This window comes from Papaver somniferum, chromosome 9, assembly GCF_003573695.1.
Source record: "Papaver somniferum cultivar HN1 chromosome 9, ASM357369v1, whole genome shotgun sequence".
NCBI classification, from domain to species: domain Eukaryota; kingdom Viridiplantae; phylum Streptophyta; class Magnoliopsida; order Ranunculales; family Papaveraceae; genus Papaver; species Papaver somniferum.
Genome location: NC_039366.1, coordinates 164,359,196 through 164,428,275, shown reverse-complemented (window position 1 = coordinate 164,428,275; position 69,080 = coordinate 164,359,196). Strand labels below are relative to the sequence as shown.

The 69,080-nt window shown below is 35.8% G+C and overlaps 2 protein-coding genes, 1 long non-coding RNA gene, 2 other non-coding genes and 1 pseudogene across 6 annotated transcripts; 4 read left to right on the top strand and 2 right to left on the bottom strand.

Annotated features, from left to right (window-relative positions):
* Window positions 1-22,044: 22,044 nt before the first annotated feature.
* On the top strand, window positions 22,045-24,672 carry LOC113308969 (glucan endo-1,3-beta-glucosidase 8-like). Of its 2 annotated transcripts, XM_026557409.1 has the most exons (3): window positions 22,045-22,296; window positions 22,524-23,052; window positions 23,390-24,672. In XM_026557409.1, exons 2-3 carry the CDS (start codon window positions 22,709-22,711, stop codon window positions 24,516-24,518), a joined length of 1,473 nt encoding a protein of 490 aa, XP_026413194.1. In that variant the 5' UTR covers window positions 22,045-22,296; window positions 22,524-22,708; the 3' UTR covers window positions 24,519-24,672. The 2 variants fall into 2 exon arrangements, with proteins under 2 accessions (XP_026413194.1, XP_026413193.1); XM_026557408.1 differs by having other exon boundaries at window positions 22,045-23,052.
* A 509-nt stretch (window positions 24,673-25,181) lies between these two features.
* Window positions 25,182-27,637, bottom strand: LOC113308970 (PHD finger protein ING2-like). The gene is made up of 7 exons (XM_026557410.1): window positions 27,512-27,637; window positions 27,352-27,423; window positions 27,051-27,244; window positions 26,261-26,324; window positions 25,794-26,050; window positions 25,626-25,664; window positions 25,182-25,522 (listed from the first exon to the last, which is right to left on the bottom strand). Exons 1-7 carry the CDS (start codon window positions 27,555-27,557, stop codon window positions 25,418-25,420), a joined length of 777 nt encoding a protein of 258 aa, XP_026413195.1. The 5' UTR covers window positions 27,558-27,637; the 3' UTR covers window positions 25,182-25,417.
* A 15,893-nt stretch (window positions 27,638-43,530) lies between these two features.
* On the bottom strand, window positions 43,531-46,101 carry LOC113307693. Its single transcript, XR_003339238.1, has 4 exons — window positions 44,881-46,101; window positions 44,536-44,611; window positions 44,183-44,341; window positions 43,531-44,101 (listed from the first exon to the last, which is right to left on the bottom strand). It is a non-coding gene; the product is annotated as an uncharacterized LOC113307693 (long non-coding RNA).
* An 11,884-nt stretch (window positions 46,102-57,985) lies between these two features.
* Window positions 57,986-58,072, top strand: LOC113314620. Its single transcript, XR_003342500.1, has one exon. It is a non-coding gene; the product is annotated as a small nucleolar RNA R12 (small nucleolar RNA).
* Window positions 58,073-58,160: 88 nt separating this feature from the next.
* Window positions 58,161-58,241, top strand: LOC113314621. Its single transcript, XR_003342501.1, has one exon. It is a non-coding gene; the product is annotated as a small nucleolar RNA R12 (small nucleolar RNA).
* An 81-nt stretch (window positions 58,242-58,322) lies between these two features.
* Window positions 58,323-58,406, top strand: LOC113314527 (annotated as a pseudogene).
* Window positions 58,407-69,080: the final 10,674 nt, after the last annotated feature.

The window sequence follows — 69,080 nt, the reverse complement described above, 5'->3', positions numbered from 1 at the left end:
TTTATCATTACGACATATACGTACTGCGGATTCATAAACTAAAAACTCAATTGTATGTCAAGAAGTGATGAATCCATGAATATAACCGAATCAAAGCACATACTTCAGTATTTCACATACGAACTCATGGATCAAACCAAAAAAAGTGGCAAAACTCTGAATAAAACAGAATCAGAAGAAGTTTCAACCAGTACGACATATATGTACTGCGAAATTCATGAACTAAAACTCAACTGCATGTCAAGAAGAAGTGATGAATCCATAAAATCTGACCGAATCAAAGCACATATTTCAGTATTTCATATATGTACTCCTGGATCAAACCAAAAAAAATAAGAGAAAACTTATAGATTCATAGTAAACACAAAAAAAAAAAAAAAAAAAAAAAAAAACGTCATATATGTACTGATGGTTAATACACAAAAGAAAACTGAAAAAAAAAACCAAAAACCATAAAAATATCAGATCTACTAATGAAATAAACATAAAACATGATTTTCTATTTAGATCTGAACTTGTTTCATCAAAATCCACCAGTATATCATATACGTACCGATGGTTGATACACAAAAGCAACTCAAAAGCATATCAAAAACAACCAAAATGAAACTAAAATCAGCTGCATATGAAAACCAAGTAATGAATCTACAAAAAACAGAACCGAAACACTTTTTTTTTCAGTATTCAATATATATACTTCTAGATCGAAGAAGAAAAATATCCAAAACTACAAAAACAACAAAATTAAGGCATAATTTTTCAGTACACCATATATGTACTGCTGATTCATAATCTAAATTTCAGCTGCATGTGAAAAACAAGTAACGAATCTATGAAAAGTTAGAATCGAAACACTTTTATTTGAGTATTCCATATATGTACTTCTGGATCAAACAAGAAAAATCTCTAAAACTATAAAAAACAACAAAATTAGAGCAGTATATTTCAGTATACCAAATACGTATTGTTGATTCATAGTCTAAAAATCAGCAGCACGTGAAAAACAAGAGACGCATCATGAGATCGAACTACCAAAACCGCAAAAAGAAAGTGAAAACATCATGAAATCGATCAAATTTTCATGATTCAGTTGAGAAACAAAACAAAAACAAAGAAGAACTGGATAAAAATTACATAACATACCTGTAAAACCACGAAACATCTTCACAAACCCTAGGTCTAAACTTCATAAGCGGCAGCAGCAGAGAAGAGGAGAGGGACAGAGAGAGAGAGAGAGAAAACGGATCTGAAAAGAAAAAGAAATTTGAGGAAAACTGGCTTTTCTTTCTGTTATATATAGTGAAGGCTATTTTGGGAATTCTTAAAATGCACGTAACAGGTTACACACGTGTGCAGGACCTGGGCTTAAAAAATTGGGTCCATTTTTCTCTTTTTTTTTTAATTATGAACCTCCGGTTACTGAGCTTTAGTGGGTGGACCTGCCACTAACTAAGAACATTATAATAGGATCTATAGGTAATTCCTACTTTTGCCATACACTAACACGTTTGACGGGCCTCCGGATAGTTTGGGCCTTGGGGATCCATCGTGAAGTTACAAATTTTGGGGGCGCATAATTGAGCCATTAGATTTTGGTACACTCGAGTCGAAACTTTCGACTCGAAAGACTCTAAACAAACAGGCAACAGCCCTCAAATTTCCTCTTCAGCTCCTCCCCTTTCCTTTTCAACAACGTACATACGTGAAAGGTGTCATAATCCAGTGTTGGTGGCTAAATTATGATTTGCGACCTGTGTGATGTTTTGACTTTAATTTTGCCGACTTCTTTTATATGCACAAGAAGACAAAATTAAACGAACATATTGGCCTGAAATCACGCGGTTGCTAAAACATATAATAAATAATCTAAGTGCTTAGAAACGGATTTTAGGCTCTAAGTTGCACGCACGAATTACCAATAGGTACTATTATAGTGTTCTTAGTTAGTGGCTGGTCCATCCATTAAAGCCCAGTAACCGGATGTCCATAATTTAAAGAAAACAGAAAAATGGATCAAATTTTTTAAGTCCAGGTCCTGCACACTTGTGTAACCTATTACGTGCATTTTAATAATTTTCAAAATAGCCTTCACTATATATATATATATATAACAGAAATAAAAGTCATATTTTCTCAATTTTCTTTTTCTTCTCAGATCCGTTTTCTCTTTCTCTCTCTCTCTCGCTCTCCTCTTCTCCGCTACTGCCGCTTATGAAGTTTAGACTTAGGGTTTGTGAAGATGTTTCGTGGTTTTACAGGTATGTTACGTAATCTTTTCTCCAGTTCTTCTTTGTTTTTGTTTTGTTTCTCAACCGAATCATGAAGATCTGATTGACTTCATGATGTTTTCACTTTCTTTTTCCAGTTTTGGTAGTTCGATTTCATGATCTTCTCTTGTGTTTCACGTGCTGCTGATTTTTAGACTATGAATCAACATTACATATTTGGTGTATTGAAATATACTGCTTTAATTTGTTTTTGTTTTTTTATAGTTTTGGAGATTTTTCTTGTTTGATCCAGAAGTACATATATGGAATACTCAAATTAAAGTGTTTAATTCTATTTTTCATAGATTCTTTACTTGTTTTTCACATGCAGCTGAATTTTAGATTATGAATCAGCAGTACATATATGGTGTACTGAAAAATTATGCTTTAATTTTGTTATTTTTGTAGTTTTGGATATTTTTCTTCTTCGATCTAGAAGTATATATATGGAATACTGAAAAATGTTTCGATTCTGTTTTTTATAGATTCATTACTTGGTTTTCACATGCAGCTGATTTTAGTTCCATTTTGGTTGTTTTTTATATGCTTTTGAGTTGCTTTTGTGTATTAATCATCGGTACGTATATGATATACTGGTGGATTTTAATGAAACAAGTTCAGATCTAAATAAAAAATCATGTTTTATGTTTATTTCATTAGTAGATCTGATATTTTTATGGTTTTTGGTTTGATTTTCAGTTTTCTTTTGTGTATTAACCATCGGTACATATCTGACGTACTATTTTCTTTTTGTGTTTATTATGAATCTATAGGTTTTCTCTTATTTTTTTGGTTTGATCTAGGAGTATAATATATGTCGTACTGGTTGAAACTTCTTCTAATTCTGTTTTATTCAGAGTTTTGCCACTTTTTTTGGTTTGATCCATGAGTTCGTATGTGAAATACTGAAGTACATATATGTCGTACTGGTTGAAACTTCTTCTGATTCTGTTTTATTCAGAGTTTTGCCACTTTTTTTGGTTTGATCCATGAGTTCGTATGTGAAATACTGAAGTATGTGCTTTGCTTCAGTTATATTCATGGATTCATCACTTCTTGACATGCAATTGAGTTTTTAGTTATGAATCTGCGGTACGTATATGTCGTACTGATAAAAACTTCTTTTGATTCTGTTTTATTCATAGTTTTGCCACTTTATTTTGGTTTGATCCATGAGTGCGTATGCGAAATACTGAAATAGATGCTAGTTTTATTGTTGTGTTTTAATATTGTTATATTCTGGTCACATTTACAGGTTCAATATGTCCAACGGATACATACTCTATATGTAAGCAGTGCGGCAAATATATACTCAGATTTGTAAGTAGTGTAGCAGATATGTAATCAGATTTGTAAGCAGTGTGGCAGATATGTACTCAAATTTGTAAGCAGTGTGACAGATATGTACTGAAATTTGTAAACAGTGCAGCATATATGTACTCAAATTTTTGGTCCTTTATATGTTTTAATTAAATTTGGACCTCCACATAAATAAAATCCCCATTTGATAGAAGTATGTTATTTCACACGTACTTAAACAGTAGGGTATATTAGTCATTTTCATGTTTTCAAAAAACTTTGGACCCTAGGATAAGGATAAAATCTGGTTGGACCCTACTATAAATAACCTTATGAACTTAATACCAAACAAGAAATTTTCCGTGTTGTATTAATAGATGATGATGATAACGATAAAGAAAGTCATATTGGGACCAAAAAAATGTAGATTGGTGAGAAAAAAAGTTCATGCTAATTGAAACTAGGGAGATCGACTGACCCGACACCCATGCATCTGATTTCTATACTTCGAGATGCCTTTCCAGTTTACATAGACTAGGGTCTAGTGTGAATTGTGCTTTACTGTGCATGGAATCGGTTATACAAGTGATATTTGTTGTCAGCAAAGCAAATGCGCAGTAGCTTAGTATTTCATTTAGAGGAAGCGTCATGAGAGGTAATCAAGAAGGAAGTATATATTTGTTTAGTCCTTTGAAAAGGTTGTATCGGTTTGGTTTATCAACAAAAACTCGCATACGTTTGTTTCATAATTATTTGAAAATATATAAAAGACCAAACTATAACAAAAGTAGCTACGGTATGTCAAAAAGGTACAAAACCAATTATTTTATAATGTACAAAACCAATTTCTGCAATGGCATTCATCTTCCCGTAAGGGTTTAGCCAAAAAGGTATGGTCAATTCTTCTCGTTGCGATTTGCTGGGCAATTTTGGGTGAAAGAAATAGGAGGGTGATGGCTAACAAGAGAAGCAGAGTCATGGAAATGGTGGTCATTGAAGTTAAAAGACTAGTATTTCAGTGGGGTGAGATGTATTCTTGGTTTAAATTTTACAGTTTTTCTGACTTAGTCAATAATTAGAACGCTCTGTTAGGAGGCAGTTAAATTCGCCTCTCTAGCTATTAATTTTGGTCTTGCAATGTTTTGTAAGATAATTTGGCTTTAATAGTGGGTTAGAGTCTGTATTTTCTTGGCCTTGGTGCCGTTTTTAATAAAATCTTAACCTTTTCTTTCAAACAAAAAACTCATATTTTATAAATGAACAGCTAAAGCATCTAACAAATTGAATTCCCATCCGACAGTTTATTTTCAAAATGAACCGCTAAATTAACAATACATTTTTCAAAATGGATATCAATTTTATCGGTGTATATAATTTTCATAAGTTAAGCTAAACTGATAATGTGTATTAAAACTTTGAAAATTAATTTTTTTGTTGTAGTGTTTGTACTCAGTGTACAGATCATTTCGCAAGTTTCTCGAATATATAATATTTAATAAATTCCAACTCACAGTTTGAGATAATATTATTTTTCAAAAATTCTCTTCTAACATTAGATATATCAATGACAGCTTGAACATTATTTCAAAAAAAGAGTCATTCAGTGTTTTACAAACTAAGTAACAATTTTTAGCCTGAAAATATGTCAAATCGAAAAGGTGATTATATCTCTTTTCAAAGAATGGAGAGAGTACAAGCTTTTTTTTTCTTGATCCACAATAAAAAAGAAAGTTATTTTTAGCCATTGAACACAAAAGAAAACACACCGTCTTATCAAGCTTAAAAAAAAGAGGAAAAAAAAAAACAAATTTTTTTTTGCCAATCAACATATTTTAATTTATTCAAATCAAAATGTGATTACATGATCGCTTACAAGAATAATAAAAACATCAAGATACAAGATGATTAAATCCCTAATACAATTAAAGATACCAATTACAAGTATATCGCGAGAGAAAGAGCGATAAACCGTAAAGATACCCAATTTTTGTTTATGTAGTAGGGAAAAATGATGGTATTATCTAAAATCAGTTCCGACTATTTAATCTGATTTTCTTCTTCTTTGATAAGAGATGCTCCTGAAAGAAAGGAGTACTTTGCCCGTAATTTTGCATACCCAAACGAACCCGGATGCCCTAAATCTCTTATGTTGAAAATAGATTCAAAGCGATACCGTGTTGAACGATTGATGTTTTTGAACCGAAAATAACAAGCCACGATCCAACCATGAAGATTTGAAAAAATCGTCCACAAAGCAGAGAGACAATCGACCAAAATGACGAAGAAAAATCGCCCCAAATGGCGAAATATGCCGAAAGACATCAAAACAATAGAAAACATGTTTTATTTGATTAACTAATGACGAAAACTTAAAAAAGAAAGAAAAAAATCTTGCTCAGATCTGGTCTAAAAGGACCAAATCTGAACAAGAGGTTGATGAAAGCTTGAGTTTTTCTTCTTCTTTTGGAGAGAGAGAAAAAGAGAGAAGAGGAAGAGATGTAAAATACTGTTTTATCTACTAACCCAGTTAAGGATATACGCATTCTCTCCAACCGGATGTCATATTGGAATATTCTCGATAACGAACACAAAAATGAAAGACTAACAGAAAACAAATTACGCCAATAGAGCTTATTGAATCGGAAAATGGGTCATTTGTCCAAACATGGTTCAAATGAACGAGTAAAAAATTGTATGGGTGAAATGGACATCAAAAAAATAGCAAGGATGAAACTTGATTCATCCTGACTTAAACTTAAAAAATAGCAAGGATGAAACTGGATGCATCCTGATGTAAATTAAAAATAAGAAAAAGTATTTGAAAATGGATAGGATGAAACTGTTTACATCCCGGCTATTTTTAAATTTTTGTCCATTTAAACAATATCAAAATCTAAATGTCCTTTTCACCCAAAAATTGTTGATTTTGGTCTTTTTAACCAATTTTGTGTTATTGAATGTCAAGCCTAGGCTTTAATGTATATTTTGGTTGCAATATTGATAAACATATGAACTAATTGTGCATTGTCATGATCGGTCGATATTGGTACCCCCATTTAGCCTAGGCATTAATGTATATTTTGGTTGCAATATTGATAAACATATGAACTAATTGTGCATTGTCATGATCGGTCGACATTGGTACCCCCATTTGCAGCATTGCATTTAAGTAGCCACCTCTTTTCCTGTACTGCTGCTTAATCGAATGCATACAGATGCGAACCTGCAAGTTCGGGTAGCTAAGTTACCACCTATCATGTCAGACAACAATGTGCCCAAATTATATGGGTCCCTAGAGTGCTTAAACTAAAAGAGGCTTTGTCACCGATAATCTTTTGACAAAAGTAAGATAAACAGGTTTGTCCTGTATACACACATTTATTACAAGCAAGATGCTTACACAAAATGAATACACTTAGTTCTTAGGTCATTATCATTCATGACCCACACTATCTTACAAACGTCCATAACCAAATAACGTCCTGACCGACCATCTCCTCCTTACCTCAGGATGTTTATAGTTTATACACCAAGAGCCAACAAAGTGTAAAACAAGAAAAGGAGACTTTAAACACGGAATTGTTGGAATGAGAAGTTCATGTTTGTTACCTTTTTGACGTTAGAAAAGGACACCCTTATCCGGTGAAATCTTCTTACTTTTAGGTCGGCATTGTAGTGTAGACACTTTAATTTCCAACAAAATTTGTCCATGTAATGGACTAATTAAAGAGCTTCAGTCAAGATGCGGTCAATTTAGTTCGCACGATATTCGAATTTTTTTTATCTAGCAACATCACAGTTGATCATTGAACATATGAATGGTTGTAATGATTTTCACGAAAACACTTGATGTGTAAAAAAATCTGTCTAAATTAAGTAAATGAGTTAGGTATTGTTCACATTTCCAAATGATCGGTTGTGATGCTGCTACTCTGCTCGAGCAAAAAAAAAAAAAAAAGATAAAATCACAAACTACACGAGGATACATTATAATTCTAGAGTCATTTCAAACAAATGATTTTTAAAAGTCGGTTCAGTATGATTCCAAATGTTCGTTGAGAAAGAGCATGTTTGACTTTCGTCTGCATCATATATTTCGAGTCCGTCAGCCTCCGGATTGCTTTCTCTATAATTATGTTCTATCAAGAAGTATGGTGTTTGTTTCAATGTTCTATCAAGAAGTATGGTGTTTGTTTCATCCGTCTTTTTATTTCATTATCGTAACCTATATATATACCAAGACGGTTAATTATTAGTTCTGATGACAATAACCAGGTTTTTCATGTTAGTTTCCAAGTACACTTTGTTCCACGGTTTATCCGTCGCCAACTTTCCCCCATTATCATGGCCTATGTCTCCTCCATCAAAGCAGTGGTGATCCCAGACGTTGAGCTAACAGAATCCCTGTATATGAAGCATGTGACGGACTTGAAAATTACGCCTGAGCGTCTTGATGCGCCACCCGATGCTGGTGATCGGCCTTGATGCTTCACTTCTAGCTTCGCAAATGCACTTCCATTTGCCTTTGCAAGAATACTCCGCAAGCATGATGCCGTAAACTTAGTTTTCACACGGTTCCAACTTACTCTTGTTCTGCAACAGGGTGCAAAGCCATAAAGGATAATGTCGATGCATTACTGCATGCATCACTGGGTTTCGAGTCTGTGTCCAGGCATAGAGCATGCTTTGGACTTGCACATAGGCCATTGCAAGCCTACTCCCAGTTTCTTTACTTCTTTTCGGTATTGAGTTTAATGCATGCACTTATCTTGCCTGTGTAAAGGATGCATCAATCGGGCTCATGTCGTACTTGTACTGTCATCCTTGAGATGAAAATGCGTATGCAAGTTCCCCTTAGCTTGCATAAAGTTAAGTTTCCTTCTTTGTCAATGCCCAATTCGCAAGTGGTGCATGCCTATGTCGAATAACTTGATAAGAAGTATGAGCATTCAAGAAATGGATTTGAACTTACCTCATCAAGTATGGTAATAATCATCTCTTGCAACGTATTGCCGAACCAGATGATATAAGTTGTCATTATGTTGTAATCACCTCATAATTAGATGATATGAGTGGCATAGTGTTGAACCACCAATGCTGCAACTCATTGCGGCTACCAACGTATTCTTTTCCGTGGCTCGGAGGGATCAAGGACTAACTCATCAGCGTTGGTACAAACAACTAAATCCAACTTGTTTTTCAAGACCAAAACCAAGCAATAGCGTAGTTCGTATAAGCCATATATAGGGTCCTTGGCAAATGATGCGCAAAAATGTGCATCATTGGTCTTTCCTTCATGTTGCACCATGGTGGTGAAAATCTAAGTTCGCAACGTTGCAACGATGATGCCTAAGCATCATGAAGCTCTCTCGAGTGACCAACGCGCTGTAATGATGCTTTTTCATCATATAAGCTTTACTGGCTAAGTTATGAGCTTAATGGCGCATCTCCGCATATGCACCTTCAACCAACTATCCCTCCCTATATATGTCTTATTGACATTTCTACAACTAAAATTTGGGGATCACTTTTCCATGCTTGATTCACTATTTATGGTCGTTGTCATGCCCCTTGCATAATGTACCATGATGGTGCGTCATTTAATTTTTGCCCGATGGTCAAGTTGGAAATTGCGCCATTATGGTGCAATATCTCTCAGCCATCCACCCACTGGAATGATGCGCCATGATGGTGCAACATCACTCTCGGTCATCCACTCACTGGCGTGATGCACCATTGTGGTGCAACTTCTGTCCTGGGCCAAAATGTCATAAATACGTAAGATAGGCTTGAGATGAAGCTTCATCTCATTCAATGACGCATCTTTAAGCATGCGACAAGCGAAAAAGTGAGAGTGTTACATTATTACACCCTATAAATAATTTCTTTCCTAAAATTCAAAACAAAAGCTATTATGGACAGCTCTATCGGTTTGGAATTCCTGTGCAGAAGTCTCATACTATAATGCTCAGAGATCGCCTAAGGTTTCTTCAATTCGTCGTGAAAAACATATCAGACCTTCTGAGGAAACGTCCCATACTGTATACCCAAGAATCCTAAATGAGTCGATAACTCTACCGAGAATATCGATTTATATCATTTAAGCATACGTCCCATACCACATAGTCAGGATTGCCAAAAGGATATCTCAAGACAGGATCCTAAGTGCATATACCATCCCAACACCCAGGAATCCCCAAAGTTCACAGGTTTGCAAGGTTCATCGAAATGAGAAGCAAAACTTGAGTGTAGTACTTTGAGGACAAAACTCTAATGCCAAAGAAATAGGATGCAATCCATCGTTAACCAGTTGCCAATGGTCTTCCGGGTTGGATCTCGTAAATGGGATACTAGACGGTCTGACAACACACACCGTTCCAACCAGGTGGGGATGATCAGTCCTAAAAAGGAGAGGGTACCAAGTACACCACCAACTTTTTCATTCGACAACCGGCATGGACAAAACCTAATACAATTACAAGTATACCAACTTAATGATCCTTGAACAATATATATATAGAGTTTATATCTCTACATCTTCACAATCATAAAGTCAAGACAACAAAGTCCATGAACTTGATTGTACAGAAGAGTACTTGGACGGTCTCGAAAATCAACATCCAAGATCAATCTAGTGGTATCCAGATAATTGAATGCCAAGTATGAAACTTGTTATCAATCTTTTAAGATACGAATTCCACAAGGACGAATCTCATAATCAATCACAATTAAGATGGACTTATCTACTAGAATTAGTTACGTACTACTTGTGTTATTCCTATTAATATAGTGCGGAAAGGAAAAATACAAGACACTAGAAGTTTTGTTAACGAGGAAAACTGCATCTGCAGAAACATCCCGGGACCTTGTCCAGATTTGAACACAGTATTAATCCGCTACAGTCACTAGCATACTATCAGACTTCGAAATAAAATGTAGTTCAGACCAAATTTACCCTCCAAGTAGTCCAGCCGCAGTCGTGCTCCTTACGTCTCTTGAACCTCGTAAGGATCTATGCAATCGATTTCCTTATCTGACGTCGTTTATAGCCTAAGAGGTGCTTTATCCTAAGTGAATAGTTTTGATACCAATCTGCCTCTAACAGATAAGCCTATTTTTTTTCCCTTTAGATCAATAAATCAAGGATTGAAAATCTTTTTATAATAGACAAAGCCACGTCCAAACCTCACAAATCCGGAACACTTACACTCAGTTAGCTGAGAAGCCTGGATTATTAACCATCTTTCAAGAACAAACTTAAATTGATCAATTAAAAAGAGTTTTAGATATCTATCTTGAGGAATCACAAATTCTGAGACGAGGAGAACTTTGTGATTTCTATTTATATCATTCCTTGAAAGAGATTACTAAAACCTCGATAACAGAATAAACAAGATCAGGATACACGACATATCAAGGTAAAGATAGTCGGACCTGGTTTCACGAATCTCTAAGTGAACTCTTTAAGTCATAAACTTAATTACGTTTCTCAGAGAGAGAAACTAGGTTCATAGAGGACGACTCTAGCAAACAACTAGGATACATAAGTGTCAGGGATTGAATTTTATGGTTGGTTTGAATCTCTCTGAATATATTTTTCAAGACTAGGATTGCTTAGAAATCAAGCTAAAATAACTTGAGATTCAAGTAAGCACTTTATCTATTACATGAAACTCTTTTTAGGAGTTCATGTAGGCATGCGAGAAGTTTGTCTTGAAACTACATACAAGAATATACACTATGGTCCAGGGTAATGGAACCGTGTACAATGATAGTTCATGGCAAGTATGCCTTTCGAACTTATAAGCAAAGTCGTGTTCGTTTAAACACTTAAGACTTGAATCACAATGCACATACACAAGGTGTTTTAGTGATCAAGATGTCTTATAATTTCTTACGAGAATCATAGCAATACCAAACATATTTTATAAAATAATATGAATGCACTTGCTAAGTTCGTACCGCGTAGGTATACGAAGGTACGTGTACCCATGGACCAGTTCTTGAACTCAGATGGACAAGGCACGCGTATCGGGTATGCGTTCCCTAAGGCAATTCAAGAACTCAGACCCTTGAGGTATGCGTACTGGGTACCCATACCTCAACTTAGAACTAAGGGGTATGCGTACTGAGTACGCGTACCTACCCCTATTCCGGAACTCAGATGACGAGGTACGCATATTATCATGTATCCAGAATTGAGTAGTTCTGTAAACTCTTTTTAATCGATTTGAAACTTTCCCAATAGCCATAGATGATGAACATCATTGCATCAAATGATTAACTTGAATCAAAAATAGTTCATTAACAATAAATTGTTTTTAACGAAGTTTTTCAAGTATGTGAATGACTATTGCTTGAATCATATTTCGAAATATTTAACAAGACAAGCTTGACTCGAAGTTAATTTTTTGCAATATCTATTAGAAGTCATAGACATAGTCTCGTATAGGTAGAATGGTTATACTTGTGGGTAAATATAATGGTTCAGCCTTCGCATACCTCTTTATTGATGAAGTTCTCCAAATGTATTCGTTCAATCTTTAGTCTTTAATCTTCGAGGGCTATTCAGTGATGTATGATACTCAACTACGATGCTCTATCCTATTCCGAGAATTGACTTTAGTAGACAAGAAATCAATCTATAGTTTTTGGCAACTAATATTGATAACAAGCTTGAGATAGCAAACTTGCGAGTTCGACCTAGCAGTGCTCTAACAATATCCCCCTTTGTCAACTTTAGTGACAAAACTATCAATACATATGAATTCAAAATAAATAGATCTTTCAGACGAAAATACATCATGCTTGGTTTCCTTGGTTCTTCAACACCGTCTTGAATTCTTCGTTTTTCAAGTTCTTTTGTGGTTCTGCATATGATCGTTTCAGCTCAGTTGTTGTTGAAGACTCATAGTGATAACAACATATGAGAATAATTTATTCGATCTTTTCTTGAATGATAAAATCTCTCAACTCAATGGTTGTTATACCAAAAAACATAGTATTGTTACCTTCCTCAAAGTTCAATTACGCCACAAGTTTGAAGCAATACCACGGTGATATGTTCTCCCCCTTAGTCAATACTTACTACTTTTGCATAATAGTCAAAACCTGTAGATTATAATCCACTCCCCCTTACATAATGCTCTAAAAATCCATGTGCTACTAAATATTTCTCTCCCTTTTTGTCAGCATAATTGGCAAAGGCTAAAAACAGATATCGTAATGTTATTCCAAAGGAACAACATTAGTGACTTGCCTCTAATCATAAGAGAAGGATTTTCTTTGGACATTAAAATAATTACTCGCCGATAACGAAAAAGTAGATATGTATCCAATATTTCTCTCTCTTCTCGCCAGTTAGGAACAAAGAAGTAAAAAATAATGATTTTATGTTAGAGACACCAAGATACATTATTTTCCTAAGAACAATAATCATCGACAAAAACTATTATCTAGGCCAATCAAGAAAAAAGAGGACAATTTATGTGATATGACTCAACATAAGAATTATATCTTCCCTAGTCATGTACGGACGTAGAGATTAAAGTTCTCGTACTTATTCACCGGCAATTATGCATTCAAGGTGAAAATCCTATTACTAGAGAACATCTTGCAGAGTCCATGTAATATATTCAAAATAAGTATAATCATGAGAAGATCAATATTACAATTCTCAAAATAGTTTACTGCTCTTTTAGTCAGTGACGAACGCAAAGAGTTAAGAGCTTAACCTATGAGAACATACGAGATATCTGTTCTAATCACCAGAAATATGATAGGAAAGAACATATCTCACAAACTAAGAAATATATATATATATATATATATATATATATATAATCAACAAAGACTAGGTATTGCGAGTCATCTCCAAAATAAAATTCAACTAAATAAACTTTAATCATTGCAAGATGGTAGTATTTGGAATAGCTAGTGTAACCACATATACACGCTGCTCCAAAAACTAGTGTTCCTCCTTAAACATTAAGAATAAAATTCCTACAAGGAGTTAACTAGTGACAAAAGGAAATAAGCAAATGAGCTAAGCATCATCTTCACTCTCCGGCTCAATCTAAGAAGCTTGGATTTTCTCCAAATTATCCTTAATCTTGGGAAATTTTATAACAAGCAAAACAAATTGTTCTTGCACATATTTTACCTTGTTATCTACCCTTTTTTACACTCTTGAGAATCTTGTGAACAAGTCCCAAGGAGGTAGAATCACAAGAACCGATCGAGAGCGGAGAATGACTTTTTTTCCCTCTTGTAATCCTTAATTCTCATTCATTTGAAGGTGATCATGAGAATGGGAGAGGGAGTGCCAATAGAAGTACCAATTGAAGCAATGTAGAAGGCTCGGAAAATCCTCTCAATTAGACAAGGAAAACCCAATTTTTTTCATAAGTGTCATGATCGACATTTATTGAATGATCCAATCACACACATCAAGACGTTGAACTTCCACATCAATAAAGTAGACCAATTCCACAAATTCTAGACTCCAACGAGCATTTTCGATGGTGGAAGAATAAATGTTTGGAACTCAAACTTACCAAAAATCTTCAAAGGCATCAAACGATCATCGGTAGGAAAAAAACTCTTACCAACTAATTTAAATGAGATGGTTTTACATGAAGGATTTTCTTCACTTGGTCTAGGAAAGGAGAAGGTTCCCGTAGGAAGCACTGTAATATTTGCCAGCAAATCTCTATCAACTTTAATAATCTGTATTCCAATCATGGTGCTAAAGAATAACTCCTCAAGATCAACATCAGGAATATTAGCATAGAATACTCTTGTGAGAATGTCAAATCCTTTACCATGACCATCAAAGATGTCACCAAGATTATACTTTACAAGACAAGAGAGTTCTCCAACATGCACAAAATCTTTGACCAACTTTTTTTCTAAGATGAATTCTCAAAAAATAATTTTATCATAGTTTCTGGAACAATCTTCATGACAAAGACAGTCCTACAAGATGTTTGGTTACTTGATTCACCCTTTTCTTTGAAAGAACATGCTTTAGAGATGAGTCCTTAGAGGGTATTGCACAATTCCCTTTGATTCTAACCATGCTTACTATAAGTATTAAATTGAGATGAAGAAGAAGGTGGAACTTGCTTGGTGGAACTTACTTGGTGGAACTTCTTTGAGAATAATCACTTCAATAATCATACCCCTTTTGAAGAAGAGCTTAATCCTAAAAGCAAACTTATCAAAAAGTAGAGAACAAACTTCAATTTCAAGTGAGAAGTACCCAGTTCCGTAACCCTAGGTTTTCTATGCTTGCGTTCATGAAATGTTGGAGAAGAAGAGATATAAGGCATACACGAATCCACAGAATTTATACGGGCCTTAATGGGCACGTCGGTTCCGGGACGGTTATCTTTTTTCTTTTCTTTTTAAATAGTAAAATCATCTAATCACGAATATTAGATGTTATCACCGAGACTCAAAGATAAGTACTCCTAATTGATGAGAAAATTTAATCAATATTATGATATAAATTGGTATTGATACAAAATCCGATAATAGTACTATTTTACCAAGATTAACCGTGTTATCCAAATACTTCTGGATACTCACGGGATAATGAATTTACTTCCCAGAACAACCTAAGTTTAAGTATCAATATGATGATTAGAAATATCCGAGAGCATCTTTAACACGTCTAGTTAACAAATACTCTTATGGATCATGTTCTCGTCTCTTGCTTAGGAGTAAAATAGGCATGGAGAATATGTTGCTAAGATCATCTTTAACACATCTAGTTAACAAATACTCTTATTGATACCCACATCGACTCATTACGTATTGGACTCACTATTATAGATGTGGTAACACCCAAGTCAATATTGACTCTCTTTTACAGATCAAGTGTGTATGAGACAATTATGATGTCATATGGGATTTTAAGTCGTTGAGAAATATCTTAAACATGGAGACAGGCTCAACATGACATAATAAATCTATTAATGTCGTCACTACAAGAAACAATTGTACTTTCTTTATTATCTAGTGTAGAGTATCAGGGAATACTCATATCCCATTGGATACACCTGATAAGACATAAAACGGAAAGATCGCAATAACCAAATAAACACAACAGAAAAGATCATACTTATATGTCATTTTCCCCATCTCAATCTATGTACATGATGGGGCGGTATTAAAGTCTTGTTACCAAGAAGTTGGGTAAGCAAGAAGATGCTAACGAACCATCTCGGAATGATAGTCTTCTTCTCTTGTGAATGGATCATGATCAAAGAGTGGTTTTTATTGATCTCATATTCTCTTTTCAGTTCCCTTCATGTTATTAAAGTGATAGACCAAATGAGTTCCATAACCAATTGGAGTAGTTATCACCCCGACAATCTTCCTTTTATGGATTGTGCAAGATTTCCTAACATGACCAATTTGTCCACACCGAAAACATGTATTATCAGATTCGGAACTTTCCAAATAATTAACCTTATTCTTGATCGAAGCAAGACGTTTCAAGAATTAAAAAATATTATTAATGTCTTTAAAGATATATTCGTCTATGGGTCGTCTTTTGTTGCATTTATTAAACAGATTTAGGGACACTCTTGACAGAAAAAATCTTGACTTTTTTCCTTGTTAATAAATGGACTTTTTTTTTCTTTAGATTTTTTACCATCAACTGGAAGATTATAGGTCTTAGCTGACTCGAGAGCTTCTTGAGGAACTGAATAATCGATTTTTTAAGATAAAAAGCCCATACGAATCTTAAGAAAGTCTAGTGTACATTACAGGTGAACGAAACAAGTCTTGCAAGGCAATTTCCTACTAGAATAAATGTTTTAGGATCAATACAAACACATACTTATTAGGTCTTATGGCATTTTCCTGCTCTGATACTAATTGAAAATGAGAGAGTACCAAGTACACCATCGACTTTTTCGTTCAATAACCTGTATTGACAAAACATAATACAATTGCAAGTAAACCAACTTAATGATCCTTGAACAGTATGTATATAGAGTTTATATCTCTACCTCTTCACAATCATAAAGTCAAGACAACATAGTCTGTGAACCTGATTGTTTAGAAGAGTGCTTGGATGATCTCAAAAATCAATATCCAAGATCAATCTAGTCATATCCAAATAATTGAATCTGAGTTATTAAATACAGAACTTGTTATCTATCTTCCAAGATCCGAATTCTACAAGAACGAGTCTCGTAATATATCACAATTAAGATGGACTTATCTGCTAAAATTAACTACGTACCACTTGTGTTATTGTTATCATAATGATAAATAATATAACGCGGAAAGGAAAAACACACGACACCAGAAGTTTTGTTAACGAGGAAAACTTCAACTACAGAAAAACCCCGGGACCTTGTCAAGATTTGAACACCGAACTCTATTAAGCCGCTACAGACACTAGCATACTATCAAAATTCTGATTGGAATGTGGTTGAGACCGAATTCACCATCCAAGTAAGTCAACTGCAGTCGTGATCCTTATGTAGCTTGAACCTCGCAAGGATCTATGCAATTTATTCACTTAGCTGGCGTCCTTTACAGTCTAACAGTTGTTTCATCCTGAGTGAAGGCTTTTGATACCAATCTTCTTCCAATAGATAAGCTTATTTGATATCCCTTTAGATCAATAGATCAAGTCTTGAAAACTTGTTTGCAACAGATAAAGATAGCAAACCTCAAAAATTCAAGAATATTCTTAAACCGACCAATTAAGAAGAGTTTTAGATATCTATCTTAAGGAATCACAAAATCTGAGGCGAAGAAAACTTTGCGATTTCTATCTATCTCGATCCTGAAAGAGATTACTAAAACCTCGATAACAGAATGAACACGATCAGGATACAAGAACTATCAAGGTAAAGATAGTCGGACCTGGATTCACGAATTCCTAAGTGAAGTCTTTAAGTCATAAACCTAATTATGTTTTTCATAGGAAATCTAGGTTCATAGAGGATGACTCTAGAAAACAACTATGACATAGAAGTGTCAGAAATTAAATAACCTGGTTGTTTGAGTCTCTCTATTTATAGACTCTTCAAAACTAAGGTTGCTTAAAATTCGCGAAGATAACTTGAGATTCAATCAAACACTTTCTCTGTTTTGATGAATCTCTTGTTAGGATTTCATGTAAGCATGTGATAAGTTTGTCTTGGAGTAAAATAGAATAATATACACTGTGGTCCAGGGTAATGGAAGCGTGTACGATAATAGTTCTTGGAAAGTATGTCTTTCGAACTTATACGCAAAGTCGTGTTTATTCAAACACTTAAGACTTAAATCATGATGCAGATAAACAAGGTGTTTCAGTGATCAAGGTGTCTTAGAGGTGCTAATGAGAATCATAGAAATCTGAGACGTATTTTAGAAAATAGTCTGAATACATCTGCTGAGTTCATACTGGGTAAATATGTGAAGGTACACGTACCTGTGGACCAGTTCGTGAATTCAGATAGCCAAGGTACGTGTACCTAGTATGCCTACCCTAAGGAAATTCACGAATTCATGCCCTTGAGGTATGCATATTGGGTACGCATACCTCAACCCATTATCGGACATAAAACTAAGAGGTATGCATACCGGGTAGGCATTCCTACCCCTAGCCGGAACTCGGATGACGATGGTACGCGCAATCAGTATTGTACTGTCCTGTATCCAGAATTCAGTAGTTTTCTAACTTCTCTTTAATCGATCTGAAACTTTCCCGATATCCATAGATGATGAACTTGCTCTAATACCAACTGAAGGACCAGAAAATAACGTCTTGGTGCTAAAGCGCACATGCTAAAACTCATAATGCACCACTATGATGTTAGTGAATATAACTTAATGCTTCACTTCTAGCTTCTTAGATATACGTTCATTTGCCTTAGCAAGCATGCTTCGCAAGCATGATACCTTAAACTTAGTTTCCATACCGTTTCAACTTACCCTTGTTCTTCAAAAGGGTGCAAAGCCATAAAAGCTAATGTCGATGTATTCTTGTATGCGTCACTGGCTTTCGAGTTTTTGTCCAGGCATAGGCCAATGCCTTCGACTTGTACATAGGCCATTACAAGCATGTTCCCAGTTTTCTCACTTAGCTTCGGCATTGAGCTGAATGCATGCATTTATCTTACTTTTGTGAAGGATGCATTAGTCAGACTCATGTCGTACTTATATTGCATGATCTTTGTGATGCAACTGCATATGCAAGTTCTCTAGCTTGCATACCAGTTAAGCTTCCTTCTTTAGAAATGCCCAATTCGCAAGCGGTGCATGCATAAGTCGAAAAACTTGATAGAAAGTATGAGCATCCAAGAAATGGATCGCAACTTACCTCATCAAGTATGACAACAATCATTTCTTGCATGGCATTGCTGAGCCAGATTGAGTTGCCATTATGTCGCAATCGCCTCACGATTAGATGATATGAGCAACAAGGTGTTGGACCACCAATGCTGCAACTCATTGCGGTTACTTACCTTTCTTCATGGCTCGAAGGGATCAAGCATTGACCGTAGTTGGAAAGCGACTAAAGCAAACTCGTTTTGCAAGCCAAAGTCAAGAAATAAATTAGTCTGGATATGCCATAAGGTATTTCGCAAATGATGCATAAGAATGTGCATCACTAGCCTTTCCTTCGTTTTGCACCATTTTGGTGAAAATCTTAGTTCGCAACGTCGTATCGGTGATGCCTAGGCATCATAAATCTTTCTTGTGTAACCAACGCATTATAATAATTTTTTTCGCAAAATATAGGCTTTACTGGCTAAGCTATGAGCTTAATGGCGCATCTCCGCTATATGCTCTTCAACCTACTACCCCTTCTTATATATGTCTTCTTGACGTTTTTATAATCAAAAGTTGGGGAGTACTTTGACATGCTTGCTTCATTATTCATGGTCGTTGTCATGCCCCCTTGTATAATGCGTAACGATGGTGTGTTATTCAGTTCTGACCCAATGCCCAAGTTGGTTATTGCTCCATGATAGTGCAATATCTCTCGGCCAGCCATCCACTGGCATAATGTGCCATTATGGTGCAATATTACTCTCGTCCAGACACCCACTGGCATAATACACCACTATGGTGCAACTTCTGTCCTGGACCAAAATGTCATAAACACCCAACATAGGCTTGAGATGAAGCTTCGTCTCATTCAATGACTCATCTTTGAACATACGCCATGCGAAAAATACGGGTGTTATAAGCCTGCCTCGGCACAACCTGGATGTCCTCTATCTACTCCTTCAGTGGTAGTTTTTATCCAATTTGGTTTCCAATTTGGTTTTAACCTACTAAATCATCATTGTAATTTTGTTTCTTTGGTTTGGGTTGGGCATTGATGGTGCATCTCACCTACCTCGATAAATTCCTGGCTTAGCTGGAATGCTATTTGGAAAATAGTTGACGATTTTTATTATTTTTTCCAATATATAAACTCGTTTTCGGCTATCCATAAAGACCAACGGATGAAACATAAGAAGATGATTATGTGAGTTAGGCGTTTGAGTCGTAGGATTGTGAAAGTATTATTTAGGGAAGGTTACTTAAGGTGGATATATTATGAGTTGTATTTGAGTGATTAGATAGTCGGGTGGGATATATGCAACTCCAATACATATTGTCTTCCTAGAATTTTCATCAACCGGAAAAAAATTCCACAAAAAAACTTGAACCGTGGTTTGGAAAAAATTTAACTAAGAAAGTCACGACAACCTAGATTTAACCTCATTTCCTAGAGAGCGAAAAGGAAAGAAAGAGAAGAAGATTATACTTATGTTTTATCTCGAAAGATGTAGAAAGAGTGTAAAATCCTTAGTTATCCCGCTGTGCTTTCACCTCCACTTGATCTAAAGGCACATGTCAGTTCATCAATATAAAAAGAGGATTTATGATCTTGAATTTAAGCACCATTACGTCAAGTCTAATAGTTCTCCAAGTTTAACTTTCAAGCTTGAAAAGAGTTGCCAAATGTCAGAATTTAAGTTGTGGATCAAGCAAGTGCTTAAATGCGAGGTTGATTGAAATTTTCTGCCTCCAACCATTTGGCGCAAAGAAACTACACTATTGCACCCATGGAATTTGAGCCATCAACTAAGACATCCGTTGGTGATCCAACAATCCATTCTTTGCGTGTATGCTCTAATTCAAGCTTACGTGCATTCAAGTTTTTGCTTGATCTTAGAGAACCATAAGACTCAACCTTATGAAGAACGCTAAAAATGCCGAAAACAAAGAGTTTGAAAGAACTATGAGCCGATTGATACATGATTTCCGATGGTTTCCCACGTTTATATAAGATAAAACATTTTCCACTTTTATGTTAAATGAATTATGAAATCCTTCGCAGTGAACTACTACACCATGAGCAGGGTTGGGCTTATAGCTGATACTCCCCTGAGTTTCTAATAAGTTTGTTAAACAAAGACACTTTTGGTAGAGCTCTGCCACGAAGTGTTAGACATTTTCTTTTCTTTGAAACCATAAAAATGTTGGACATGTTTTAGAGTAGTTGCAATTTGCAAGTTGTTCTTCCACAAACGGAGATGAGACCCTTATTAAAATCGCAAATGACCCTATTAAATCACTAATCACCTCTTCTATAGTAGTACACATAATGGATGCATGATCTAACTGAATTATTCCATTTGAAGATCAAGTTCCAAACTCATAAAGGAAAAATTCGATCCTAAAGCTTAAAAAATGCATTTTCCAGCGTCGAATAAACTTTGTTCCGTTTTTGAAAGCTGCCTAAGAGCATCCACGGTGGGCGAGTATAACCAAAAATTTGGGATGAGATCGTAACACAGTGGGACGGAGTAAAGATCAAATCCCAACCAAAGATCAAATTCCAGACCAAATATGGTCGCGACCAAATCCCAAATTCTAATATAGTCGGGCGTAAATTTAAAGTACGCTTGTTGCTGGGCGTAAATTTAAAGTACGCTTGTTAACGGGCGGAGATTTAAATTACGCCCGATGAAATTTTAATTAAATAAAAAAAAAAGAATGAGGCGGACTTTTAAAGTCCGCCTGATGAAAGTTATAAAGAATGGGTCGGACTTTTAAAGTCCGCCTGATGAAATTTTAATGGGGCGGACTTTTAAAGTCCGCCTGATGAAATTTACAAAAAATGGGGAGGACTTTTAAAGTCTGTCTGATGAAATTTTACAAGAAAAAATTGGGACGGACTTTTAAAGTCCGCCTGACGAAATTTTAATCATTTACCGTTGCGTCACAACACGGACTAAACCCAAATTTTGATCTTTTTTTTTATCTTTGATCTTTGGTTTTGATCGCACCACTGCAGTTGCTCTAATGGACAGTGGCCGATCAATAGAAAAGGAGTGTGGTATTCGATTTACTTTTTCGTTTTGATGAATACTTTTTTTGTTCTGAGTTTAATTTTAAAATTTTAAATCTCTATAAAGACTCTGGTCTCATCTCATTATATAAATGTCGGTCAGAATCCTATAAATAAACAAACAAATCCCTCTCTCCCCCACAACCCCACTTTCTTCCACGTCAATCTTACATAAGCTACTTCAGCTTCAGCTTAAAACGGTGGTTTTCCGAGCTGTTCGTTAATCACGTTTCTCTGTTTCTAGCTTTTTAGTCTCACAACTTCCCTGCTTCATGATTTAAACATTTTGGATTTGGTTTCTGATTTTCTTAGTAATAACTGTTTCTGTTTAGAAGTCCTCAACAGAATCCGTTGCATTTTAGCGTAAGTTACAGTAAAAAGAACTAATCTTTTTGTCTGTATAATTGTTATTATTATCTGTTTTTAACCTCACTCACTTGTCGACAACCTAATCTTTGCCAGTTTGATTTTGGGCAACTTTTAGTGTGAGCATCTGGAAAGTTCAACTTTTTGCTCGTATTCTCTCTCTCTCCCCCATCTCTATGTTTGTTAACAGTTTCTCACAAATATTTTTGTTTTTCTTGTATCAGAGATCGCTAGATTTTTCAAAACTCTTGCAAAGAAATCAATTTTTACACCCGAATCTCTCCAGTTTATGCAAAACCCATCGTAATACAGTGAAAAATATCTCTATCCACCTCCAAAAATCAGTACTTTATAGGCTTCCAGTACTGACCAATATTTTCCCATCTAGAGTTGGTATTCAGGGGTGGAAATGGGTAGCAACAAGCTTTGGTTTGTAATATTATGGATTTCATTTGTTGGGATTTGGTTGGATTTAGAGTTTGTTGAAGGTATTGGAGTGAATTGGGGAACTATGGCATCACATCAGTTACCACCGCAGACAGTAGTTCAGATGTTAAGAGATAATGGGATTCAGAAAGTGAAATTGTTTGATGCCGATGAATCTACTATGAAAGCTTTAGCTGGAAGTGGTATTGAAGTTATGGTAGCCATCCCGAATGATCAACTTCAAGCTATGACTAGTTACAAGAGAGCTAAACAATGGGTTAGTCAGAATATTACTCGGTTCAACTTTAATGGAGGCGTTAATATAAAGTAAGTGATATAAATCCTTTTTTTTTTGTTTCACCATTTTTGTTGAGTTAAAGAGCTTTAAACTCAAATTATTCTGATTCTTTACTAGTATTTCAGTCCCATATCCATTCACCTTATATATGTTGGAATCAGTTTTCATTTCTGTTTATATCTTGATTTTGAGAATTTTCGCTTTAAAGAACCATTTGAAATAGATTCAAGTTCGAGCAAGTAAATATCAAGAAGATCACTTCAATTATTTTGTCAACCAAGAAATTAACTGCAGTCGGTGGTTAGCATGTAGGAAGATTCCAACTCTTATTAATGTTATGTTTGTGGGTGTGTTTCGCTGTCACAGATATGTAGCTGTTGGGAATGAACCTTTCTTATCAGCATACAATGGTTCATTTGTGGAACTTACGTTACCTGCCCTACAGAACATACAAAATGCCCTAAACGAAGCCGGTAGCGGTGATAAAATTAAGGCCACGGTGCCCCTGAACGCCGATGTCTACAATTCACCTGCAAGCAACCCTGTCCCTTCTACAGGAAGGTTCAGAGCTGATATTGGTGACCTGATGAATCAGATAGTTCAGTTTCTCAGCAAAAATAATGCTCCTTTCACTGTGAACATCTATCCCTTTTTAAGTCTCTATGCCAATGCAGATTTCCCCTTAGACTTTGCTTTCTTTGATGGTGCAAGTAGCCCAATTACTGATAATGGGGTCTCCTACACTAATGTGTTTGATGCAAATTTTGATACTTTGGTTTCGGCTTTAAATGCTGCGGGATTTGGGAACATGCCGATCTTGGTTGGTGAAGTAGGATGGCCAACTGATGGTGACAAGAATGCAAACTTAGCATATGCTCAGAGATTTTATAATGGGCTTTTGAGAAAACTTGCAACAAATCAAGGAACACCATTGAGACCAGGCAATATGGAGATTTACCTATTTGGATTGATTGATGAGGATGCTAAGAGTATTGCACCTGGGAATTTCGAACGTCATTGGGGAATTTTCAGGTATGACGGACAACCTAAGTTTGCTATGGATTTTACAGGTCAGGGTTCAAATACATTTCTTGTAGCTGCGAAGAACGTTCAGTATCTTTCTCCAAGTTGGTGCGTGTTTACTGGCAATCAGAATGATTTAAGTAAACTTGGAGATAACATTAACTATGCTTGCAGTAACTCCGATTGCACTTCACTTGGATATGGAGGATCATGCAATAATTTAGATGCGCAAGGAAATGCTTCTTATGCATTTAATATGTACTTCCAAGTAAAGAGTCAGATGGAGAATAGCTGTAATTTCGATGGTCTAGCTAAGGTAACTAATCAGGATCCATCGCAAGGAACCTGCAGATTCATCATTCAGATTGTTGGTTCTTCTTCTTCTTCTTCCTCCTCCTCATCTACACTTCTTGGACATTTCTTTGTAATATTAGCAACTTTAGTATCCCTACTCTGGTTTTCCTTGATCTAGTTATAGTTTTGTATAGATATAACGAAACTCAGATGTAATACTTTTTTTGCAGTTTGAATGTTCTCTCTTCAGATTTTGTATGTTGCAACTTGTAAGAATTCGTGGCTTATTTGGTGTTAGCTATTCTTTTTAATAAAATGACAGCTTACATGGATTTTTAAATTTTTTTTAATCCCTGGACATTCTTGTAAGCATTCAACTAATTCTTGGCTTTGAACTTTGCAGCATACATGCCCTTGTTAATATAATGCCCAAATGTTTGCTTCAAAAGTACTTCAAGCAATTCCTTACCGACTGCTGTCAGTGGGAAGCAAGTTTCATCAGTCATGTATTTTCAGATTCAACTTTTAAGGGTTGGTTACTTAGTGGATACAGAGGTGGCTATGGATTAAGCTAGGAAAAGGATGTGAACATGAAAACCCCACTAAGAGTAGATTTTTCATTTTATTATTCGGTTAACAGCCCTATTACAGTATGTTCTTTGCCGCATAACTGCAAGTGCTGTATACTGTTTTGTTCCTTTAGCTCTTTTTCTAAATATCTTATATATCCACCATCCAAAGGGATAAGAGACGAGAGAAAGAAAAGAAAGTTACGGAAAGCTTGGATATTATAGAATGGCATTCAATTGAAATGCATAATGACACGCTAGTAAAGATTCTATTTTGGAAATTTAACTATTATACGTACCAGAGCCTACAGTAACCATATGTAACAAGTAATCATGAACGGCATTACAGGATTCAAAGCTTATAAAGTGACGAGGATCCCAAAAACAGAGATTTTGACAAATAGATCAAACTGAGTCGAATACCAATGATGTACTTTTTACTCAAGTCGGACATGTTTCATTTCTTCAATGGAAAGACCCAAAAACTATTATACAAAAGGTTTCCCAATCAAGATGGGAGCATTCTGCAGGTTGGGCAGTACCACTTCCCTTTGAATCTTGTCTCTGGTGTGAGCCCAACACAAGAGTAGTGAAACCATTCACCTCCTTGGCACTGCTCACAAAATTTTCAAATTTTCAAATTTTTGTAACCACCCAACCCTCAAAAAAAGAAAAGAAAGATAAAGATAAATAAGGGAAATGAGAATAGGACTTACATTGTCATTGTCACAAGCAATCATGTCACCAAAAGAAACCTGGGAATCAGGAGTAGTAATATGTAAACCAGATACTGTGACAGGCTAAGCGTAACCGACTTTTTTCTCATCCTTGCAGAACAGTTATACAAAATCAGGAATGAAATATATCACAATTACTATCTGTACCTGGTGACAAACGCAGTAGGTTGGTTCATTTGGATCAATGGGTTGATCGACATCAACCGGTGCAGGGACGATCTTCTTAAGGCTGCCTGGTGGTGGCATAAGCTCAAAGTCTCTATCACGTTCTCGGTCCCAATCCCTGTCTCTGTAATCAAATCTCTTGGATTGAGGTGTTCCAAAGTAGGACTTCCGCTTTTCATCCTTTGGGACTAAAGGCAGTGGAGGAAGAATTGCTGGCTCATCTATTGGTATTTTCCCTTCTGAGATAGATGTAAAAGAAAATGCTAATTAAAAAAGAACATAACAAACAGCACAGAAACCTCTCTATAGACCACCTTGTGCTATAATTTTGATATAAAGGATTCTTATATGGAAACTCAGAACGACCGAAGGGAAGCAACACCTACTAACAATGAAGTGGGAGTTGGAGTCAGTTTACACAAATGCCATATTATTTCAACATTCCGTACCTAGCTTTAGATCTTCTGCGAAGTTATTTAGATCTTCATCGAGCCTTTTCACGTGGCTGTCTATCTGTGAGAAGCAAGCATCGGATCAATTATGAAAAACTACCATGAAAGATTACTTAACTGGAAAATGAAAATGCCTTATACGCCATATCATATACCACAGTGATATCTTATAGCTCTCCAAGCTTTACATAACTTATTTCTAAGCAGAAACAGATTTTTTTAGCACAATCTTTGTCATGTTTACCGTCTTAGTGTGATTGCATAGTGACCAATCCGCCAAAGTAAAAGGAGGTAATACTTCAAAATTAGATGACAGTTTTTCCTTTCAAATTAATTATTGTAAGAGATCATTTCTCTGCAATACTTTAGGTTTTTAGAATGGCTAGATTTGTTGTTTTTCATACCCTTACAGTATCTTAATGGTTGTTGTCTTCCAAAATCAATTCAATATTGATACCTTCAATAGTTTAACCAAAGCCTCGAACATAGACGACTACCACTAAATTGGCATTTTTAGTTTCTTTCCAAGTGAACAATTTCAATTTTAAGAGTGCAATCATCTAAAAAAAAATCAACAATACTTCACTACCATTAACTGAATGCTAACTTAAATTCTTAACTAATGAAACACCAGAAGCTGATTAAGCAAACAAACTACAACTAGTGAGAAACATTTTTCACAAAATTTTGAAGTTCAAGTCTAGTTCATGGATATAAGCATACACAACTCGAGCTATTCATGCAAGTTCTGGGGAAAACAACTAAATACTATAATGGAAATGCTTACGAGATCATACGCTTGTTTAGCGAGCAGCACTTTCTCAGTGCATAAACTCAATGCACTGTCTTGGCTAGACTCTATATCTTTTTTCATCTTATCAAGCGTTGCTTCTTCTTCTTCTGGGCTAACTTTTTTTGATCCTTGAGAACTATTATATCTTAAACAGTACTTAGTTTGCTGTCTTGTCTGATTTATCATTCCTACCATAAACAAACAAAAAACCCCAAAACGAAATCAATACTTTGTTTATATTTGATCCAATCAAATAATTGGTAATTCAGATTAAGATGAGACTTATGTTATTGACCTTGTGACCTCTCATCGAGTTCCCTCATGGTGTTGAGAAGTCTTTGAAGCTCTGCTGGTAATGTGCTTGCATCTTCAGAATCATGATTTAAAAGAGTTAGCAGATAATTGAAAATTGGTAAGACAAAAAAATCATGTGTGAAAAAAACAGGGTTACTTACATTCTAAATAGTCATCGACGAAAACTCCTGTTCTTGCAATCGCCATTGATTTTGAATTTTCTAGGGTTTTCCGTTCTTCTTGTCTATCGAGTGTTCTTGCAAATTGGGGAGAAAAACAAAGGAAAATGTTAGGACCCGATTCACAAAATGATCATACTTTCCTTAAAAAGGGAGTTAAATGGCGACTCACAGTTAAATATGTTAATGAAATTACCTATATGTCCGTCATATTATCCTTCCACACACATTTTTAACTTTTGCCTTCATTATAATTTTTTTTTGACAGTGGTGCTATTTGTTTGATGGTGGTGGTGCCGCTTACATATCGTTACACCGCATTCAGGATCGTAAAACCACATTCAGGTTCGTTACACCGCATTCAGGATCGTTACACCGCATTCACCCAAAGGGTTCACCGCTTCCCCTCCGGTGTTTAGCAGGTATTCTTAAGCTTCCACCACCACCACCACTTCAACCAATTAGTTAATTAGGAAGGGTATTTTGAGGGAGGGTATATTTGGAAAAGATAACACCGTTTTATTCAAAAGTGTTAAATCGGATGGAAAAAGACCATTTTGTAAACGGATTACAAAAATATGATCATTTTGTGACCGAATTAAAAAAAGTATGACCATTTTGTAGTTGGCCAAAAACAAACATCAAATATGTTACCATTTCAACCTGCTTTTAAACTTGATTGTTGAGTTGATCCACCGAGTTCATATTAATATCGAGTTGTATAAATGTTTGTGCTACATGAAAACATGGTTTGCGCTTAAACCTACTAACCCCATGATCAAGATTATATTAAGGGATTAGGGCTTAACCCGTGCTGTAACGGCACGGGAAAGAATATATATTTCAAATACATCCATCGGTTCATACAACTGTTGCCGAAAAAATCGATCCAGTTAATCCAAGTCTAAATTTTTTGAGGTGTTAATTAAATAAACATGTCCTTAGCCTCGAATATTTTAATATTATGTCTGTAAGTCATACAATCTTTTAGGAGAAACATAGTTAATCGTTAACCAACTCCTCGGATTCAAACATAGTCAATCGTTAACCAACTCCTCAGATTCATGTGGGCCTTACTTCGAAAATAAAGTAGTGTCCATACTTCTAAAACAAATAAATCATCAAAGGTCGTTCACCAAATTTATAACGAAACTGAAAACGCAAAATTACTTCAAAATCAATTAGATTAATCTTACAAAATCTGTTAGCTTCAGGGATTAGTTTTCTCCCTTTGATAATATAAACTATTCCAAAGTTACATAGATTTGTGTTTATTCATTTTCCTAAAGTTCAATAATCTGTAATTCTTGATCCATTTCGTTTCTTATCTACTTATCTTCTCTCCTTACCTATTACCATGAATTATTTCTCAAGCATGCATAATCACATGAAGTCGAGGAGAAATGACAGAAACAGAAATCATGACAAAATGAGAATAAAGAGAGACATGAGAAGCTAAATCAATTACAATTGATTCGCGTGTAGCCTTGTACAGGGTCAATTTTTTTTTTATAAGTTTCATATTCTTTCCTACCCCGACCCGACAAATCTTAAAACTACAGCTGTTGATTTACCTTCTCCCTAGAATAATCTTGCCTTTAATATTTATTTTTATTTAAAAAAAATTAAAGAAATAAGGAAAAAAAATTAATATCAAATAAAAAAAAAGTTAACCGAGGGTAACTAAATAATTTATCTACCTTAAGACACCTTCTCATCCCACTACCACTACTTATTTCATCACCACCACCTTTATCGTCATCACTCAACCATTCTCAACAACACCCACCACCATTATCCCCAGCGCCGATCCACCACCCCACCCACCATCACAACCACCATTAATGCCTACTGATTTAATATAAATAAATTTTTTATGTACTGTAATAATGAAAATATATTGATTTGATTAATTAAAGAAACATTTTATTATGAAATATATCAATATAGAACATTTATTATTAAAAGTTAATTAAGCTAATCATTTTACTGTCGTAGATTTAGCTTTCTCATTAGTAAATCCAGAGTGTCCTTTATCTTGCCAAAGTTTTCTAAACTCTGTTTATGAGAAACTAAATTATCAATTACAATTGATTCGGGTGTAGCTTTGACCCGACCCGACAAATCTTAAAACCAATGCTATTGATTTATCTCCTCCCTAAAAAAATCTGGCGTTTATATTTATTTTGATATAAAAGAATTAAACAAATAAAATAAAAAAAATTTAGTAATTAATACCAATAAAAAAAATTAACCAAGGGTAACAAAATAATTTCTCTACCTTAGGACACCTATCTCACCCCACTACAACTACTTCTTACACCACCTCCACCTTTAATGTCATCACTCCACCATTCTCACCAACACCCACCACCATATCCCACCGCCGATCCACCACCCCCGCCCGCCATCACAACTACCATTAATACCTACTGATTTAATACAAAATAAACTTATTATGTACTGTATTAATGAAAATATATTTATTTGATTAACTGGAGAAAGAGTTACTATGAAATATCAATAGAATATTTATTATTGAAAGTTTATTATACTGACCATTTTCATTTGTAGATTTAACTTACCCAAGAATGAATTTAGAGCGTCATTTATCTTGCCTAAGTTTTCTAAACTCTGTTTTATAATTTCACCTGTGTCATAACGGCACGACCTCCATAATATGTAAAAGAATAAATTTTTTGTTCGCTCTATATATATAGTGACAATTTGTTTCCATGTTTTTTTTTTAGAATCGATAGGTTGACCGTAATAGGTGTCTCGAAGAAACCACCGAGTGAAACATGTAGTGGGACCAACTGAAAACCTTTACTATCCCAATAGCAGATACATTACGCTATCATCGTTAAATTTTTCTCAGGTTGTTTTTTAGGGCAAATTGCGGGCAGCCTGTACAATTGTTTTTGTTTTTTTTTGTATTATAACCAGCTTATTTTCACATAGAGTAAGAATTCCCCAATACCTGACTGCCACGCTGACCACCTACACTACCACCACCAGAACCGCCCATCACCACTACCTCATCACCATTATCTTCGGCTCCATTGACCACCACCCACAAATACTACCCAATTGATATGATTATTAATAAATTTATTATTTATTTAATGAAAGTATTTACAATGAAAAGTTTATAATGAAAAAATATAATGAAAAATTAATAAAAAATTTAATGAAAGTATATTTATTAAGATAATTATAAGACATTTATAGTGGGAGATTATTAAAATATTCATTACAAACAGTTAATAATACAATAATGATGTAAAATACATATTTATTAAGAGGACATTTAATGATGAAAATATAAGTAAATTATTCATTATGAGAGATTAATGAGACACTAATTAATAAAACACTCATAGTGATTCATTTCAATTAGAGCGAACCACAATCATGGATTTAGCTTTCCCTATAATGTATCCTGACCGCTCTTTATCTAGGCTAAGTTGTCCATGCTATGCTTTATATTCTTGATATCTCAGTGAAAAAGCCAAACTCCGGATTTAACTTTGACTTGTTAATGTTATACTTTTATACCTTATCAAAAATATTACAAGTTTATCCTGAGGTTAAAAATGCTATTTACTTTCTTTTTATACCTTCTCTCTACCCTCATTTCATTTTCATCCCTTGCAACCTTCTCTCTACCCTCATTTTATTTTCATCCCTTGCAACGAACCAGGGAAACCAAACATTGATATTAACTGTCACTGCAAACCGAATTCGAAAATAACCGGAGTTCAAAAAAGCATTCATTCAAAAAAACATTCATGCCATCATCAAAGAAATAGCGAGATATCCAGATGCAAATGATCCCCAAATAGGTATTGTCACCTCTTCTACAATCCTCGATGTTCTTGAACCTAAAACTCTCAATCATGGACAAGGTGATAAAAATGAAGATGATCGTGCGATTATAGATTTGTTAGGTCAAGATCGTATATACAAACAATATTTGAACAATTTTTTTTACAGAATTTGGGCTTTTGAAATTACAATTTCAAATATATCTGGTTCGTTAATGATTAAAATTCATGAATTCGAAAATAATAAACAATGTATATACCTCAAATTAATTTGGGGAATAAAAATAAGGAATAAATTGATATTTGCAGGAATGTATAGTAATCAAAAGATTCAAAACAGTGTTTTAGGTTGACTTATGTATGTGATTTAGATGGAATTGTAATTCTAAGTATGTTAGGACATCCACAATGTTTCCAAGAGATGCATGTATGCTCTAATTTTTCTCATAGTGGTCTTTGCTAAAACTAAATTGTAATATGTTTGCATTAGTTGAATGCCAAATATAGCAATTGTCAAATTTAGCAATATGTCAAGGACTAGTTCTGGGAACTGGCCTAACTTGAGGCTCGTTATCATTACATGTTCTGCAACTAACTTTATTTATTTTTTTCCCATTTTATGTTAGATTAATAAAGTGATTAATAAACATGAATGTTATCATGTTAAATTTAACTATTACATATAATACTCTAATTTCAGAAAAATAAACGGGACCTTAACTCGACAACCTGATACTCCTCTGGCTCATCGGCTTGGTAAGAATTTGAATGCCTCTGCAGAGTGGGAAGAGAAAATATCATGAACAAGAAGAAGAGACGTGCACATATCATGGACCCACCAGTTGTGGACCTACCAACCGTGAACCCACCAATCGTGGTTCTACCAACGGTAGAGACACAAATCCTGGTCCAAGCAATCACGGTCCCATCAGTCCCAGCAGTCGTGGTCCCGAAAGTCGTGGAAGAACCATACATGGGTTAGACACTCATGGAAGCACTAACGGAAGATTCAGTCATGGATGATGCGTGCATGAATGGATTAGGTTTCGGCATAGACCTATATGAAAGCTTCCTCCATGGCCATAATCAACTTATGAATACATTAGTATGGAATTGGTATTCCGATGTCCCTGATGTACAAGAACACCTGCGATCGGAGCAGCATCAATAAGAACAACAAGTACAACAACAACTATTACAAGAACAACAACGGAAAAAACAAGAACAACAACAAAAGCAGTAAAAACAACGGCAACAACACAACAACAACAACGGCAACAACAACAACAGCAACGGCAACAATAATAACAAAAGCAACAAGAAGAAGAAACGAAACAACAACAACAACAACAACAACAAGAATCATAACAACAACAACGACAAAAACAAAAACAAAAGTCAGAACAAACAACAACAACAAAAAGAGGAGTAAGAAAAAGTATAAGAAGTAATGGTGAAAAAAACAACGTAAGTGTATAAGGAAGACCCCAAGTGTACCACCAAGTCTAATCCTAAGAACAAGGAAAATCCTAAGAGGGGTTTTTAAGTTGATGATAATCTCCTACGAATTGAAAAATTTGGTGAAGGATTGCCTGAAGATGGTGGTAAAGTCCATTTTTTGTAGCGACGGCATATCACTTCCAGAATTTGGCGTTCAAAGGCAATATTCTAATCTAGTGTCCTAAATAAGTCACACTGTAGGTACATTACTTGACATACGAATATGATGCAGGATGTGAAAAATAAAGGTAGTTATCTTACTGTCCCAAGTTCTCGGGCAACACTTATTTGGAGCATTGAAGTTTTAGCTCTAAAACTCCTGAAATTTTTTAAGCGGTCACAATTGTTAACAACAGTTGATTATGCTCAAACGAATATGCTTGACAAAGTGGCAATCTCGGCCTTTGTGGAGAGATTCTACATGGAGAATGATACATTTCATATCCCCTTCGGTGAGATGAACATAACTCTAGATGACGCAGAATACATTACATGTGACTGGTAAATCTGTCAATGAAGGGTACAACTCCTATTTCAATTGGAAGACACTGAAGAAGTTGGCGTATAAGACTTTGGGTCTTAAAGAACTATTTGCCAAAACAGGCACAACGAAGAAGCTGAAGTTCTTTAAACTTGTGAAATTGAAGGAGCGTTTTAAGGAAAGTGCTGAAGGAGGTGATCAACTAACACTCGATGAAATAAAGTGGAAGGCAAATGCCTTTCTCATGAACATCCTGGTGTTTATGGGTGAAAATCGTTTCTACTGATTTTGGTAATTTCGGTGAGTGGGTGAGAAACAAATCTAAACCCTAAACAAATGTACTGCACGGGAGTACTTTAGATTCGAGAGATCAATCTATACAAATCTGGCCTAAACCAAGAAATGGCCGTTTCGGATTTGCTTCGGTCACAAAGAGGGGGAGAAGGGCTGGTTTAGGGAGGGAAGCGAAGAGAGTGTTGAGACTAGAGCAGTTCCGTAAGAGTAGTACTTGACTTGTATCAGAAGATGAAAGCTTTGAGAAAGCTAGCAAGAGTTGCTTTTCTGAGTGTTGTATTTCTCCCTGACCAAAAACTTGTGTCTTGGTGGAAATAGGTAAAACCTATTTATACAAGTCCAAGTGAAACGTACTCTGGCCCCGTAAGAAAAGAAACGGATGAGTTAAATGGGAAGAGGTGGTAACGCCTGGTATTGATGGAATTTGATGGAATTGATGTTCCATGGTGAAAGAGCGTTTCACCATTACTTCCTGCATTTACTAACCTTTTATTCTTATTACACTTTTTTGAAACGGGCATGTATGCCGCACGCTGTAGACCGCAAAACCAAAACCCTAATGAGCATCCCCCAGTTTGTGACATACGTTTTGATGTCTCGAGTGTTTTCGTGGAAAACATGTAGCATATCGCTGGTGTTTGATAAGTTGAGCTTGAAAGACTTGTCGGCTCAGTGGAGACCTTCGACGGTCGAGATTTTGTATAAGAGGAATCGTGGCCTTTGATGTAGGCGCGACATGCCAAAGTGAAAGAGTTGCACAGCATGTGCCAATGGCATGTGTGGTATGCCTTGGCCCTGGGTTGTTTGTCGGGTGCAAGTGGTAATGCCAAAGTGAAAGTGTTGCACGGCATGTGCCAATGACATGTATGTATGCCTTGGCCCTAGGTTGCACGGCTTGGCATGCCAAGTTGCAAGGGTTGCATGGCATGTGCCAATGGCGTGTGTGGCGGCTTTGACCCTAGGCATGCCAAGTTGCAAGGGTTGCATGTCATGTGCCAATGGCGCGTGTGGCGGCTTTGTCCCTAGGTTGCACGGCTTGGCATGCCAGGTTGCAAGGGTTGCACGGCATGTGCCAATGGAGCGTGTGGCGGCTTTGGCCCTAGGTTGCACGACTTGGCATGCCAGGTTACAAGGGTTGCACGGCATGTGCCAATGGCGCGTGTGACGGATTTGGCCCTAGGTTGCACGGCTTGGCATGCCAGGTTTCAGGGGTTGCACGACATGTGCCAATGGCGGTGCGTTTTGGATTTTTGGCATGGTTAACGTGATGATTGCGCGTTGCTTTGCGGTTTGGCGTGGTTGCCATATTTAGCGCAACAGTTGCGCGTTATTTCTAGTTTTGGCATGGTTGCCATATTTTGCACAATGATTGCATGGTACATGCAATTGATATGTTTTGTGTGATGAGTGCACGGTGCGTGCATTTGGCATGTTTGCCATGCTTTTGCGCAATGATTGCACGGTACGTGCAATTGCTATGTTTTGTGCGATGTTTGCACGGTACGTGCATTTGGCATGTTGCGTGACATGTGTGAGTGGCATGATTGCCATGATTTTGCGTAGTGATTGCACAGTACGTGCAATTGTTATGTTCTGCGCGATGATTGCACGGTGCGTGCATTTGGCATGTTTGCCATGATTTTTGCGTAATTGTTGCGCGTTATGTGTGAACTTAGGGTTTCGCGCATCGAAACCCTAATTTAGTATTTGAAAAAGGGTACCCTGGTAATTTTGACATAAGCGCGTTAAATGCTCTAATAAATGTGCTAGTGTCACCGATGACGTCATGTTATATGTGAGGTTTTATGGTTTTACCCCTTGTTCAAAAACCACCATCAACACCTGGGTACGACCATATTTCCCAATAGAACAAGAAACCTGGTGAGTTCCATTACCTTTATTTTTTTTCAGGACCTTGATATTGTCGCTCAATATTCGTGCGGAACTGCGTGCCTTGTTTATTTAGTGAAGAACTTGAGACAAGCAAGTGATAGGTCGTATATCCATATGGATTATGGGAGGGGATGTGCCTCTTCTACAGGTAAGAACGGAAAGATTATATTTGTGGTTGTTGTTAGAGCATTGCTCGGTTGAACCCAGTTATCTCAGTCTTGTTGTCAATGTTAGGTGATCAAAACTATATCTTGATTTCTAGTTGTAGATGGTGAAATTTGGATAAGAGCAAAGTGTCATTTCAAGACTGTAGGAAAAAACTCAACTCTAACAGAAGAGATTAAGCCCTTGGCCCTCAAGGCACCCATAGTCACGATTTCTAGTATATGTCCCTGCAAGACATTGTTGATCGTGATGATGTGATTCCCAGTGCACATCCTCGATGAGATACTACTAGTCATATTGAAAAGACGAGGGTACCCAAATACACCACAATCTTTTTGTTTCAACCTATAAGTCCTCTTACCAAGTGTAATCGTTTATGGACAAAGTCGAGACAATACAACAACTTCGGTATTCACACTTTGTGTGGTTGCCTATGGATACGAGATCGAGACAATACGACAACCAAAGTGTGATACTTGATAATAGGTTCGAACTTAACCAAACTTTATAGGATCACTAATCAAGTATATCAGAGTTAACGTAAAGTGCAATTTACTTTAATTATAATAAAACAATTATAAAGCGAAAATATAAAGTAAATCACACAACAATATTTTGTTAACGAGGAAACTGCAAATGCATAAAAATCCCGGGACCTAGTCCATAATTGAATACTCTCAGAATTAAGTCGTTATACAAAATCTATACCAACTTCGTATAGTTGAGACCAAGCAAATGTTCACTTACTTTTCTAAGTATCCCTGCGCTTGCAACTTCGATGAGCCACGCACTGGTACAATTTCTTTTGATCGTATTCCAAACAGAAAAGGAACAACGAATCTGTTTGGTAACAACTCTATTGATTCTTTAAGATAAATATATCTTAAGTCATACGCAAAGGCTCTTCCGTTTAATGTAAACTCCTTTGCCTGGTTAGATCAACCTATCCAATAACTACCAAAGTAGTCATGTTTAGATTCGCAATCAATCAGTATAGATCTCAAATAGAAACTATAAAGCGATTCCGATCTCACGCAACTAATCAATCGAATAAATCTGATTCCAGTTGGATCCCAGCCGATCAAGGTTTGTGCACACATAAAGATACGAAAACCAATAAGAAATCTTCTTCGTCTTCAAATCTTCAATAATAACCTGCACAACACCACTTGAATCTCTTGTGATCAATCACACACAGAACAGAGTATGTTAACAATGGATTATCACAAGATGTCTTTAGATCTACAACAGTTCTAAAAATCCCGTCGATACTTCGATCTAGTTTGAGTGAATCTTATATCAGAAGAGAAGATTCTCAAGAATAAACAAACTAGGTGCAATCAAAGTTTCAACAACCGTTAGTCAATCAAATCAATCAAAAACTAATAACACTGCAGTTATCTAGTTTCCCACCAACGGTACTCGTAGATATTCTTGATCCCACAGAAGTCTTTAAACGAGCAGTCGTAAGAGATTTCACCTAATCAGGATACTTTTCTATCCGAATAGACGGCTCCACCAAAAACAACAAGAAATGAAGTTTGTCTGGCTCTTTGGATGGTTTGCTAGAAAATGCGAACTTAGGTATTTATATACCAAGGATGTTTGGACATCAAGGAATTTCCAAAACCGAAAATATTCTCAAGATTTGCAATGAATGGCAAAATTTGGTTTTCCTAATTCCAAATAAATGCTTGTCCAATATTTCCGAAATATCTCAATAGAAAATCTCCAATTAGTAAATGCACATTAATAATTTTTATTCTCTAGAGATATGCATTTAATTGCTGGTAATTAAAGCATATAAAACCAAAAACCTTAATTAAAAGATTCTTAATTTATCTTGGCACAGGATCTCCTTGAGTACTAAGGAATATCTTTGAACACTAAATGATAAGAGTTATTATACGTATTCAAAGTATGTTGACATCTTTTCACTGTAAATCCTTATTCATATTCACATGGATTTACATTTTTGGAATCAGTTATACCATACTTCCAAAACAAGTTTAGAATTGGTTGACATGTATTCCAAGATAGTTATGTGATTGATTAAATACCAAATCACATACATTGGTTCAATCGGTTCTACCAATCACTAGGATCGGTTATACCTTATTATGGAAATACTTGTGATCGGTCACACCAGTCACTAGAATCGGTTACACAGTTATAAGGTTCGGTTCCATATTCCCATGGTATTGCTTGTGATCGGTCACACCAGTTACCAGAACCGGATACACCAGTTACCGGGACCGGTTACCAATTACAAGGATCGATTACACAACACTCTTGATTGGTCACACCAATTACTAGAATCGGTCACACCAATTACAAGGATCGATCGTACGATCACATGGTGATTACTTAGGATCGGTTACACCAATTAATAAAAACCCGTCAGACCAAATCATAAGTCAGGCATTGTGATTAGTTATACCAAGATACATAACCAAGGTTAAGATCGGTTCTACCATCTCACACGTATTGGTCATCCAAAGATTTGCAGTGAATAGTCGAACCAATAAGCCTAATGATTTCCCTTTTGATTCACGAAACAAGTTCATGAATGTACTTCCCTTAAACAAATGTAAAATATTGTTTCCTAGGATGAAATCTTCACCATAACCCATTCACATAATCATAACAGTATATACAAGATTATGTAGATGTCATATCTAACGAAGTTCAAAACATAAGTTTTATACTTCGTAGTCTAATTCCCTATTACTATTATCATACAATATGACTAGGGCTGGCAATGGATAACCGATATCCGATATCCATTTCCGAAATCCGACATCCTATAGGATTTTATCCGACATATCGGATATCGGATATCGGAATCCGTTATGCTATCGGATATTTCCTCTTAACAATATCGATATCGGAATAGGCTGTTTCCGTTAGGTTAATATCCGATATCCGATAGTCTAGGGGTGTACTTGTAATTTCCTACCCCTAGGGTATTTTTATCGAGTATCGACTGTGTGGGAAGAAAACCTAATCGGCTAATTTTCTTTGGTCTCGTCTGAGTCTTCTCTAAGCGTTTTTCACCCAACAGTCGAAGACGAGAAAAGATTGGAGAACAGGAGAAGTTTGAGAAGATTGAATCATTGATTGAGTTCAGCAGGATTGACCTAATCTATTTGATGAAGAGTGTAAGTCAGAGAAGTAAGTCATCAACCTAATCTATTGTTTGATTTGTTTCAATTCAAAGTTAGGGTTTCATTCTCAACAAATCGATTGCAGTGATTTGTTTCAATTCAAAGTTAAGGTTTCATTCTCAGCAAAGTTAGGGTTTCATTATAGGGAAATTGGTTTTCTGAAGTGAATTCACTAAAGCTGGTTTATATGAGAAAACGAGTCATGGGGTTCAGGGGTTGCAATTTTTGTGATTGTTATTGTGGTTTTGCTGTTTGCATGTTTCTAATCTGATAAATTTTTGAATTTGATGATGTCTGCCATGATTTAAAAGGTATCTCTCTTTGTCATTTTTTCTAGTTGCAGAAACATAGTCCTGGGCCTGGCAGACACTGAGATGTTCAAGAGATTTAATAGGTTACAAGCTTGCGGTAAGCATCTTCAGCTAGTGCTGTAATTTTTCTTAATGGTTCAGGTACTATAAATTTGAAATTTATCTGTTATTATGCTTGGAAGTAATTTTGTTAGTAATGCAAGTGATATGTGGTTATTGTTTTGCTTTGGATTGATATGAATTTCGAGCCCTGAAAAATAAAAATTTTACCTGTGAAACTATTATGAGCCAGTTATAATATTTAACAATTTCCTTAACAAGAGAATGTTTGGAGATGATAAAGCTGCAGAATTGTATGAGAAATTCAAAACAGACTTGTTCAAAGTTTTCAATGCATATGAATTTCAAAACAGCACTGCAGCTCCTGCTTTCTTTAGCAACTCTGTCGCTCACATGGATGTAAGAAGCTCAGGTGCATCTAGCACAGATTATGCTAGTTTTGTGTTGGAAAATGATGAAGATGATGTTCAGAAATCTGAGTTAGAGACATACTTAGGAGAACCAATTCTTCCTACTCTAACAGCTCAAGATGAAATGAACTTTGATATATTGGTTTGGTGGAAGATGAATAGCTGTAAGTACCCAACTCTAGCAAACATAGCAAGAGATGTGTTGGCTATGCCAGTGACCAGAACTCTAGCAAACATAGCAAACATACCCAACTCTAGCTGTAAGTACCCAACTCATGCAGGTAAATCTTCGTTTGATCGTTTCTTTTCCTTTGCTTAGTTCAGTATTTCTTTTCCTTGATAGATAAATCCATAAATGAATCAATTGCTCTCTGAAACCAGGTTTTTTTGAATGCAGATATAGAAATCGTCGATTGAAGTTGATGCAACATGCAACCAGCAAAGAAGATCCAGCCTGTTTGAGTTTTTTGTTAGTTGTAGACTCTTTTATGTGTTTTTTCATGTGTGATGTGAACTGAAGTGTTTGTGTGGTACTGTGGTTTTTATTTCTTACACTTGAACAAAAAAGACTCTACTAAAAAAAGCTTAATTTTTCAACATTTTTTTCTGTGGGATAACTATCGGATTTTAACGGATAAAAATCCGATATCCGATAGCTTAACGGTAAACCTTATCGGATTGGATTTTTAATATCCGCCGGATGTTATCGGATATCGGATATCCGATAACTCTTAACCTTAACCTTATCGGATTAGCCAATATCCGACGGATATTTATCCATTGACAGCCCTAAATATGACCATGTCACATCACTAGAGTATTATACAATATGTACGGTATATACAGTTTCGCAGTTATGTTTTCAATATAACACGACTTGAAAGATATGTTAGGAATGAAACAGTCAAGTCAATATTACTAACCTCAAGTGGAAGGATGATGTCGTTGTTGTAGTTCGTTACTTCTTCACATTCTCCAGGTATTCAGAGTAATACTTGTATGTCTCAACAATCCTAGACTTTCTAGTCTAACCTAAACGAAGTTGACTCTAGTATATAATCAAGCGACTTTAGATGAGTTTTGACACACTAAAATATGGCAACCAAACTTGGCATACCAACGCATGGTGAGTTCAACGAGCTATGATCTAACGCACGTAGGTTCTGTAGAGCGTAAAACGTCCCCGAAAGATTTATGAACCATAATAGCCACAATTCCAGCATGTCTTCACGAGGTGCAGCTGGTTGTGATGCCATGATTAATTCATAGTATACATCCTCGACGAGATATTACCGGTATTGTAGGCTCTGTAGATGCGTAAAAACGTCCCTTGGGGACTTATGACCTAGAGCGGAAACATACATGTCTCTTGTAAGCACGATTCACCCTATATTATATTAAGGACTGATTCCTAGTACATAATCGCGATATACACTGGTCATGTCTACTCTAGGATCTAACTCAACTTACTAAGACTTACGAATAATTCCTAAGACATCTCTGCAAGATACGCTGGTTATTCTTCCTCTGCGCCCTTTTGACAGATTTCTAAAACATCCTTTCGAGATATATTGGTCATGTCGGCCCACAATACAGACAAAATTAACTCCTAGCACATCTCTGCAAGATACGCTAGTCAAAGAAAAGTGATTCGAAGTCTCACAGAGACATTATTAGGGGTGCAAGCTTTCCTTTCTCCCCGGAACATGTCCCAACTGACTTCGGAGAGACTCAATCGCGTCATCCAAGTCTCAAACGGCCTCAGTAGCAACAACCAAGTCTCAAGACAGCATCAGTCGTGTCAGCCAAGTCTCAAGACAACCTCGGTCGCGTCGGCTAAATCTCAGACAACCTCAGTCGCGTCACTCAAGTCTCAGATGGCCTTATTCGAGCTGATCTAGCTCTTCTGTAGAGTCTTATACAGGCGTAAGACTCAGGAACGAGCTTCACCTAGGGCTCAAGCCTATTTCTCAACATCTCAAACACACTCACGGCTAGTAAATTTTGGCCTGAACTGTGCATGTCTATCCAAAAACGTGGATAAGCTCCCTTGAGCTCCGCATGCTCAACAAATGGACCCAAAAGAAATAATACGGTCTTCACCTGACATATGTGACTGAACATGAAGAGAGGGAGCTAACCCCCAGCTTCTCTCACACTCTACACACGATTTCTAAGGCATTCCATGTCTTTTTACGTGACTCATCCTAGTCATTCTCACAAATCAGAGAATATCTCTTTATCTTGGATAACTCGGCTAAAATGACTATTTCTCTCTCTCAACACATCATCTCAAAGGATGATTTAGCTTCACACAAATGGGGGGATATGAATTAGGGTTTTGGTCTTGTGGTCTATGGCACGTGTGAGAAATACCCGACCTAGTTTTCACCACAAAAGGGTGAAATGACGAGGGTACCCAAGTATACCAAATCTTTTTCTTTGATCACAACTTATTCAAGACGCACCTTGTATAAACCTCTTTAAGCAACAATCACTAAAGGAATATTTCAACACGATGTTCACTTGGAGCAGGGTAAGTCCGGACCAGCCTAACAATATGAGAAACCAAAACCAAAATGGCGAATCACAATACACCTTGTGTGATCGTCTATAGATACAAGACACTAGTACATAAATGGCCTTTAGCCACGCCAGATATAAATTTCCCTGTCACGCCTTTTTGGTTTTGGCGTGTCTATAGGGTATACTTTTACCTTATAGACACGCCATGTTCAATGGGCGTGTTAATATAAGTGCTTTCAACACGCCAGGGCTAGTAGCATGTCAAAATATCAACCGTTTAGTCACGTTAACTTTAAATTTTTGATTGAGTGTGTTTATAGACCAGTCTATGGCCACATTAGGTAGTTGCGGCGTGTCCAAAAGGTTAGTCACGCCATTTAAGGTGTGTTTTTAAAGTTGGTTCATTAGACACGCCAGTATATGTGTGTCCATACTGTACGATTGATTGACACGCCAGTATATGCGTGTCCATAGTGTACGATTTATAGACACGCCAGTATTCATGTACATAATGTACGATTTATAGACACGCAAGTACATGCGTGTTCATAGCGTACGATTAATAAACACGCCAAATTCAAAGTGTGGCCAAAAAGTTCCTTTTTTGGACACGCTATTATATGTGTGTCCATAGTGTGCGTTCTATAGACACGCCGGTTTTATAGCGTGGCTAAAAAGTTCGTTTTGAAAAAATTAATAAAAAGTTTTTGCCCATATTCGAACGCATGACTTCGAAGGGGTTGGGTAACGTATCAATCCACCAAGCTGCCCATCTTTAGATGTTTAAAATTAGTGTTTTGAAAAAACTAAACTGGTTCAACTACTCAACATTTTAATAAACACGCCAAATTCAAAGTGTGGCCAAAAAATTCCTTTTTTGGACACGCTATTATATGTGTGTCCATAGTGTGCGTTTTATAAACACGCCGGTTTTATAGCGTGGCTAAAAAGTTCGTTTTGAAAAAAAATAATAAAAAGCTTTTTCCCATAATATTCTAACTGATCACAATTAAACCAATAAAGTGAACATATCAACAGTTCAACTGACTGATCAAAAAGAGAACAATTGAACAAATACTAATTGTGAAAATTTTTACTTCTATCAACGGTGTTGGATTTTATTACCTTATGAAGTCCAGCAAGACCAACTTATTTTATGATGACCGTGGATTTCCAATCTCACTTGTGAAAATTCACATCGAGTGCAATGTTAGCATTTGGTACATTTGTTAACATAATATTACGGATTGCAGTGTCTATTTTGTCTTTACAACCGATTATGAAAGAGACCCAAGAAAGTTGAAATAAAAGAGTAGAAGGCCTTCGAAAGAAAATGTAAAATGTAAAACACATAAATTACAGAAATCAGAAAAGACCCAAGAAATTTTTAAGTAAGTAACATATTAATTAAATAGGTTCCACTAAGCACAGAAAAACTAAGTTACAAATTTTCACTTACGCAAACTTACTTAGAGAAAGGTGTAAAGAAGACATTTTCGCTCATTAAAATCAAGCATTTATTCTGGTAAATGTGCTGGATTCATCTGCCAGAAAATTTAAGCTCCCATGTCTTTTGTAGCTCTAAATGGTGCATGTATCTCACTGCCACAAGTTTGTTGCACTTAGACGTGTTTAACACCATCTTTATGCGCAGATGTCTTTGGTAAATGTAATTGTGTATATCGAGTACATAAACATTTCTTTTCGGTCCGAGAATCTTTAAACCTTTGGTTGCTGCGAAGTTTCAAGAAGCATGCATAATTACAACAATCACCTAAGGATTTTTTTTTTTAATTATATCCAACTGATCTTACTGGGATAATGTCTCCCTACTGGCTTATCATCACTTGAATATTCTTCAAAAAATAGACCAAACATAAGCTTAGCATCACATAATGGAAGTTTTGTTCCATGCGATCAAAAGATCCTAGGAATCCCCTGAAAATTTAAAGCATTACGGTCATGGCATAAAACAAAAAACTACAAAATGGGCAAAATTTCTTTTGTTCTGTTACCCACATGTTAAGCACACTGCTGAAATTTCCATTAGCCTCCAAAGGTTCTTTTTTAGTAGCTCCCCTAGAACATAAACACTAACAGTGACCTCATATAGGAATGGAGTACTCCAAATTTCTGTCCATATCCATGACAGGGTCCATGTTAGAAACTCCTATACTGCTGAACAAAAGAAAAGAAAGCAACATAAAAAAAAAATTAAGAAAAAAAAGATTATATACAGTGGTAGTTTTCACACAATATACTAAGAAAACCCACCAAAAACATCATCAAAATGACAGACGCTGGGTTAGGCCAACACTTAACAACACTTTGCATATTTATGAAGAAACAGATGGTTGGTACCCAAATATTACCAGTAGATACACAGATTTATTGCTTAAAAATCAAACATTTGTTTGGTTCCCACTTCACTCCCCAAAATTTGTTTGTCTGCAGTAACAAATCAAACATTTAGGCGTTTCACAAATCGATACATTTTCATAGAAAAATAAATTTGAAAAGAATCTGGATGGAGTAGACAATCCTATACTCCAATTATGGTTGGACTGGCTAGAAGGCAGAAGCCTAGAACTTAGAAGAAAGAAAGAAATATCAATATGAAAAACAATCCATAAACCGAAGAAGAGTTATAGAGATACGTGGAGCATTATTCATTCTAAGGAGAAACGTGGAGTATTTTGGAGATTAAAAACAGTTACCTTCGATGCAATTCCAGCATCTTGTTTTGGCTTCAGTACAATTACAGTTTCTTGAACTTTAGTATCAGTTACAATCTCACATTCAAGCACAAGGGTGACGACTAAACATTTAAACACAATCAATCACATGAAGCTCAAATTATTTATTATCACAGTAACCAATTTCCACCAAAATATAAGGTCCTACTTTTTTTGCGTGTCTTGGGAAAGATTGTATGTCATCATCCTGAACAAGGATGGGGCCAAGGTTTGGAATTCTCCCAAATTGATACATCATATGAGACATATAGGATGTAAGCATTGCCTTGAGTTTCATCTTTCCACCCTTAACTGTGAATCTGATAATCATGTGAATCTGATAATCATCAATGTAAATTTGATAAACTTCTAGATAAAACCATTGAAACCCTAGATTCTAAATTTTCTCAGATTGAAACAGAACAACACTACAGACCCAGAAAAACTAAAATCCGATCAAAGATAGAAAGAGATAGATCTATTAAATGGATTAAAATCAACGAACATCTCAAGAATCCCGTATCAAAGAAACCCATAAAAAGAACAGCTTCATCAATAATAAGACTTCTAATGTTAACTGCTTAAAAGGGAACTTAAACAGAATTTAGAAATCGATTTTACCTTGGTAAGACCGTCTACATTACTGAAATCACAAAGAACAACTTGAATCGGCTTAGATCAACCAATTTTGTTTCATGGTACAAAAGCTGATTCAAAAAATAATCCCCAATTTCACTTAAAACCCTGAAGTTTTTACAACAATCTTCCCCAAATCGGATTTTTTTCCTGAAAACCTTATAATCTTCCAAGAACATTAAATCTAATCAAATACAAATTGAACAAGAAAAAACGAAGAAGAACAAGAGTCAAACGTGAAGTAAGGGGTTTGTTTAATGAGAAACAAACTGTTGCTGTTGGCTTGGGTTTGTTCGAGAGATTGGATTTCGTGGAAAGGAGTTTGACTTTCGATTTAATTTTCTGAATTTTTCAGTTTCTGGTTTAGAGATGCAAAAGATGGAGAAGAGAAAGGCGAAGAAAAAGGTTAGGGTTGGAACGAAAAGAAACGAAGAGGTCCATTACCGAACTACAGGACACGGCTAATTAGTAGCTGGCTAATTATTATAACTCCTTCGGCCTAGTGTTTGATTTTTCATGAAATTTTTGGTGGGAATTAATGGCGTTAAATATTGGTGAAAGTTTTGTTGGTTTCGTTTTTTTATTTTGGGAAAAAATGGAAAAAGATAAAAATTTTGGAAAAATTACAAAACCAAGACATAAATTAGCACGAAAAAAAGAAATTGTTTAATAAAATCGAAAAGTTATACGAGGGATTCGGTGATATTTCCTTATTTGTCAAAAGAAGATAATATATATATATATATGCGAAAATATCTTGAGAATTAAACAAAAGATAATAATAAGATTTCTATCTCGCATTAAAAATATGGTATAACAACGTGTATTATTTTTATTTTTGGAATTTAAATGTGTAACTAATATGCATATCTCCATCTTTCAGCAAGATTACATAAAATGCGTATTTTCATCTCAAAATTTAAACATGCATTTGTTTCCTCAAAATATTTTTTGTTTAGTTGGTCTTTTAATTCAAATTTGTTTCAAGAATACTCTTTAAGCACCCTAATCTATAATTAGCAAGCTGTAATTCACTGGTAGCATTAGCTATCTCTTCCGATTTTGTATCTTCATCTTTTTGATGAAATTATACCTTTAATAAAATTTTACCTTTCTCGAAAAAATAAAATAGATTTTAAACGTGCATTTATTTTCCTTTCGGTGCCGGTTTATAATATTTTAAAAAACAAGTATTGTATTTAGTTTTTTTTTATATTACTAACTAAAAGCAAAGTGCTAAACTTTTTGTGAACAATTGAATAAGCTTGGATATAGTTTGTGAATAATAAGTTAAAGTGAGCATGATCTGGTAAACTTGGATTAATTTGATAAGAATTAGTGAAAGCGAGAATGATTTAGTGAAATTGAGTAAAATTGGATTTGATTTGATGCAATTTGCGCATGATTAGTGAAAGTGCGAATGACCTGGTGAAATTGTATAAAAATGGATGTTTATTGGAGGTAATAGGTATGCCTAGTAGATTTAAGTATGAACTGTTAGTAAAAACGAGTAAACTTGATTTTAAGATGTGTAGAATTAGTAAAAGTGAGCGCGATCCAGATTAAAGTTGGATGTGATTATTGGAAAACAAGTAGAGTTGAGTATGATCTAGTAAAATTGAGTAAATTTGAATATAATTTGTGAGTTGAGTATGATCTAGTAAAATTGAGTAAGCCTGGACATAATTTGCGAATAACTAGTACAATTGAGTATGATCTAGTAAAAATCCCTAAACTTTGATAGAATTTTTGGATAAGTAGTGAAAACAAGTATGATCTAGTGAAATTGAGTAAAATTGGACAAAATTTGATACTATTGGAGTATGATATAGTGAAATCGAGTAAAATTGGATGCAACTGGTTGATCATCGGGGAAAGAGAATATGACCTAGTGAAATTGAGTAAAACTGAACTCAATCAGATGCAATTGGTGTATAACTAGTGTAGTTGAGTATGATCTAGTAAATTTGAGTAAACTTCGATGTAGCTGGCGTATAATTGTTGCAAGTTAGTATCATATAGTGAAATTGAGTAAAATTGGGTGCAATTGGTTGATCATTGGTGAAATTGTACATGATCTAGGAATAAGTTCAATTAGCGGATAACTAGTAGAGTCAAGTGTGATATAGTAAAATCGAGTTAACGTGAAAGTATTATTAGGATAATAACTGAAAGTGAGTATGATCTAGTGATATTGAGTAAAACTAGACTAAATTTAATACAATAGGTGAATAAATGTTGAAAGTGATTGTGACTTAGTGATGAGTGCCAAATAATGTATATATTTATCCCTTTTTGTTGGCAATTTAACTCATCTTTTATGCATTAATTCTACATTTTACCCCATATTCTGTATTTTCATTGTTTTCAAGAATAAATATTTTTATTAATTAATTTTGCATTTTTAGGTAATAAATAAAGTTCGGATGAGTCGCGGAGCGAAAAGAGCAGAAAAGTAGTGAAAAGCCGGGAGAAATTACGCAAGGAAGCCGCGAAGAATGGTGCGCACAACCTCATTTTCTACACATAAAAGCGCCTCCGTTCTCAGCCGTCAGATCAGTTCCCAGAAGCATCCGATGGTCGCTCCTTCATAGAGCATCAAAATCTGAAGTCTCTGCCAAGCACCACAGCGCTGAAATTCCAAGCCTTCAGATTAGATGGTTGTTGAATCCAACGGTCGCTCCCTTGCTGTTCATCAACGTTTGATATCTCCGCCTTACACTACAACACCTAACCCCATCTAGAGCCGTTAACTTCGTTGTATAAAAAAATCCAGCGGTCGCTACAAGCTTCACTTCATCTCACCGTCCGATTGATCTTTCATCTCCCTATCCCACGGCGCAGCGTCGCAGATCATCACACTCGATACACTCGCCTCACACCCTAGCGACCGAGCACCTACACCTCAACCAAACGCACCCTTCCCTTCTCCATCGAACCATCTCCTCCATCACCCCCTCTGCAGAACCGCCATGCCCCGTACCACCACCATCATCACCACCTCTCCCTGACGCCCCCAAATCACTCCACTATTTTCTCCCCAAATCACTCTACCTATACCCATCATCACTATCACGTTTTACATCAACTAATCTCCTCAATTTCTCATCTCTGCCGACTGAAACCCTAGGTGAGAAATTGAAGATTAAGTTGATGTTAGAGCAGCAATTGGAGCGGGAGATGACTCAGGAAGAGAAATAGAAGGATGGGTCGACGAGATGGAGCGAGAATTTCATCAACAGTAGGTAATTGGCAAAACCTAATTTTACTGACTTTGGGGAAAATTGGGGGAAAAGCTAATTTTGTGTAATGGGTATAAATTGGTGTTGGGGGAAGCATTAGGGAGGGACGAATTTACCTCTCTGGACTAGCCAGTAGAGAATTGAACAAAATTTTATGAACTGAAAATTTCAGTGCTTGTATGTTTGTATGTTTGTATGTTGCAATTTGCTATGTGTTGTAGTCATTTGTTTTGCTGCAATTTATGTTTAAATTATCTATGTTAGTGTATGCATGTTGTCACTTCATGGTTAGCATGAGCTAATCATTTTCAGGCCAAGGCTCAGTGAAGCCTTGTGCACTGTCAAGTGTGAATGAACTAGAGAGTTGCTTCCTGTTGCTGTGTTGTGAAGGTGTATTTGAGAGAGGCCAATGCTTATAGAGCCTGTGATTGGCTGTACTGTCAAAAGACAGCCAATGCTAGGGGTAGCCTAGCAAGCAAGTTGGTGTTCTCTCATTTCTAGTTGTATGCTTAGGAAAGAACTTAACCTAGACCATGTTACTTGATTAGGATACAAGGTGGATCATATGCTTTGGCTTGCCCACCACTTCTCTTTTAATCAATCTTAATTTCAGTCACTTTTTCAAGTTCTGTGTTTTTGCATTTCAGCTTTATTTTCATGCCTTTTATGTTCCTGCATCTTGTAGCTACTGTGCACTGAAGGCAGTGCACAATCTTGCCTCTTGCCCTTGGCTGCCAAGCCTTGGTAGTTTGTTGCTTTTTCTTAACTGCTCCTTTGTTGCCTTACCCTGCATTTTTGGTTCTTGCTTATCTTTCCTTGCTTTGGTTCTTAACCTGCTTCTCTTTTGCCTTACTTTATGTTCTTGTTTCTCTGCCTGCAACCTTGCCTGCCCTTAGCTTATTACACATCTTAGTTAGGAAAACTTCTCATATGCTCCTCTCCCTGTGGACAAACCCCTACTCACTCTTTTATTACAAATATTGACCTTGTATACTTGCAAGCATATTGTGTGCATCTTAGAATTCACACCAAGTTTTTGGCGCCGCTGCCGGGGATTGGTGCTGTGTTTTATCTGTGTTTTTCTTAGCTATTTTTGTATTTTATTTCATAGCATTTGCATCTGCATCTGCTTCATTTCATTTGCTGTTGGACCTGCTGATTCTGAACCTGTTTTTCCTCTGCTGGGACGCCACCAAGGAAAAGAACCAAAGCCCAACTGGGTTTTTGCAACAATATCAGAGCAGCTGGGCTGTGCTAGAAAGGTAAGCCTAAACCCATTCATTGAGAGAACCCAACCTGTGGGCTTCCAAATTTATTTAATTGTGGGCTTGTAATAATTAACCCAATTTTTTGGGCTTTTTATTTTTCTATTTTGGGTTTGTAATAATTTATTTGTGGGCTTGTATTTATTTTTTTTGTGGGCTTGTTTAAATTCTTTCATTGGACTTGTATTTTGAACTCTGGGTTTAAACCCAGCTGAGCTTATAACCGATTGTGGACTTGCTTCCACTCGAGAGTGGACCTCGAAACCAAAGTTTTAAAACAAACGTCGGGCCTTAACCAACTGGGCCAAATTAAAATTTCAAAATTAAAACTTGGATTTTCGTAGGCCGCAGCCTTCATTTCATTAGAGGCTTGCACAGTGGGTTTGCTCCCAATTCAAAAACCAAATTTCATTTTCTTTTTCAAAAAAAAAAAAAAAAAAAAAAAAAAAAAAAAAAAAAATTCCATTTGTATATATTTTGCTAATCCAATATGATCTCGGCTGAAATATGTTGGATTTTTTTGCCTTGAATAACGGAGTTTTAATTCTGCTTTCGCCGAAATCGGGTATTCTCTCTCCTTTTACTCTACTCAGCATGTCCCTTTCCATATGTTGCATTTTAATTCTTTCCATATTTTGAAACATTGAGGACAATGTTTAGTTTAGGTTTGGGGGTATAGAGTAGATACCACGATAATATGCTATAATTAAAAACGAACTCCTTCTTCTTTTTGAAAAAAGTGAAAAATTCCAAAAAAATTTAAAAAAATCAAAATTCAAAAAAAAAAAAAAATCATAAAAATGGAGCTCATTTACCTTGAAATGTTGACTCTTGTGCAAATATGTATTTTTATTAGGAGTCTTAGTCTAGATATTTAGGCACCCTGATTCTAGCACAATTCACATAGTGATAAGAAATTTGCACGCGCACGATCTACCAATACATGTATGGCCTCGATCTTCAAGGTGTTGGATAGGAAGTTACGATTGCCAATCACTTTAGAATACTGAACGAAACTGGACTAGCTTGTTCTTTGGTTGGTTGGGATAGAAGGTGGAGGTTACATTAAGAAAGACAACCATCGAATTTAACTGGGTGCATCAAAAAGGGCTACCTCTTGCAAAGTGTCATGTAATCTTTTGTTTCCTTTTGTTATGTATCAAAAGTATTTTCCTCAAAAAAAAAAAAAAAAAAAAAAAAAAAAAAAAAAAAAAAAAAAACCAAAAAATCAAGTATTATCAATTCCATCATCTCTTGTTCCAAAAATAAAAAGAGAATTGTCAATGTAAATAAGAGTCATGTAAATAGTCATCTTTTGTGTTTTTGTTGTAAGCAAGGAGGGTGTATGCCATTGATGTACAACGCGAGAAATTGTGAAATACCTCCAACTCATTCACAATTCTCGTAAAGTCCGGACAGCTAGCTAGATTTCGACCTCAGTTCTTAGCCTGAGAAACTATCTCTTGGTGATTAGTAGTCATGACTTCAGATCTTTCTTTACACATGTGTAGATACACTTTACACTCTTATCACATGTCCTTATTTGTTATCAGTGCTAGGATTGTGCCTTCGATAGCTAGATTGACATCTCCATTTTGCTGTGAGCTTAAACTGTTTTGCACATGTCACGTTTGATGGAATATGAGCTTATATTTTTCCTAGTTTTGTAGGCACTCTGGTAAACCTTCACGAGACTTCAACTCGTCCACTAGGGACACTTAGTGGTTTAAAAGGCTTAGTGCATACGCTAAATGCATTCGAGAGACCAGCGACAGTGGTATAGTTAGGATTTCCTTAGTTTTGTTTTACTTGAGGACAAGTAAAATTCAGGTTTGGGGGTATTTGATGAGTGCCAAATAATGTATATATTTATCCCTTTTTGTTGGCAATTTAACTCATCTTTTATGCATTAATTCTACATTTTACCCCATATTCTGTATTTTCATTGTTTTCAAGAATAAATATTTTTATTAATTAATTTTGCATTTTTAGGTAATAAATAAAGTTCGGATGAGTCGCGGAGCGAAAAGAGCAGAAAAGTAGTGAAAAGCCGGGAGAAATTACGCAAGGAAGCCGCGAAGAATGGTGCGCACAACCTCATTTTCTACACAAAAGCGCCTCCGTTCTCAGCCGTCAGATCAGTTCCCAGAAGCATCCGATGGTCGCTCCTTCATAGAGCATCAAAATCTGAAGTCTCTGCCAAGCACCACAGCGCTGAAATTCCAAGCCTTCAGATTAGATGGTTGTTGAATCCAACGGTCGCTCCCTTGCTGTTCATCAACGTTTGATATCTCCGCCTTACACTACAACACCTAACCCCATCTAGAGCCGTTAACTTCGTTGTATAAAAAATCCAGCGGTCGCTACAAGCTTCACTTCATCTCACCGTCCGATTGATCTTTCATCTCCCTATCCCACGGCGCAGCGTCGCAGATCATCACACTCGATACACTCGCCTCACACCCTAGCGACCGAGCACCTACACCTCAACCAAACGCACCCTTCCCTTCTCCATCGAACCATCTCCTCCATCACCCCCTCTGCAGAACCGCCATGCCCCGTACCACCACCATCATCACCACCTCTCCCTGACGCCCCCAAATCACTCCACTATTTTCTCCCCAAATCACTCTACCTATACCCATCATCACTATCACGTTTTACATCAACTAATCTCCTCAATTTCTCATCTCTGCCGACTGAAACCCTAGGTGAGAAATTGAAGATATAAGTTGATGTTAGAGCAGCAATTGGAGCGGGAGATGACTCAGGAAGAGAAATAGAAGGATGGGTCGACGAGATGGAGCGAGAATTTCATCAACAGTAGGTAATTGGCAAAACCTAATTTTACTGACTTTGGGGAAAATTGGGGGAAAAGCTAATTTTGTGTAATGGGTATAAATTGGTGTTGGGGGAAGCATTAGGGACGAATTTACCTCTCTGGACTAGCCAGTAGAGAATTGAACAAAATTTTATGAACTGAAAATTTCAGTGCTTGTATGTTTGTATGTTTGTATGTTGCAATTTGCTTATGTGTTGTAGTCATTTGTTTTGCTGCAATTTATGTTTAAATTATCTATGTTAGTGTATGCATGTTGTCACTTCATGGTTAGCATGAGCTAATCATTTTCAGGCCAAGGCTCAGTGAAGCCTTGTGCACTGTCAAGTGTGAATGAACTAGAGAGTTGCTTCCTGTTGCTGTGTTGTGAAGGTGTATTTGAGAGAGGCCAATGCTTATAGAGCCTGTGATTGGCTGTACTGTCAAAAGACAGCCAATGCTAGGGGTAGCCTAGCAAGCAAGTTGGTGTTCTCTCATTTCTAGTTGTATGCTTAGGAAAGAACTTAACCTAGACCATGTTACTTGATTAGGATACAAGGTGGATCATATGCTTTGGCTTGCCCACCACTTCTCTTTTAATCAATCTTAATTTCAGTCACTTTTTCAAGTTCTGTGTTTTTGCATTTCAGCTTTATTTTCATGCCTTTTATGTTCCTGCATCTTGTAGCTACTGTGCACTGAAGGCAGTGCACAATCTTGCCTCTTGCCCTTGGCTGCCAAGCCTTGGTAGTTTGTTGCTTTTTCTTAACTGCTCCTTTGTTGCCTTACCCTGCATTTTTGGTTCTTGCTTATCTTTCCTTGCTTTGGTTCTTAACCTGCTTCTCTTTTGCCTTACTTTATGTTCTTGTTTCTCTGCCTGCAACCTTGCCTGCCCTTAGCTTATTACACATCTTAGTTAGGAAAACTTCTCATATGCTCCTCTCCCTGTGGACAAACCCCTACTCACTCTTTTATTACAAATATTGACCTTGTATACTTGCAAGCATATTGTGTGCATCTTAGAATTCACACCACTTAGTGAAGTGTAAAAGGATCCAACTAGATGTAGATAGTTTATAATCCTTGGAAGTGAGTATCATATACAGAAATTAAGTAAATTAAATCGGGTGCAATTGGTGAGAGTGTACATAATCTAGTGAAATTGAGTAAAATAAGTTCAATTAGATGTAATTAGTGGGCAACTAGTATAGTCAAGCATGATCTAGTAAAATTTGACTAAACTTGGAATTAATTTTATAATAACAACCGAAAGTGAGTATGATCTAGTGATATTAATAAAATTTAGACATTATTTGATACAATAGGTGAATAATCGCTGAAAGTGATTGTGATCTAGTAAAGTTAAGAACAAATGGGACTCAACTAGATGTAGCTAGTGTATAATCGTTTGAAGTGAGCACCATATGGTAAAATTGAGTAAAATCGGGTGCAATTGGTTGACCATTGGTGAAAATGTACATAATCTAGTGAAATCGAGTAAAATAAGTTCAAGTAGGTGTGATTAGTTGATAACTAGTAGAGTCAAGCATGATCTAGTAAAATTGAGTAAAGTTGGAAGTATCTTTAGGATAATAACTGAAAGTGAGTATGATATGGTGATATTGAGTAGAATTAGACTAAATTTGATACAATAGGTGAATAATCGTTGAAAGTGATTGTGATCTATTGATGATAAAAGAATGAGACTCAATTAGATGCAACTAGTGTATAATCGTTCGAAGTGAGTACCATATAGTGGAATTTTGAGTAAAATTGAATGTAATCGGTTGATCATTGGTGAGAGAGTATATGATCTAGTGAAATTGAGTAAAATAGGTTCAACTAGATGAAATTCGTAGTTAACTAGTAAAGTTGAATATGAAACTTGGAAGTAATTTTAGGGTAACTAGTGAAAGTGAGTATGATTTAGTGATATTGATTAAAAGTTAGACTAAATTTGATACAGTAGGTGAATAACTGTCTAAAGTTATTATGATCTAGTGAATTGAGAAACATTGGACTCAACTAGATGTAGCTAGTGCATGATTTAGTGAAGATGAGTCTCAATTTGACACAATTAGTGAATAATTGTTATATATGAGTATGACCCGGTAAATTGGAGTAAACTTGGACCCGAATTAGATGGAATTGGTGGATAAGTAGTGAAAGTGAATATGATCAAGTAAAACCGAGTATAATTGGATTCAATTGGTGGTGGTGGACAATTAACGAATGTAACCACGACTTAATAAGGTGGTGGTGGATAATTAACGAATGTAACCACGACCTAGTAAAGATTAGACTCAATTAAAAACAATACATCGTGATTTCTTATTTTAAAATGTTATGGATATTTAACACACTTTAAGTACGGTGGTAAGCTATGAGAACAAAATCTATAACTTTTGGATTCATTCTCATTATTCGTATGTCTCCTTAATACTAGTTTTGTTGTTGTCGGTGTCGTCTTACATATTAGTTTGCACTATATCCGTACCAGAAACCTTCTTGAAAAATTTAAATTCAAATACACAAAGACAATGATTAAAAAGTTCAAAACCATAAAGCTGCATTAATATTATGTGTATTTTTTAAATATTTGTATTCACGTGGTTATGTTTTGACCCCACCGAATTTTCATCTGCGCCAAATTTATCTAACGTCAAATTTCTCTATTTCTTTAAAAAAACATTTTAAAGGATATTTTAGAAGGATGATAACCTGTGCTAAATATATTTAGTTATAGACTTATAGTTATAGAACTTCTTTTTGGAAATTTCATGCGGGCACGTGCTTAGGCGTGCCACACTTAGAACCGCCTCTCTGTCGTTCGAAACTTACCCTAACTCTAGCAGTAGCTTTACTTTCGTATCTGTTTCCCACGATCTCCGCCTGCTCTTTATGTTAAGAAAAAAAACCAAGTCAATCCACAAATACTTCCCGAACGGAAGTCAGAAGAATCCCCATTTTCCTCACCTCAAACCCTAACACTAGGCAGTTGATCTTCTCTCTCAATCTCTCATAATTCTTTCATTCCATTCATGTTATGAAACCATGAATCAAATATTTGTTCATGTTAAGATCAATCAAAGTTATCTTTTCTAAACCCATATCTCATAAACTAAATCCATCCCCAGAAACCAAACCCAATCTTCAGTACTCCAGATTTCGTATTGAACCCTAGAATATTGATTTTTTTCGACATAATCTCTAGCAAACTAATCTCTTTAATCTCTGCACGACATCTTGCAACAAGTCCAAGAAGATGAGTTTATAAGACCCTAGATTCCTTGTTTATGCTGATGATGTGAGTCTAATTTCTTACATAAAGTATTTTTTTTCTAGAATTCACAATTTTCATTTGATTTTATGAAGTTTAAATCATGGGTTTGGTTCTAATTTCAGTTTTATGATCTAAGTTTTGAGTTAGGGTACTATATTTTTGTACATCTGGTTATATTGATTTTCTAGGTTTTTTTTTTTGCTTTTATTTTGTTTTGGTTTCTCTCAGTAGAATTCCATCATTTAGTAGTATTCCATCATTTAGATATTCCTTTGTGGATTATGTACTCTCAAAGCATGTTGGTGATTATATCAGAGATTTATTTAGTGTTTGTGTTAGTAAGGATGGAAAGTACTTATGGTTACTTCTATGTGTATGTGGTTCTTTATTTTCCGAAATAAAATTTGAAGGAAATGTTAATGCTTCTTCTCGGCATGTTGATGAGATTATTTTGATTAGACTTGAAGCTTATTTCTGGTTTCCTTTGGGTTTCAGTGGTTTCGGGCTGGTTATTTTTAGAGTTTTCTCATCGAATAATTCTACTCCATCGATTTCTTGGGATGATTTGCTGGTCTTCAGTTTACTCTTATGTTGGCCATATCTTGCTGTCAGACCTTTAATCCAGTTATCATCTACGGGGTCTTGGGCTGTTAGTACGTTTGGTATAGGTGTAAGATGAATCCCGTATTTGACTGTAAGTGGTTTAGGTGGTGTTTCAACAGTTTGGGTCTTTTTCTCGGTAGGTCTTTGAGGAATTTTCACTATGTTATTTTTTCCAATCAGTCTTTTGGCACTCTTCTGATTGGAGGGAACTGGCCTTGGTTCACCTTTGTTAGTCATCCTGCTCCTTGGAGGAGTGATGCACCTTTGTATGTCACGCGCGGCTCATTTATGAGAATTAAACGTTAACATACCCACGTCTTGAAAGGGGCTCCAGTAGTGGTTTACTGTAATCATGGTCGTAGTGACGCTGATGATAAGTTGGCGGAATCGAAGATTTCTTCTGAATAACTGGACCAAGTGAGGATGTATACTTCTACATCTGGATGCAACATCTCTTGTCTGGGCACATATATGCCTTTCCCTTTGTTTAATTAATTTTATTGTTGTATTAGCTTATTTCTCTTGTCTTGTGTTATCCCCTGTAATGGTTCAGCCTCCAATTTAGTGTCTACCAATTGTGATGGCTAAATTTGTAACGGTTCCATTAAAAAAAATAAAATAATAGAAAGGCTGAATTAAGATTAAGAATATAAATATACGGTCAAAAAACACACATACAAGGATTAGGACACAGGTATTAGTACAACATCCTCTTTTTGTCGCCTAGTGAATTTGTGCTAGACGGAATTTTATAGCCCCAACCATTTGTCATAATTTTGGGTCCATGAAAGTGTTCGGCTCATAAAAATACAAGGCCCATTGAGCGCAGCTACAAAACATGAAAAACTAGGGTTTCATGACTTCAGTATCTTGTTTGGCAGTATAAATAAGAAGGCTAATTCACCTTTCTCCTCACAGCAGTCAGCAGTGATATTTGTTAGGGTTCATGAATTTTTAGGTTTTCCTTTTCAAGCAATTTTTAGGTTTTCCTCATTAGTTTTTTTGTTTTTGTTGTTTCAATTATTACCTTTTCTTTTGATTTAAAGAGCCTAAGTTTGCAATTTCTATGGCGTTACTGATACTAATGCGTCAAAGAATCTATGGTTAGGCAACACAGATTTGTTTCTGCCTTCTTGTTTTGATGATCCTCTTTTTATGAAATATGGTTTTTCAGTTCAAGGTGGAAATTATATTTGATTTTGTATTTTCAATCAAAAGAGTTCGTATTGTTTTGTATGATGTTGGGATGATGAAAAAAAACACGAATCAAGTCGGATTCACATTGATTTTTTTAATATGATCATACAAACCAGCTACTTCTGACTACATCATACAAAAGCTTTATCTCAAATTATTTTAAGTTGTTTTTAATTTTTGGGTTTCTTTTGCTCTTTTGTATGGAAGATATTTTTGATGTTGGGATGATGAAAAAAAACAAATCAGTCGGATTCGCATTGATTTTCATTAACGTGATAAAACAACCACTTCTGACTAACATCAATAAGTAGTCCGTCTTTCTTTAATCGTTAAATCAATTGTTTTGTACTAGTTGTTTTCAGCATTGTTTATGAATTGATAGCCGGTGATGTAAGGATAATATTTGCTACTCTTGATGGGTTTATCCCATATGAGGATTATTTTCCACCAAGATCCCTGAGGCTAACTAATAGATTATTTGGTGTAAACTTATCAAGAAGTTCTGATACAGTAGATTATTTATTGTAAAACTTGTCAACAAGTTGTTATCCTTGAATTGTAATCAAGGCAGTACTAATTCTGGAATTTAGTATCGTATGACTACTTAGTTTTAAGGATTCGGATTGCACAAAGAGCACTCACTGGCATATCCAACTATGCTTGCTGTTAGAAGCAAGGCGTTTGCCAGGTGATTACTAGTATATGATCAATGATAAGCTACTAATACAAAGTGGTAACAGAACAACTAATTTACTCATGTCTTCTTTTAAGTATCTGATGTAACTTGCTAGTGCAGAAAACAGACTAGGAAATATTTTCCCAGGGCAGTCTAACCACTAGTTGTTTTTGTGTAACTTAGCACTCCATGATTTGAACTTTGGCCACAGAATACGATATGAACTTTGGTTATAGACATAGAACACTGGTTTGAAGATGTTCACCATGACTTGAACGTCCCCTACCTTCACCCCTCGTGTTAGACTGATGGTTGCAACTGCAATGCTAGACTGATATTTGCTACAGCTGCACAGGCAGATAAACTCAAGCAGCTGCAGACAGCGAAACTCAAGCGACGGAAGCAGGTTTGCACTCCTAGGTGGGCTATTCTATGGGGTGTTTTAACAAATTTCCCAAAAAAATACCCTTCAAAAACTAAGTTTTTGGTTTATTATGGAAATTTGGGTTAAGAGGGCACAAAGTATAGTTTTCAGGGGGAGGAATGAGAATCAAGTCTCTTTAGTTCTGAGGCTTTCATTAACATTCTCATAGGAATTCGTTTATCCTAGTAAGCCGGTGGGGAACTGATTATTCTTCGGCCTGTTCCAGTCTACTCAGCGATGCAATTTTTAATACAAGGGTTTAAGATCATAAGTCTCTTTAGTTTCATAAATATTATGATTGTAATCTATAGTATAAGAAAACGTTGCCTCTGTCTTGGGACAGATCCACTGTCCAAAAAAGGGTGGGACAAATTTGAGCGTCCATTCCTTGCTCTCTTTATTTAACTAGTTTTTCCCTAAGGAAAAAAGAAAAGTTATTTTGTGTCCGCCACCTCTTTCCTTCTTCGAACCTTATACATTCCGGAAAACACAAGCCTTAAATATGGCAAGTTAGCCCACCCACGTATATTAATGCGCATATCCGTTTTCATCGAACTCTAGATCTTTCCTCTCCAACGCCTACACTTTTGGTCGATGGAATACTAATTACAAATATGTTTAAGAGTGTTTCTCTTTCCTCTGGAAAATAGAATTTTCCACTCCATACGGTTTGACTGATAGCCTTTTCTCCATGAATTGTTCATTCACTTGATGAGGTCGTTTTAAAACCATCATAGTTTTAAAAAATCTTAATAGAAGTGGAGGCTAAATTCTAATCGTGGAAATAAAACTATGAACTGCAATAATCTAATCGACTTAGTAATTCAATTAGATTTTAATGACCTAATCATGTTTACTGCCAAATTCTTAATTTTCACTCATATAATAAGCAAACGTCCTTGCAGGTATCCGTATTATTACCTTTTCGAGTGCAAAATTATCAACAAACGAGTTTTACTCCTACTCCATATGCTATATGCGGATTGAGCCATTGAGGTTTTATATCAAGATAAGAAGAAAGTGGTTGTTGCCATTATTGGTGATATAGTTTGGTGAGTTGCGGTGATGGCTCAAATTGGGTCATTGCAGTTGAGAACGAGTGAGTGAAATCGCGGGGTATTGTAGAGTATTGCCATTGCTGCCATCGCTGATTAGTTTATGATTACGGAGGAAATGGAGATTTAAGACCAACATTAAAACCTATACGGATATCTAAAATGAACACCAGAACCTATAATAACCCAGCGGAGAAGTGAGAAAACAAAATGAAATCAACATGAACTAGGTCCAAAAACGACGAACAAAAAAGCGAATAAATTAAGTTCATCTGATCTAGAATAAAATGAAGCAAACGGAGATGTTTCTGTTGAACCCCAACCTCTAACAACAGCACAAAGGCTTGCAGCCTCTTCAACCTCCTCTAATGAAGTAACTCCGGATCCGTTTGGTTAGGGAGACGCATGTTCTGCACAGAGATGTGAGTTCAATATTTATGGCTTTTGTGTCTTACACTTTTGCTCGATTTTTGATGTTTCAATTTACAGGGTTACAAGTGTGTATTGTCTTGAATAGGGTTGACAAGTTCACCAATCTAATTGATCCATGTCCTATCCTCAGGGTGTAAATGCCCCCTATACGATCAACGCAACTAAACAATAGGGAAAAAAAAGACAACGAAATAATCTGTAGTAGTTAACAGATGGTACTTAATCTTATTTGTATAAATTAGTGTGTATTCGAGCCATCTATAAAATTTGGAAAAATCGTTGCATAGACTATAGGTTGAACTGTCGTTTGATAAATTAGCTAATAGAATTTTACATATACTGATGGTTAGAAAGTGGAGGTGGGACTAATGGTAAGAAAATTTGCAGGCGATTACGGTGGATTAAGATGCATTTTATGGACTCGATCCAACATTATCTGTCTCCAGGCGATGTATTTTGAGATAGACTCAATGATACAACTGAAAGTCACCGGAGAAGTTTGGTACATACTGTCGCTGGTGCAATATGGTGATAGACATTAGTGAGGATTTGAATTTGTTCTTACTGTTTGTCATGGTGGCACTTCATACATTACGGGGATGAACAAGCTATACATTAGTGAGGTTGTTTATATTATTTTTGCGTAAGCAGATAAAATTCAATAAGCTACACATCAGAATAATAGTAAATTCCTTAAAGAACCTCAATGTAAAACTGTATGTTGAAAATTATGTAAAATTATATCTCACTATTTCATGTGCTTGGTTAATTGGAATAGGTGTTAGTACTTTATGTATCTGAGTTTCATATGCTCGATTTATCAGTTGTAGTTTTTAATCTGTCAGATGACATCAATGGCTAACTGTCGGCCCCCTAATCCTAATTGCCGCAATATCCTAAGTTAGCAGATCCCTAATCAGATATGTTTTCCTAACTCAAATTTAATTGATCTTCCTTATACGTCGAGACCTATGCCTCGGCTAACTCCACTCTTACTCGACCGTGGACAAAAACCCCTGAGTTAACAATTGGCAACAATTGAGATAGATTCCTAATTTAATATATTCTAAAATGCTTTCTTAATTGGGATTTGGCTACACCGTTTGTTAATTTACTTTCAGCAAAGGTTGAGACCGGGCTGTAGGCCGGGGCGATACCTTGTAATCATATAATCCATTCCAGACTGGCAGGCTTTGTCTAGGTTAAGCTTAACCCCCATGGTATTACAACCACTCAACAATGTAATTTTTAATACAAAGGTTTATCCCATATGACCTTTTTCCAAGGTATTACAACCACTCAGCAGGACGATTTAATACCGGGGTTGGGATTAAGGTCAGGCCAGAAATTCTTTGACGGGGCAACTGGGACAACATGTTTTTTCAGTGTTGCATTGCTCTTCAAACCTTAAACATGTGCTCCAAGGTTTGAAGAGTAATTCATAATGACCGTTCATTGACAAATATGTCTTAAGCAATTTGATGTTCATTTAAATACTTAAGAATTTAATGATGATACGTATACCGAGTGTTTTAGTCATTAATGATGTCTTAAAAGATATTTATGAGAGTCATAGAAATTCAAAACATATGTCTTTAAGCATCCGCTAAACTTATACCGAGACCGTTGGTGAAACGGTTTGTGAATCGTATAGGCAGTTCACGAGTCATGGTGCAACGGTTCATGAACCTGGTTCGCCAACCCTACTCAGCTCATTAACTCAGATGGACACGGTTCAACCGAGTTCGCCAAATGTTAGCCTTTTTCACCAACATGAAAAATTCAGATCACCATGGTTCGTGAACTGTCCCCTTTTGAACTTAAGGTTTTCGAACTAGTTTGCCAACCTTCCCTGTATTTCAGAAACTCAGATATCTGTGGTAGATAGTTCGTCAACCTACCCCGAGCCGAAATAATTATTTTTTTGTATTATTGATGTTTGAAACATTCCATATGACAGAATCATTGCTTGGGCAATTTTCAATTCATCCACAAATTAATTCTTTGAACAATAAATTGTTTTTAACTAATATTGTTAAGGAGCTTTGAACATACAATGATTAAAACATATTTCGAGATGTTTAACAAGACAAGCTTGACTCGAAATTTCTTATTTGCAATAAATCTACTAGAAGTCATAGACATAATCTCATAAAATAGAATGATGAGATAGTGAGAAAAATAAAATGGTTCAGTCTTCACATAACTTGTTGATGAAGTTCTCCAAATGTTCTCATCGATCTTCAATCTTCGAGGATGATGTTTGATACTCAACTACCAAATTTTAACCTAGTCCGAGATTTGACTTAGTAGACTAGAAATCAAGATATAGTTTTGTTCGTCTAACATTGACAAGAAGCTTGAGATAGAAAAACTCGTGGGTTCAACCGAGTATTGCTTTAACAATCTCACCTTTTGTCAATTTTAGTGACAAAACTATTCAATATATATGAGATTCAAAATGAAATGATCTTTTAGTTCAAAATCCACTATGCTTGATTTCTTTGGTTCTTCAACAATCATCTTAAATTCTTCGTACTTCAAATTATTGTATGGTTTTACATGTGTTGTTTAAGCACCTTTGTTGTTGAAGATCTGTAGCGATAACAATGTATGAGAATACTCGAAAAGAGCTTTGTTAGAATGAAAAATCACTCTTCTCAATGGTTGTTATACAAAAACATAGTATTATTACATTCGTCAAAGTTCAATTCAACCGCAACTTTGAAGCAATACTACATTGATATTTTTTCCACCTTAGTCAATATTTACATATTTTACAAAATAGGTAAAACTTATAGATCATATTCCATTCCCCCTTACATAATGCTTCGAAAATCCATATGTTGTAGTAGGATACTACTTAATAATTCTCCCCCTTTTTGTCAACAAAATCGGTAAAGGTGAAAAACAGAGATCATTATGAATTAAACATAAGAGTGTCAAGACTAGAGAACACATACCGGCTTTTAGCTTAGACGATTTCACCAAGAAAACTGGGCGATATCATCAAGAAGATACATAGGTGCAAGCATCTCTTGCGATTCTACATTTGCTCTCCCTACAAAGATATGACATTCAAACATCAGTTCAAAAGTACTCTCCCTAATTTGATGTCATTCTCGAAAGAACAATATGAGCGACCTTTACTCTAATCACAAGAGAAGGATTTTCTTGGACCTTAACTAAACACTAGTATATTAAGCAGGTATACTAGGTGGAAGATCATCAGAATCACATGCTTCATAGAAAATATTAGCATGACGAAGTACGCAGTCATGGATCACACATTCAGATTCTGAAGTTGAAGTTTTTAGAGCACTGCTCGATCGAACTCGCAAGCGTTGCTATCTCAAGCTTGTTTGTCAAGTTTAGTTGATCAAAACTATATACTTGATTTCTAGTCTACTTATTGCTATGTATCGGATTAGGATAGAAGTGTGTAGTTGAGATTCAGACTTCACGACATTCACCGAATGAAGAAGAATATCTACTGAAGATCTTGGAGGAACATTATCAACAAAAGGTATGTGGAAACTAAAACTTATCTATCACTCAAAAGTCTATTCTATTATATCTTATAATGAGACTAAGTCGTATAGCTTGTTAGAGCATTGCTCGGTCGAACTCGCAAGTGTTGATATCTCAAGCTTGTTTGTCAAGTTTAATTGATCAAAACTATATACTTGATTTCTAGTCTACTTATAGCTATGTCTCGGATTAGGATAGAATGTGTAGTTGAGATTTAGACTACACGGCGTTCACCAATTGAAGAAGAAGATCTACTGAGGAGCTTGGAGGAACTTCATCAACGAAAGGTATGTGGAGACTAAAATTTATCTATCACTCAGAAGTCTATTATATTCTATCTTCTAATGAGACTAAGTCCTATAGATATATAGACTTTTACATTATACACATTTGATATTTCGAGCCGAGTTTATCTCGCTTATCTATTTCTCTAAATATGTGTTGGAAACTTTTAGCTTTAGCTAAGTTCATCGTATACTTGACGAGTTTAGTTGGAGACAATTTATTTGTTGGAAATAAATATTAAGTCAAAGACGATCATGTGAAAATTACCTTTAACATCTTACATAATTTGTGTGAGATAATCATTTGATGTCAACTTGGGAAGTTTCGTATTGATTGATTAATCACTTGAAAATTACTTGAAGCTTGTGGTATGTGTAAAATTACCATAGTTGTCTTCCAAGGATGTTTCAACGATTAAATGAGAGTTTTAGAGCGACTACCATGTCCGGATATAATACAGGTTGTATACTTTGTATGCTAACTATATAAGTATAGTTCAGGTCTGGAACTATTATTTGCAAACCTTGTTTGCGATCTGGTTTACCTGAAAAGGTCCAGAGCTGTGGTTGGCGTACCCTATTTTCGAACGGGCTAGACAAGGCCATGTCCAGAGCTGGTGTTCGCGTACCTTGTTTGCGAACATCTGGATAAATCCGAAGTCCGGAACTCTTATTCGCGTACTCATTTCTAAAATCGGCAAGTATGGATTTTCATACTCATGAACTCAGGTTCGTTTGCGAACTAAAGTCCCTGGAACTTTAATGTATTAAGGTATGTGAATTATTTTTACAAACCATGGCATTATGTTCATGAATTGGTTCTTGTATGAGTACTTTGTACAATTACAAACCAAGCCGATTTTGTTTCAAATGGTTCATATGCATATTCCTATGAGATGATGAACATTTGAACAACTCTCTTGAAACAGATTTAGATTCATTTGATTGATTGATCATCATATTTGGTATAAAAGTGTTAGATGAATACGGCTAAGTTATAAGTGTTAATATGGCTAACTTCGATTAACTATTATTGAGGCAACAAGGTATACACGTTTGGGTACAGTTCATCCATATCTAAATATATGTATATTTCATTTGTGTGCATCAAGCTAATACCATCTAATAGTGGAGATTGATTGCTTAGTTTCAAAGCAGACTTAGCTTGAATCTTAAATCAGGAGTTCATCTAACGGTGCATATCAATTGCTTTGTTACTAAGATATCTTATCTTTGATTGTAAGCAACCCTGATTTGAAAGACTATATAAGGGAGAACTCTAGCATCTGGGAAACCTAATCCCGACACTTTTGTGTGTCCTAGTTGCAAACTAGAGTCGATTCTCCTTTAACTTAGGTTTTCCAAAACCATTATTAGGTTAACGACTTGAAGAATTCATTTGGGATTCGTGAAGCCAGATCCAACTATTTTCTTTGTAGTTGCGTATTCTGATCTTACTTTTATATCGTGTTGATATTTATCTTCTCTAATATTTACTCGAGATTTATCTCCGATTGGTAAGATATAAAAATTAATCACAACAGTTCTTCGTCTCAGACTCATGTGATTTTGCGATAACTTTTTATGTTAATCAGTTGGGTTATTGTGAGGTGACTGATATTTCTAGGCTTCTCTTCGGGAGTATAAGTCCGGGGGTATTAGTTGAGTTTCATGTTCACCTTGATTTATCTATAGACAGAAACAACAACCAGAATAGACTTATCTGTGGGAGACAAATTTGTTTATAAGTCTTAGACTTTGGGTCGTAGCTACTCTTAGTTGTGGGTGAGATTAGCTAAGGGAATCAAGTGCGCAGAGTCCCGCTGGGATTCAAGAGGCGTAAGGAAGGAGACTGTACCTTAGTTGGTGTGAGACTTGGTTAGGGCTCAACTACATTCCAGCCGAAGTTAACTTGTAGTAGGCTAGAGTCTGTAGCGGCTTAATACAGTGTGGTGTTCAAATATGGACTAGGTCCCAGGGTTTTTACGCATTTGCGGTTTCCTCGTTAACAAAATTTCCGGTGTCTGTGTTATTTCTTTTCCGCATTGTATTTGTTTATATAATTGAAATATCACATCTTGTGTATAGTTCAATCACAGTTGATAAATCCGACCTTGTTTGTTGGATAGAACTTGATCGACACTTGGGCATTGGTCTTTGGTATCGTCCAAGTTATTCTCACATCAATCAGGCTCACGGATTTCTATCTGTTCGATTTGCTGATGTACTGAGAAAGAGATAAAGCTCTTAGATATATTTCTTGATTGAGTCTCACTTTTAAGTTGTTGCTTTCGGAATTACATTGGATTTTAGTCCATACAGATTGTCGAACGAAATATTGGGTGTGGTTGTTATACCCCCGCGTTTTTAGAAGGAATTATAAATTCTTCTTGAAACCAATTCTTATGAATATGACGAAAAGTTTTTCCAATCAGCCTAAGGTGACTGTCATTTGTGAGCGACTATCACACTATGCTATGACCATAAAGAGGAAGATAATAATAATAACATTAATTTTTAATAAACTGGAACTCAAGCTTAGTTGCCTAAAAGATATTAATAAAATCAGGGCAAAGGTACCAGCTTGGATGAATGAACTAGAAAAACACCAATAGCTTTCTGAAGGTTCTGGAATGTTCGGGATATAAAGGTTCAGTGAGAATATTAGAAAATTGTTGTTCAAAATACACAAACTCAATTTTGACAATACAATCCTCAAAGAGTTCTCTTATAAAATGATATTGTCAATGTGCTTTGTTCTTGAGTGCTCAACGGGATTATCAGTAATTTAAATTGCGCTTGAGTTATCACAAAATATTTTCATAGTTCCAGTATTTATTCCGTAATTTATAAGAAATTTTTGCATCCATAAAAATTGAGTACAACACGAACCTGCAACAATATATTTGGATTCACATGTTGACAAGGATAGTGAGTTATGTTTCTTGTTATGCCAAGCCATAAGATTTACAACCACATGAAAAGAATCCTCCTGATGTACATTTTATGTCTTTCACACATATTGCCCAATCTGCATCAGAATAAACAGTACGTATTTCCAGTGTTATTATAAAAAGTGTAGGATAAACCGCAACCAATAATGTGTCTAACATATTGGATGATTGTTTTTGTAGCTGCAAGATGAGACTCTTTAGGATCTGCCTGAAATTTTGCACAACAACCGATGCTAAAAAGAATGTCAGGTCTAGCTATTGTTATATATAACATGCTCCCAATTACGGATATGCAGAGTTTCTAATATACTTTAACACAATTCTCGTCTTTTTGTAGTTTCCCAGTTGTAGCCATGGAAGTGAGCTTAGGAGTAGAATTTTTAAGGCAAAAATTATTTACAAGTTCCTTGGCGTATTTTTCCTGAGAAATATAAATTTCATCCTTATGTTGTTGAAATTGCAACCCAAAGAACTATTCCATTCGCTAACACTGCTCATTTCGAAATCTTTTCCCAAAGTGGTTGGAATTCTTAAGAGAGTTGTCACAAATTTGACTTGTAGAAAAAAGATTAGCAGACATACCTTTGACGTAAAGAACATCATGAATTTAAGGAATTCCTGGAAGTTTGATTGTTCCTTTTTTGCTAATGTAGCAACAAATCTCATCTCCAAAAGTTACAAGTCCTCACTTAAAACCGTTCGCATTCATGAACCATGAAAGGTCACCTGTCATGTGTCGGCTAGAGACACTATCGAGAAATCATTGAAAGGATGAGGTAGACTTTAAGGAAAAATCTCCCAGACTGGCATTACTTTTCTTTGAATTAGGATATCTCGTCAGACCTTTCATAAGTCTTTCAATATAAACAGAAGTTTTTCATCTCTTTTGTGAAGCACTCTAGCATCTTTTAACTTTTGTCGAAAGAGTTTACATGTATGTTGATAACGATAAAAAGAATCACAAAATGTACAGGAACCAAAAGAAGTAATGGATACACCATTGGGTCCTTTCGATGAAATCTGAGTCGAATCAGTTGTAACAAATCCAAGACCTCGCTTATTTTCTGATTGTCGATAATTCTTTAAGCAAGAATCAATAGTTGAATGACTCGGATCCTTCAAGGAGTTAGATATTTCTTTTCCAGATTCCAAACCCCAAGAATTTTTGCTAAGGTAGCCTTTGATTCAGCTAACATGGAAACAATATCCTTGTTAATACAGATTTAAACGTCCATTTTGAATAATCTTTTCTCTTTTAGATCCTTCTCGAAAATCAGAATTCTTGATATATAATTCACAATGAAGTCCATCAAATTTCTTTATCAATCGTTGTTATCATGACAAAGATTATCAATGACTTTGTTCAAACCAATATTCAGATTATCATCAATTGTTTCTAGAACACACTGAGAATCTGTTAATTGACTGCTCCTATCAAAGCAAGATGTCGTCATATCGGCTATGACACCGTTAGTACATGAAGCCATTTTGATACCTATTAAAAAGGGAAGGACACCAAGTACACCACCAACTTTTTCGTTTTGATAGGATTATGAACCAGTATAATAATTTTTAACAAGTAAAAGATGCGAAAAAGTAAAAATCACACACACACACACACACACACAAGAATTTTGCTAACGAGCAAACCGAAATAGCATAAAAACCCTGGGACCTCGTCCATATTTGAACACCAAACTGTATTAAGCCGCCACATACACTAGCCTACTATCATACTTCGGACTGGAATATAGTTGAGTATCAAAGGGATTCAGTTGCAGT

Excerpts from the sequence above, each read along its gene's own strand:
- LOC113308970 (XM_026557410.1), bottom strand. The coding sequence starts at position 27,557 with ATGGCGATTGCAAGAACAGGAGTTTTCGTCGATGACTATTTAGAAT. Across the intron at positions 27,245-27,351 it reads ACTCGATGAGAGGTCACAAG|GAATGATAAATCAGACAAGA; the intron begins GTCAATAACATA and ends TGTTTATGGTAG. Across the intron at positions 26,325-27,050 it reads CTAAACAAGCGTATGATCTC|ATAGACAGCCACGTGAAAAG; the intron begins GTAAGCATTTCC and ends TGCTTCTCACAG.
- LOC113308969 (XM_026557409.1), top strand. The coding sequence starts at position 22,709 with ATGGGTAGCAACAAGCTTTGGTTTGTAATATTATGGATTTCATTTGTT. Across the intron at positions 23,053-23,389 it reads AATGGAGGCGTTAATATAAA|ATATGTAGCTGTTGGGAATG; the intron begins GTAAGTGATATA and ends TCGCTGTCACAG.